This window comes from Cajanus cajan, chromosome 2 (assembly GCF_000230855.2).
Source record: "Cajanus cajan strain Asha chromosome 2, NIPB_CcT2T_4, whole genome shotgun sequence".
NCBI classification, from domain to species: Eukaryota; Viridiplantae; Streptophyta; class Magnoliopsida; order Fabales; family Fabaceae; genus Cajanus; species Cajanus cajan.
Window position 1 is genome coordinate 48,071,290 of NC_138518.1, and position 72,089 is coordinate 48,143,378.

The 72,089-nt window shown below is 32.0% G+C and overlaps 1 protein-coding gene, 2 long non-coding RNA genes and 2 pseudogenes across 3 annotated transcripts in view; 1 reads left to right on the forward strand and 4 right to left on the reverse strand.

Moving 5' to 3' along the window:
• Positions 1 to 14,530: 14,530 nt before the first annotated feature.
• LOC145954312 (uncharacterized) lies at positions 14,531 to 21,824 on the reverse strand. The gene is made up of 3 exons (XR_014431508.1): positions 20,253 to 21,824; positions 15,667 to 19,337; positions 14,531 to 14,745 (listed from the first exon to the last, which is right to left on the reverse strand). It is a non-coding gene; the product is annotated as an uncharacterized LOC145954312 (long non-coding RNA).
• Positions 21,825 to 24,239: 2,415 nt separating this feature from the next.
• Positions 24,240 to 45,435, reverse strand: LOC145954986 (uncharacterized; annotated as a pseudogene).
• Positions 45,436 to 47,858: 2,423 nt separating this feature from the next.
• Positions 47,859 to 48,751, forward strand: LOC145954987 (uncharacterized). Its single transcript, XM_083069682.1, has 3 exons — positions 47,859 to 47,961; positions 48,234 to 48,394; positions 48,509 to 48,751. Exons 1-3 carry the CDS (start codon positions 47,859 to 47,861, stop codon positions 48,749 to 48,751), a joined length of 507 nt encoding a protein of 168 aa, XP_082925808.1.
• A 3,882-nt stretch (positions 48,752 to 52,633) lies between these two features.
• Positions 52,634 to 56,565, reverse strand: LOC145954988 (uncharacterized; annotated as a pseudogene).
• Positions 56,566 to 63,361: 6,796 nt separating this feature from the next.
• The window catches only part of LOC145954313 (uncharacterized), a 10,414-nt gene continuing 1,686 nt past the window's right edge, over positions 63,362 to 72,089 (reverse strand). The window contains exons 1-3 of the long non-coding RNA XR_014431509.1: positions 69,655 to 72,089; positions 64,478 to 68,770; positions 63,362 to 63,593 (exon numbers count right to left, since the gene is read on the reverse strand). The exon at positions 69,655 to 72,089 is cut by the window's right edge and continues 1,686 nt beyond it. This is a non-coding gene — a long non-coding RNA (uncharacterized LOC145954313). The remainder of the gene's footprint in view (positions 63,594 to 64,477; positions 68,771 to 69,654) is intronic.

Below are 72,089 nucleotides of genomic sequence, written 5' to 3' on the forward strand. Positions count from 1 at the left end.
TATGGCCGCTTGTAATCAGTATAGCTCGGCCTGGCCCCTATACCGTGATCGCTTATACCGTGGTCGCTTTGTACACGTGTGCCTCGACCTTGCCCACACACGGGATCAACTAAGTCCTAGAGGAGAACAACACAACATCCACTCCAAGGGACAACTTCCCAAGGACGGTTTTTAACAAATTGGGCTCTCAGAGCACCACAACTATCTCAATCCTCACAATAGGATGAGCAACTTCGAAAACATCTCCTCTAGTCCTAGTGATCAACAACTTATCATCACAGCTTAATCAACTTACATCTTAAACAACGTGGTATATCAGCATAACAACTCATCAACGTTATTTAACAACACATTTTAACAACACAATATCTCATTTCAACTTTAAACAACACATGGCACAACAGCAACATACAACTCTCCTCTAACAACTTAACAATATTGTCATTATGCACTTCACAACATATACATATCCACACATAACATATAGCAACTTTATCAACTTAATTTCAACTAACTTCAACTATATCATAGATCAACACACAACTTGTAAACAACTTCACAACTTAACTACAACATGCATCTCCAACAACATCATTAATAAATATTTAATCATATATTAGCAACATAATATTTTCATCACATAATACAACTCATACTAATCAACCTAATTAAGTACCTAAATGAGTTCCCAACTCACATACAACCAACAACTTTACCATCTAGCTTCCCTTACTTGAAGATTGGCTCAAAATAGCCAATAACTGAGAAGAAGTAGAATTTCCTTCCAAAGCTCAACCCGGAACTTCAATCCTCCCAAAGCAAGCTTCCTAGTCTGAATTTCAAGAAAAGCCAGAAGTCATTAGTGGTCTAGAGGACAAAAGGAATCATATAGAGAAATTTGGGAGAGAAAGGAGCTCACAGACCTAGAGACCTTCTCTCTAAAACTTTTCTCTAAAAACTCACATTCTCCTGAAGGCCCCTAACCCCTATTTATAGAATTTTCGGAGTGGCCAGAACGGCCTGTACCGATACCGAAACGGCCCGTTTTGAACTCCCTCAACACGCACCAAAATCACCTACAGAACGGCCCGTTCTGAAATCAGAACGGCCCGTTCTGGGACTCATTCGGAACGACCCGTTTTCCCTCCGGAACGGCCCGTTCTCCATCTGGAACGGCCCGTTCTCCTTCAGTAGTTTGGAACGGCCCGTTCCAATTTGGGAACAGCCCGTTCTGGCTACTTAATCATTTTTTTTTTATAAAAAAAACTGTTACAGTGACCAAGATAGAGTCCTCTAGTTGGAATTACGCCCGACACCACAAAGATGTGCCCGATGCCATATCAAAAATCTGCAAATGCAAACTTTGAAAATCACCTCAATCCACTTGAAAAATAGGACAACCAAACATGCATAGCATAATACAACATTTTCCCAAATGTTTACAACTCAAAACCAAATCCAATTTCAACATGCAACCACAAAATCAACTGAAATCATGCAACACATCATCCATGGGTCAAGACACTTGTCACCCTAAAATCCCTCACATGAATTCAAAGAAATTCACCAATCAACACATGTTTGATTTCAGAACCAAGCATGCAATCCATCAAGAAACTCCAAACAAAGACGTTCTAACTTCCTTTACCTTAACTCCAAGCAATCGAGAATGAGAAGGAAGGAGAAGATGAGTTTTTCAAGCTTCGAGCTCACAAGCTCCACACTAGCCCAACTCTCTAGTTCTTAGCTTAAGCTTCAAATCTACACTCTAGAGGAACCTAAAAGGAACAAGGGAAAAAGAAAACCATCAATTAGAACTCTTCTTTGTAGGATTCTCTTTCTAAGGTTTTAATGAACAAGAGATTATAAAGTTCTGTTCAAAATAGAAATCTTATATACCTTTCTTTTAAGTGTTAACTAAACCTTTGACCAAAGACCCTTGCATTTCACCTAATTCACCTAGGTACAATGTTACACCTACCAATGATGCGATGAAAAATAATATAATTCATTAACAAATTATATTAACTTTTTTTCACAAACTATATGACAATTTAAGTCAAATTTTTTAGTGAAAAACTAGATTGGCAAATGTTAAAGTGTTCTTCAATTGTCACAGTATATGAGAGATATGAGGAATCATTGTTGTACGTCTTAAAAGGATCAAACCTAATAGAAATTGGAGTATGTGAAACATAAATGAGCTTCAACCTCTAAAGATAATTTCTAGAAGAAAGTAAACACTTTGATGGATCTACACATTTTCAAACTCCCTTAAAAACATGAGTGACTTAAAAAATGAGTGACTTAAAAAATGTGTAGAGATGTACTAAAGAAGAAAATAATAAACAAATCATTATAAGGAAAATGACTTATGACTATAAATGATTGTTGTGCGTATACTTTAAAAAGTTATTATACAATTTTCATAATGAATTGTGTGAATTAATATAAAATAAACATTCATTTATAAATTTTTAATTTTTAGTGATAATTTTTATCTATCACTTCAACTTTGAGTCAATTTTTCATCTCAACAATTTGACCTACATGATTCTAAATCCAATCACCATGCTTAATGGTCTTTTTTGAAAATGAAGAAAAATAATTAAATTACACAACTCAACGAATTAAGTTTCATCCCAAAAAAGAACTATTGATTTTTTTTTTCCAAACACCATTTTTGATTGTTCCACTCCCCTAATTCAATTGTAACCTCATCAGATTTCTCTTCTGAAATTTAGTACAATCTTGATAACAAATATCTCAAACAGTTAGAACCCACCAACCATACATCCAGACATAACTTTGCACTTTTCCCATCACCAACCCTCTTTGAAATTTATCCACATGCCAATTTGGACAATTATTACCACCAAGGCTGATGACACTTTAATTTGTACATAGGTTTCTTCAATATGCAAACATATTTTTAGAATATTCACTTCTTTTTGCAAACAGAATATTCACTTCTATCACACGAAACAGTTGAATAAAAAATAAAAAATAAAAAACCACTAAAATCAATCAATTAATAGGAGTTAGCTTTGGTAATTTACATAAAATTGTAGATTCAAATCTCAATATTCTCATCTTTTTCACATAAAAAGGACCAATATATGAATTTAATAATAACAAACCTTACAACACAGTTTTCCTTACTTAATCTCTACTTCCATTTAGCTAGAAAAGTAGAAGTGGAAAATTAAATCACATTAGATTTCTTATCTCAACTCCTTTCAAATTCTTTAAGTTAATACACTATATCCTAGCAACAACTGAAGATTAATTTTATTACTATAATAATAATAATAATAATAATAATAATAATAATAATAATAATAATTATTATTATTATTATTATTATTGTTATTTTGGTCTCATATTAATTTAATATGTTTAATTTTAATTTACTGTTAATGTATAGTGTAAAGAAAATTCTCTACGTATCAATACGTTTAAATCAAATTCTTAATTTGATTTCAAAAGAAAAAGAAATCTTAATTTAGTTGTGTTTATAAATATCATTTTCTAACACATTTTTTAAGCACATTTTTTTAATAATTAAATGAAATTTATTACAAATCACAAAATTTTGCTATATGTCACTTCTTATTAAATGACTCTTATTCATTGCAAAATTTTTTGTATTTATGATAGATTACTTAATTGTGGTTATCATAAGCTCCACGAATATATGCAAATAACAAGGATTTTAACAATTTTGGTTAAGTTTCAGGAGTATCTATTAAAATCCCTACTAATTTTTTACAGTTTAACATAAATCTCTACTAATATTAGTTTTATTTATTTATTTATTTATTTACTTTAATAAATTTCAATTCTCATATTTTTAATTTTTCATTTTTCATTTTCCCTCTTCCATTAGTGATAGCTCCCACCTATACTTTAATTTTAAAAAAAACACTTCTTCTCCACATCAAACCCTAGAAATCTTGCTTCCACCATCTCAATCTTTGATAACACCCTCTTCATCAATGTCGACTTGAGCCACTCATTCCAAGCCATAAGAAATGAAATATTTAAATCCAACTGCATCGCCAAAAATCCATGAACAATTACACACAACAAGTTAAGTCTGTGAAACATGAAATGTTCAAAACCATCTCCACCCAACCTCAAATATGTTGTTGTTGGTGAACGAAAGGTCACAGTGTTATTGTCATCACTCATAGATGAGGAAAGGAAGGGAATGTCCAATTTGTGGTAACTAGTTTCAATTTTTTAATAAATTTTAATTAATAATAAAATGTGTGCTAAAAAAAGTATGTTAGACAATGCTTTCATATTGCTGACTATCCTTTTGTTAAAAATATATCCCAAGAAATTTGTATAACTTAAGGTTCAATTTTGATAATTTTTTTTCTATAAATACTTACATAAGAGAAGAGTTAGATAAAATCAAATAAACTTTATGTTGAAATTAGCTTATAAATTAGTTAAAAGATATATTTTGAAAAGTTTAATATATACGAGTTTCTTGGAATTAATTTATACACTAGTATTTTAACTTGTGAAATACATATATTTATTATATTAATAAATTATATAATTAAACAAATATTATGTTTGAATATATAATTTAATTTAAAATTTGTATAGATAAATATTTTTAAATATATAAATTATATTTTAAATTTATGATAAATAATGTATATTATAACATAAAATTATTTTATTTATTTGATAATTAATTTTAAAATATTAATGTTTAATTTATAAATAATTATGATAATAAAAATTAAATTATATAAGAAATTAAAATAATGCGTACAAACCCTTTCATAAAAAAAAATATGAAAAAGTACTCTAATGTAAAATAGTAATTCATATTTAATATATAAGAATTAATAAATTTATTTTAATTTTTAAAATTTATTTTTTCTTCTTATTTTTGTAAAAACTTATTTTTTTAACAATAAAATATTACAAAAAATATAACAATTCAAATTTAGTACTCTTGTATATATTATTTCAATTATTCATTACTAAAGTGACCCTTATGCTTTATAGAAAAACTTATCTAAATCAAAACTTTAAAAGACACACTTGGGCCATTTGTGTCCCCTCTCTCTTTCACATACTATGTTATATATCCATTACTTTCACATGCATCAGAATCTAAACCACCCCCACATCTATCTATATAATCAAGTTGCACTTACCCTTCGGGTCCGAGATATAGTCACGTGAATAATTGTATAAGAAAATTATATATATATATATATATATATATATATATATATATATATATATTTTGATTCTTGTATTAAATGTATTTTGTATGAATTTTTGTGTCAATTAATTTTTTTAGTTCAATTTCAATGCATTGCCAATAAATATATATATAAAAAAAATGTATCTATCAATCAGTAAAAAGTTTTTGTTGGTGTATCAGTATAAAGATCTTTTACATACACTATTTATTCTTGATTTTTTTTTCCATTTAAAATACTACTTAAGTGTTTTTTATTCTTATTCCACAGTCTTTATATTAGTTTTCATCTTATTTTCCATTTAAAATACCACTTAAGTCTTTATATTAGTTTTCATCTTATCCTAGACCCTTTATATTGTTGTTCACATGTTTTATATTATTCTATTCAAAAATTAAAAAAAAAATTACATGAAAACTCATGTTATGACTATTTTACCACGATAATCAAATATTGACTAAAAGAATTAAGTTGAACATTCATAATAAATATTTATGGAAAAAAATATGATTAGCAATAGATTATATGAAAACTTACGAACAAAAATTGTTAGTTTTAGTAAAATTAAATTTGGATCTTTTAATTAAGTAAGGTCTCGAATTCGAGTTTTGAGAATAAAAAAATGATTAGAAGATGAGATATAAATAGAAGTGACATATTAAGTGTTTCAACAAAAAATTAGTTATCAATGTGATACTCTTCTATCTCTAAAAAAAATTAATATGATATTATTAAGAAAATATGTTTCTTTAGAAATATTAAATAAAATAAGTTTCTTTACTACCTGTACTATGAAAGGGATCATAAATCTTAATTTGTTGAATTAAAACTAATATTAAATAAAAAAAATAAAGTAAGATACAAGTTCATAAATAATGACACAAAATCGATCTTTACAAATCCTAAAAAAAAAATGAAACATAATAGGTAGCACTAAGTCTAACAGTATGGTGATTAGAAAATAAATAATCAATTTGATCAATTTCTATATGACGTTCAACTCAAACAAGAAATACAACCTCAAAAAATAGTAAGAGAAGTGAAAATATATATCACACATGTATAACACATATAAGCACCATGAATAACATCTACAATCATACATAATACCATTCAAGTCAACACAATTACAAATAATATTCAATACATTAATCTCATTACCATCCACATTCACTATTTAATGACTCATGCAACTTATGATTTTACTTTTATATGCATGTGATATCAATCTCCAACATCCTCAAAGACGTTCCAATACAAGGTAGCCTAGGAGCATATATATGGATCAAATCATCACGTACTAGGTAACCCTCTCAATTCACTTTTAACTAGGAGAAGATCCATCAGGATCTAGTCTAGGCATTGCAATCAATTGTTGTCACCTCCCATACTCATTAGAGGTTCTCTACCATAATACCCTTGGAGCCAAGGTAAAAGACCATAGAGACCCTCCTGTATCGATTCACACCAACTCCAAAGAAAGCATGCATTAACACATGGACTCTTACACCACGACATTAAGCACAAGAGTTAATGCACATGCTCAATGCCAATATCATCAATTTGCTAGATCTTTGTGTTTGGATTTCTCCAAAATACCAAACCTCCACTTGGATTTCCTCATCTCATCACCAACATCACCTTTTTACTCTTATTAACTCATTGTTTTCATCATACATACTCTTCCTATTTAATTACTCAATTATGGTGATGGAAACTCTAGGAGAAACAATATTGATGTAGCTTCTCCCTCAAGCTTCTAGGGAAGGATCTTCACTTCTTGAACTCCTTTAAGCTTCTTCAATGGCTTTCGTAGATGTTAAAAGCCATTTTTACCACACAAGATGATGAAAAAAGTCTCCTTGATTGTGCTACACTCATTGAAGAATGATAAGCCTCTTCAATTTCTCAACACACTTAAGAAAGAATAAGAGAAAAGGAAGAATTTCAAAGAGAGAAACAAGCTTTGAGAGAGAGAAATTGGAGAGTAGTTTCATCAATGTCATGTATAAATCTCAAAGTATGTACAAAATGGGTTAAAACTCCTATATATAGAGTTAGGTACCTTGTTAAGAAAGCTAAACATCTAGGAGACAAAGAGGAAACACTTAGATTTAGTTCCACGAATCACAAATAAACCAAGTGGACATGTTTGAGACATGAAGGAGACAAGTAGAGCCAGTGAGAAAGTGCCAAATGTCCTCTTGCCTCTAGGTAGTTTGGATAGGTAGCTCTAAGGTGAAGAAGTAGCCAAGATGGGAGGCTTATAGTGGCCTAGGCTTGTCTTGAACGAACAAAAAAAACTAAAAAATTGGTTTGCTTTGTTTAACCAAATAAAGGTTGAATCAAGCCAAATCAATTCCTCAGGCCAAAAGAAGAAAAATAACCCCAATATCACTTTTTGGTTATTTCCTTGCCTAGGCCTTTGTTATTTCCACGCCACCTAGAATGCCTATTGTCACACCATTAGAATGGTTATTTCCACTCTAACTACTAAAATCCAAAAACTAAAATTTGGTGTCCATGAATACAAGGTCAACTGGAATACATTTCAAAAAGGAACATGTCTTTAAATCCTAAAAGCATGACCTAAAAAAAAGGAAACATACACCCCTAAATATAAGGGCATAGACAACCTATACATTTAACTACTTATATAGAGAAATGAAAAATAAACTATATAAAGTATATACAATAGAAGACTAAACAATTATGAGGAGAACACATACTTTATGATCATGATAAGAAAAAATCTAAGAAGCACATCCTCTCTAGTAGCTTCCTTTAGCCTCTTAACCAAAGACTTTGTCAAAGGTCCTGTGGCCTTCAAGGTAGTCTTCCATCATAGACTTTAACCTTAACTCTTTTTGGACTTATCTCTTCCAAAGGGATCCTTGGGAAGTAGGTTTTCATCATATGATTTGTATTTTATCTTTTTCTCGTATGTTTCTCAAATTATGATTACCATGTTTATCTCTCTCTCTCTCTCTCTCTCTCTCTCTCTCTCTACCGTTCTACCTTATTATCATTCTCAATATGTTCCTTTCTTTAATCATTTACCCATGGTTATTAAATTTTTTTCTTCTCATTTTTCATTCCTAGTTGTAACTCTCCCTCATAAACTCTTGAACTTTTTGGGTCAAGGAGCTTTATACCGAGGGTTGCTTCACCAATAGGTATTGGATGAACCACATAAGTGAACTTGACACCACATCATAACCTAAAACCTTAAGGCATTAGGTTGATGGGTCCTTCCCACTCATATACTACTCAACATGTCAAACTCTAACCAATATGAAACTCTCTTCACACTTTAATATTAATTCCAACACTCCCCCTCAAGTGTGAGAATCTCTTCCACATGGTCTACTCCCCTTCAAGTGAATTTTTTTTTTCATTCACGAGCATTCAATGGTAACATATTTACATTATCATTACACATCTATAAGACACATCCTACATACCTCTAAAAAGACTTTCAATACTAGAGATGATAGTATTCTTAGATCCCTTGCCAATTCCATTTTTCGGGATCCCACTCTTGGATCCATTGTGAATTCTATTGGTCAATACTCATTTGACCCGGTCATGAATCACTTGGTTGAACCATCGACTTGAATATAATTGTTGGGTCACTTAAACACTAGGGAGCACTTCACCAATGGGAAGTGAGTAATCCACACAAGTGAGTTTAACATCACAACATAACCCAAAACCTTAAGACATTAGGTAAATAAGTCTTTTCTCACTTATATACTACTCAATATGTCTAACTCCAACCAATGTGGAACTCATTTTACACTTGAAATTCAACACTCCTTCGCTAGTGTGAGTCTTCTCCACAAGGTTACACTCCTTCCTCAAGCGGAAGTTTTTTTCATCCACGAGTATTTAGTGGTGGCTTACTTGCATCACTTTACCACACTTTAATTGAACACGTCCTTCACACTCTAGGAAGACTTTCAATGCAATGGATGATCTCATTCTTAGGTCTCCTATCAATTTCGTTGCCTAATATAGATCCCACTCTTGGATCCACCACCAATTCTATTGGCCAATACTTGTTTGAGTTAGTCACCAATCACTTGGTTGAACCATTAGCTTTGATACCACTATTGGGTTGGGAAGTTTTACACCAGGGAATACTTCACTAATGGATAGTTAGTAAACCACACAAGTTAGCTTGACACTACCTCATAACTCAAAACCTTAAGGCATTAGGTTGATGGATCCTTTTCATTTATATATTACTCAACATACCTAACTTTAATCAATGTCAAACTCTCTTCACACTTGAATTAACATAACTAACTACTTTATCTCTCTACATATCTTTCTTACTCGATGAAACTATACTTGGCAAGACAAACTTCGTGCTTAAATGGAGAGGTGAAAGAACTCTCTACTATGCATTCGACCCAACATGGTTACTTCAACACCCAATATTAAGGGAACATGAACCCCTTTAGTGCACTCGCGCTTGATGTGGCTCTAGCCACGCCCAATTTCATACACTTGAAAAATTTGATGTCAAATGGCACCTAGCAAGACACTCCTTGCCCAAGGCGAAGAGGTTAGGGACCTCTCTATGGCTCCCACGACCGACATGGTCTTCTCCATGCTCAATAGTGAGAATTGCACTCACCACACCTAGTGTTGTTGTAGATTCTACACTTCGTAGATCATGACTCAAAGTTTCTTAACCCATCCAAATACATCCTCGAGGATTTTTATTTCAATTCATTCGATTAATCATTTTTATTTTAATCACAAAATACTAATTTGACAACAATTATCACCAAAACATCCAATTCATGCAAAACTACTGAATCATACATTCAACCTTAACCTTCAAATATTCCAACACAAGGCATAACATATTTGTTAGATCAAAAGACGATCTAAGATCCCTCAAAAATCTATGTTTTAATGTTAACAAACTTAAACGCTTTTGTAAAAAATATGTGTAAAAGATCGTATGCCTAAGACAACAGCTTTAAGATGTTTTCCTATAATGAAATGCATGATAACTCTTAGATTCAACACTTCGTTTATCTAAATAATGAATGATTTAAATATCACGTTTAATATGTCTGATGTTTCTATCATCTATTTTCATGTTATTCTTTAATAGATTGAAGGAATAAAAACTTCTTTGCCACTTGAAATTCATAAAAGAATGAGGATTTTCTTATTGTCAAAAGAAAAAAGGATAAGTAGCTATCTTGAAGTATGTGAAGTTTTCTAAAAAGTCATTTTTGACTAACACACATAACAATCCCTTTCCTTTTGTACCATAAAGGTAATAAATGGTCTCTTTGATTAGATAAAAAGTTACCATTTGGTGAAACGAATTTAATGTATGTTTTTGTTTATCCAACAAAAACCTATCTTGATCTACAAAATAGGAAGACAAGGAAAGTCAACAAGTAACACTAAATGATTTGCAATGGTCATCTTTGAAAATTGCCTATATAAAGGAGCTTGAACATCATAGAGAACAAAGAAGAGTTTTGACAATCAATTTATTTCATTCTTGGTAAACTTATTATATACATATGCTCTTAAAAGTTGTATCATGTCTTATGAGTAAAACAAAAGTACTTTTTGTTATCTTTGCCCATCCTAAACTGAGTGCATAGCTTGAAGTTTGGAGAATCTTTGTGTTTAAATAATAATTGATATTGAAGCCTAAAGAGACTTTGTTATTCAAATACTTGCGTAGTTTGCTTGAAGAGGTAAATCAAATGACACCTAGGTTAAGGCAAACCAACTTGTGAAAGAATACTTGTATCTTTGTGAAAGATAGTAAAACCTGATTAAGTTGATCAAGAATTAGATGTAGTCTTGGTGTTTGGGACGAACCAATATAAAAATACCTTATGTACTTTAATTTACTTAGTCTGCACTCTTGTAAGCTACATTATTTAATTTATGCACTATTTTGGAAAATGTTGAGATTTTTATTCATAATATTCAACCCCTTTCTAATGTTTTCCTTTTCTCCACAATATTTCAACATCATAAATTCACGAAAATCAATCTAATTATATATTCAAACAACAATCATAATATCATATCAACTACAATTGTATCAAACACATACAATTATAATTTCTAGGGGAGACTTAAGGGTCGCCCCACTACACATAAGACCATATTCCTTATATGTGCCCACAAATGAGATATTTTCACTTCCTTTTCTTACCTCAAATGATGATCTCTAATGTACAAGCATGATCCTTTGTTGTCCTCTTAGGCTCTTTGAGGTTCCCATCTAGGTTTCCTCTACAAACACTTTTAAAATTTAGAATTGACGTGAAATCCAACAAACTCTCCTCTCACTTTTAGTAAGATTCTAGATTGAACTTAAGAGTTCAAATTCAAAGACTCTTCTCTATTCCACGCTTGTTTCTATTTTATTTTATTTTATTTATTAAAATCCTCTTTATTTATATTATATGCTCAATTAAATAAATAAATTAAATTTATATTATAAATATTATTTAATAACTTTATTTTATTGTTTATTTTAAAAAATGAGATATTACCGTCAAGAAAATCGATACATTTTGCATCTATATATAACATATATGCTGACATCAATATTATTGTTGACATATTACACAACTTATGGCAATTAAAACTTGTGCCAATTAAGTTTATAAAATATCATATGCAAGAATGAGACGTTAGATATTAAACAAGCTCATAACCATTTTGACAGGCTCAAGATATTGAGTTAGAAGAAGATATATTAGAAATAGACAATCAACTTGCTGAGGGATTTAGTGACTGTGACACTAATGAAACTCACATTGCCCCGGTTAAATTTTTTATTTAAGAAAATAAAAGACAGTATAAACACATCGTAATATCTAAATTAATAACCAAAAACATATATAAATATAGAATATAAATGCATCAATGTATTATTAATATATAACACAAATTCATAAAATAATATTTATAGTCCCATGAAAATAAATGAGTACGTGCAACGATGGGACTCTAGATATTAAACAAGATAGCCAATGACCATTTGGATCAAGATGTTCAATCAGATGAAGATATTAGAAGTAGACAAGCACATGCTGAGGTTTTATTGATGCTAACGTAATTCAAAATAGTTCTATTTTATTCGTTTTAGAATAAGTTATTCTAAATTATTTATAAAGTAAGAAAATTTATTAACTAAATATTTTTTTAATTAGCTTTAAAATTAATTTTCTTTATTAGAAATGATGCAACACAATAATACACAATATTATTACTAAAAACTACTATATGTTAATATAGTATGTTAATATATGTTAAAAAGAGTAAATATAAATCATATTGACACACAATATATACAGTTGAATCACATTTAAAATCTATACTAAAATTATGTGTAAACATATATCAAATAGATTTATATTTATGTATATTATATCTATAATGACATTTTTATATGTTAATATATATATATATATATATATATATATATATATATATAATATTTGTTATAGTGTAAAAAAATATTACTAGAAATATAAATTAAAAAAAAGATAATAAATATTATATTAAAAAAAGATTTTATTTTTTTCTTCTAACACAACACTTATTATGAAATAGAAGGATTGTGTACTTTATTTTTCATTCAACAAAATAACACAAAGACTAAGGAATGTACCAACATTCTTGCTTATATTTAAAAACAAAAAAAGCTTTGACATATGTAACATCATTTTCCTTATGATAAGTCTGTAACTAAGAATTTAAAAATTATGTAAAAATAAAGACATAATTAATATTTCTTAAAAATTTCTTAGTGAAAAGATAAATAAATTAAAACAATGTCAATTGAGTGATTCTAATGAAGCTTTCATGGTGGGGTAGAGATGGATGGGGCAAACGAGGGTACGAGTGGGGTCTAAGAGAAATGTTAGTTATGTAACTAATAGTCAACGAAGGTTGATTACTGTGATGGATAGATAGATATAGCTACTAGCTAGTGATGTGCTTCAATAAAAAGTATAGGATATAACTATTCTAGGCTTTAGTGATCAGACATATCTTGGTGAATTTATCATAATTAAAGAGAAAATTTGCGACATTGATGAGAAAGTGACTGCAATCTGTAAAACTTATGTATTAATGTTACACGGGAGAATTCACGTTCCTAAATTGAGATCTTATGTATCAATTTATCAGTTCTTTAATATTTATATTATTCCCAAACTTGTATATGCCAAGTACTATAATCCAAAGTGTACGTGCATTAAGCAATTGAGACAACAATTGCTACTTCTACTTGTACGACTTGTAAGCTAGAAAGTTTTTATAAAGATTTGTTGGGATAAATTTTCTTTGGAAGTATTTTAAGAAAGAAAATAGAAAGAAAAAATAAATAATTTTTTTATAAAATAAAATTAGTTTATATACAAATTAATTTATAGAATTTTTCTTATTTTTCTCTTTTATAAGAATTCCTAAAAAAAATTATCCAAACATACAAATGACAAAAGGGTTTTCAAGTAAAATTATGTTGAAAAAGAATAATATCCACTAAGTTGCAAAGGTAAAGTTTTAGGTCACATGAGTATATTTTTTTTTATTGGAGTCTTTCATGTGATGCAAAGATAAATTATGGTGAATTTGAAATTATGCTTGATTTAAAATTTTTAGGGTCCTAAAATTTATTATACCCTATTTATTAGAGACCTCGACGATATATATCCCTTTTCAAATGATATCGTTATACATAAATACTCGTAATAGTGAAACTAATTAATATCCAATGATTTCAAAAATAATTTACTTTAGTTCAGTTCCAAAAGATTGTTTATATGCTTCAATACTTATTAAAAGTGTAGTTACCATTTTGGTATTCATTATTCTTTTTAAAATGTTGTCTTTTACATCAATCAATAACATTATCATTAACTCGTGCCCTGAAATATGTTAAACTTCTGAGTACTTGTTCTTCCAAAGTATTAACGGGGATATGTGTCATTTTTCTGTGAATTTTTTCTAAAAATATATTTGTAGAAATTTTTTGCGAAAAATAATTTACAGATTTTTTTTACAAAATTTACTACAATTTTAATGATCATAGAAAATTTTTTTCATGATAAAAATTTGCATAAAATATTGTAAGAATTTTATTTTGTTTCTTGCAGATTTTCTTGCAAAAATAAATTCGCAAATAATGTTTACTGTAACGCCCAATTCTTACACTCAACAGTAAAAATTATAATATACTTATAATATTTCTGCAATTATAGCATTAACAAAAAAAAAAAAAAAAGTAAAGAAAAGAATATCTTGTGAATTTAATAAATGACATATGGTTCTAAAATATCTAGAATAACGTATTATTTTACACAGCATTTCTTTCTTTCAATTCTATTACAATAATAAATAAAATTATAACAGATTCATCAAATAGCCTCCACATTCTCATTTCCTTCCAAGAAAAAGCTATATCAACTGCAAAATGATCTGGAATCCCAAGTAGATCCATCTATTTTATAATATTTTTAATTTTAAAAAACAAAGAAAAGAAAGGAGTAAGAACAATATCCAATAAATACAATAATTCGAACGAATAAACATAATTATTTATAAACAAAATTTTAACATATATATATATATATATATAAATATATATACAGATTTAAATATTAGATTTTCTTGATACAATAAAATTTGAATTATACTTGTAGTGACTAGTCAGGATAAATGAGCATCATTATAACACCAACCAAAAGATATTCCACCTCCATTTCTTACTCATTTAAATCCCCAAGGTTAAACCTCCAGCTACAAATAATTCAAACTTTATCGTCTATGGCCATAGAGTATTAATTATCTTTAAAATGAGTAAAAGACATTTTAACAAATTATATTAATCATAAAAAAATTACTCAAAATAGATTTAAGAATAATCATAGAATAAGTAATAGTAATTAAAGGTTAAACAAATATATGAGGTTAGAAACACCCCACTAAATAATAACGTAAATAAATAAACATAATAATTAAAAGTTAAGTAGTTAGATGAGGTTAGGAACACCTCACTGAATAAATATAACAATAACATAGTAATTAAAAGTTAAGTAGTTAGATGAGGTTAGGAACACCTCACTGAATAAATATATAAATATAGTGCAGTTAGAAACACCTTACTGAATAAATATATAAATATAGTAATTAAAAGTTAAGTAGTTAGATGAGGTTAAGAACACCTCACTGAATAAATATATAAATATAGTAATTAAAAGTTAAGTAGTTAGATGAGGTTAGGAACACCTCACTGAATAAATATATAAATATAGTGAGGTTAGGGGCACCCCACTAAATAAATATAATCAAATAAATGCATAAATAATTATACATAATAGTATATAAAATTTTAAAAAGATAAGGTTCTCCTCCCCCTTACCTAGATAAACAAGAGCTACCACTTGAGCAGAACCTCCTCTGTTAGATTCCCTCTCTCTTTCCTCTCTCTATTTCTCCAAAATTTCCTTCTCTCTAGAATTCTAAATTTTCAAAACCTTAGGCCCCTATTTATAGAAATTTTGAAATTACTATGCACTATGCACTATTCATTAAAATAATATTATAAATTACTATGCACTATTCATTAAAATATTAAAATTAATTAAAAAATTGAAACTTGCTTCCCTCGTGGTTTCCTTAGCAGCCATTTACTATTCACATATACGTATACATGAATAGTAAAATTCGTATATGTAAATAGTAAAAATACGTATACATAAATAGTAAAATACGTATACGTAAATAGTAAAATACGTATAAAAATATGATAATCCTTCTAATAATCCCAATACATAAGAATAAAATTTTTGGGATGTTACAGTATTCATAAATACGTATACATGAATAGTAAAATATGTATATGTGAATAAAATAAATACATAAAAAATATTTCTTTTCATTGACTAAAATTTGGGATGTTACAATTCTCCCCTCCTTTTAGAAATTTCGTCCCCGAAATTTTCTTGAAAATAAAAATAGGTATGCTCTTCGCATTTTGCTTCCTAATTCTCATATAACTTTATTGATGTACAATTCTATCAATCTTACCAAGAAATATCTAATATTAATAAATACAAGGTGAGCGAACCTATCCATTATAATCCAAATAAGATCAAATTTCTTAAGCATATCAGATATAACTACAACTAAGTTCATAAAATCTTATTTTCAAATTATGACATCTAAAGACTGTAAAAATATCAAAAGATTCTAATGTTCCACCTTAAACTTTTGACATACTATATACTAATATACAATTTTTTTTTTTTTTTTCTCCTTAGATCATGCTTCCCCTGCGCTACTCTGATATATTTTAGTATTTCTAACTGAATGTTAAGAGTACTCTTATGTTATTTATCTAAGATCATCTTCCTTAATTCGAAATTACTAGGCACATAGATTCCATCTTCAAACCTCAAAACACCATCAACTTCCAAGCGTAAAGGGTTATCTATACCTCTACCAATCTTTTCCACTTGGCTTATTAAGAAAAGATTTAACCCTTAAGTCCTCTAATCACACCCATTAATCTATTAGTCCTCTCAACATACTCAATTTAATGCTCCTAGGGGTGAACTTACACATCATGCTTAAGCTTCTAATCTCCTCAATCAAATTCAACCTTTACATTTTCAAAAATGAAAAATGAATGATCATCCTATTTAAGGCATTTGTCACCATATTACTTAAATTTTTTAAGACCCTCTCCAAGGATAAAGTACTTAAACGTAAGTTTACTAGATACGTATGATCAATCTCTAAGTCTTACCACCATATCTATATCCAAGGCAACCTCATATCTACTATCTTGTCTTATAATTTCATGTCTTGCCATCAAAATGAATCAACTAATTATGTTTCTCGAATTTCCTTCAATAGTCCATTCTCTACTCAAGTCATACCTAGTTTCACTCTACTAGAAGTAATCTCACAAATCAAACTTACAATCTTAATATGAGCTAAAAGATATCCCTTAACCATAAGAAGAGATATATAGAGTTTTTCTACTCAAAGTATCGACCATCACATTGACTCTTTCTGAATAACAACTGAGATTAAAATCTTAATCCTTAACAGTTTCTAACTATCTCTTCTGTCTCATATTTAATCCCTTTAAATCAAACAAATATGTGAAATTCTTATGATCACTAAATATCTCAAACTTAGAATCATATCAGTAATGTTTCCAAAATTTCAAGCGTAACTATTACAATTTCTAATTCAAGGTTATGAAAATAATTCACCCAAACCTGTCTTCAAAGCATTACTATATTACCACATAACACTTACTATTTCATAAAGGCAATTCTCTCTCCTTGGTTAATCCAGACACAGGTAATACTATCTTAGAAATTATCTCAATAAATCTCCTATATTAATTAATGCAACAAAGCTCCTAACCTAACTAATTGACCTAGGTATCTCCCACAACTTCTATCATAAATAGATCTACGTTATATCTCCACTAGAAATTACACAACCTAGAAAATTCACCTCATAAAAATTCATACTTAGATAACTTGGCATAAGCTGTCTTGAATATATTTTCATCCTCAATTATAATACGATGATATCACATCCTAAAGTCAATCTCACAACCTTCATTAATTCACTCCTAAGGTCTTCCATCCTCATATCAGCATACATGCATATCAAATCATATTAGAATACCTACTATAAATCTTCATATATACCATTCTTAAGCATGTATGAATCAATTACTGTTTACTCCGTATAGCCTGTACATGAACAACCTTTACCACATAACATCATACAACCTTAAAGAAACTTTTGATCCACAAGATAACACCTCAATATATTAGAATAAAATCGATTTCCTAATAACTCACAAATATCATGACAACATATATATCTCTTTAACAACTATCAAAGAAAATGATACATAGAAAATTATATAGGCTATCACCAAATGATCTCAAACCAATCACCAAATAATCCCAAACCTATCACCAAAAGAAAGCTAACAGGATAAGTTATCATTCTTATAAAGACTTGAAATTCTAAAATGATCATATACTTAACTAAAAATTTCAAAAATTGTAGTAGATTAAATCAGCACTTAACAGCTAGACTTTTGATCACTAAAATATTCATAACGAAAGTTCTAGATCTCCATTGTACCTGATTTTGGTGCCCTTGACAAGTAAACATCCAACTTACAACTTTTATGAAATTCATAAAATCCAACTCTGTCAATATAATACTTGTACTGGCATCACAAAACTGCAGCTAAAACATTCCCTGCATTGATCAGCAAAAGAGTGCACCAAAGTCTAAAGCCCCAAAAATACCTTAAGATACTTCCAAATCATTATTTAAATTTCTTCCTACAATCTTGAACCAAAATAACTTTCATATTTAGCACAAAGAACTTAGAAACTAAAATAAAATCCTCTTACAATCTAACCCATAAAAAAAATCAATATGTAAATATCAAATTTAATAAATCATTTAATAAGGTTTAAAAATAATAAAAGAAATACAAATTAATTCCAGTAAAGGTGGCAGTGCCTCCTAGTTAGGAATAATTTATAAATTCTAAATCATATAATAAAAATAACAAAGATTCACACTTTGATTTTTATCAAAAATATTTAAAACTCCAATTCGCAACATACATCCTCTTTGGATTTAATTACTGTAACTATAGACTTCATCTACCAAACAAGCATAGTAAACTCATAACTCACGGCCGATTGGATCGACCGCTTTGATACCATTAATGTAACGCCCAATTCTTACACTCAACAGTAAAAATTATAATATACTTATAATATTTCTGCAATTATAGCATTAACAAAAAAAAAAAAAAAAGTAAAGAAAAGAATATCTTGTGAATTTAATAAATGACATATGGTTCTAAAATATCTAGAATAACGTATTATTTTACACAGCATTTCTTTCTTTCAATTCTATTACAATAATAAATAAAATTATAACAGATTCATCAAATAGCCTCCACATTCTCATTTCCTTCCAAGAAAAAGCTATATCAACTGCAAAATGATCTGGAATCCCAAGTAGATCCATCTATTTTATAATATTTTTAATTTTAAAAAACAAAGAAAAGAAAGGAGTAAGAACAATATCCAATAAATACAATAATTCGAACGAATAAACATAATTATTTATAAACAAAATTTTAACATATATATATATATAAATATATATACAGATTTAAATATTAGATTTTCTTGATACAATAAAATTTGAATTATACTTGTAGTGACTAGTCAGGATAAATGAGCATCATTATAACACCAACCAAAAGATATTCCACCTCCATTTCTTACTCATTTAAATCCCCAAGGTTAAACCTCCAGCTACAAATAATTCAAACTTTATCGTCTATGGCCATAGAGTATTAATTATCTTTAAAATGAGTAAAAGACATTTTAACAAATTATATTAATCATAAAAAAATTACTCAAAATAGATTTAAGAATAATCATAGAATAAGTAATAGTAATTAAAGGTTAAACAAATATATGAGGTTAGAAACACCCCACTAAATAATAACGTAAATAAATAAACATAATAATTAAAAGTTAAGTAGTTAGATGAGGTTAGGAACACCTCACTGAATAAATATAACAATAACATAGTAATTAAAAGTTAAGTAGTTAGATGAGGTTAGGAACACCTCACTGAATAAATATATAAATATAGTGCAGTTAGAAACACCTTACTGAATAAATATATAAATATAGTAATTAAAAGTTAAGTAGTTAGATGAGGTTAAGAACACCTCACTGAATAAATATATAAATATAGTAATTAAAAGTTAAGTAGTTAGATGAGGTTAGGAACACCTCACTGAATAAATATATAAATATAGTGAGGTTAGGGGCACCCCACTAAATAAATATAATCAAATAAATGCATAAATAATTATACATAATAGTATATAAAATTTTAAAAAGATAAGGTTCTCCTCCCCCTTACCTAGATAAACAAGAGCTACCACTTGAGCAGAACCTCCTCTGTTAGATTCCCTCTCTCTTTCCTCTCTCTATTTCTCCAGAATTTCCTTCTCTCTAGAATTCTAAATTTTCAAAACCTTAGGCCCCTATTTATAGAAATTTTGAAATTACTATGCACTATGCACTATTCATTAAAATAATATTATAAATTACTATGCACTATTCATTAAAATATTAAAATTAATTAAAAAATTGAAACTTGCTTCCCTCGTGGTTTCCTTAGCAGCCATTTACTATTCACATATACGTATACATGAATAGTAAAATACGTATATGTAAATAGTAAAAATACGTATACATAAATAGTAAAATACGTATACGTAAATAGTAAAATACGTATAAAAATATGATAATCCTTCTAATAATCCCAATACATAAGAATAAAATTTTTGGGATGTTACAGTATTCATAAATACGTATACATGAATAGTAAAATATGTATATGTGAATAAAATAAATACATAAAAAATATTTCTTTTCATTGACTAAAATTTGGGATGTTACATTTACTAAATGGTAGAAAAATTTTACAGGTAACTTTTCTTGCAGATTTTCCTGCAAATTTTAATTCGCGGGAAAAATAAAAATATATATATTTAAATTTATAAGTTTAATATTTTAAAAAAATTCAAGTCCCACATCGATTGAAAATAAAATAATTAAAGAGTATATAAGTTAGGGTAACACTTACCTTACAAGGTTTGTATGGTTGAGTGTTAGGCTTATAATATACAATCTTAGAATTTAAAAGATTATGTATCACATGTTGGAGGCATGGAAACAAATGTTTCGGATGAATTATAGAATTTATAGTAATTTCTTTAATTTTTTTCGTAAAAAATATTCTTGTAGAATTTCTTGCGAAAAATTTGCAGGAAACTTTCCTGCAATTTTTTTCGCAAAAATATATTATCCATGAAAGTATTACCTGCAGATAAAATTTCGTAGAAAAATTTGTAGGAACGTTTCCTGCAAATTTTTCATAAAAATTCACAGGAAAAATCGCATGTAACAAGAGAAATTCTAGTAGTGTACGTATAAAGGAAGAAATGTAGAAATGCATGTTACGGTTATGGTTATTTTCCTTAGGCAAACTTCTTTATTATTGAGTGAGTAATAAAAAAGTTTCCAAAATTATGTTTTACTCGTGATGTTCAAATTAAAGAATTGTGATATAAATAGTAAATAATTTTGTTCATTTAATGATTGTAAAAAGAATGAGCAAGTTGTACATAAGATTGGACTATATTATCTTAAAAATAAGTATATTCTACACTTATTGTAGGGCCTGATAGTCCACCTGTTGCTCCACCATAGTATGATATTGTCCGTTTTGGGCTAGGCTCGCACGATTTTGTTTTTGGGCTCCTTCCCAAAAGGCCTCATACTATATGGAATGGTGGACACTTATAAACTAGTCAATGTTCCTTCATTTTACAGATGTGGGACTTGGGATGAATCCCAACAAACCTCCTCTCAGACCAAGGACCACATGTCTCGTGACCTCCTCCTCTCAAGCGATAATCCGTCACCATCTTGTACCGCCATTAACTCTATGGGACACGCCGCCTGAACACCACAATATCAGGAAGACTTTCAACACAAGGCACCAAGTTCGGATCTCTTCTCCATCGCGAGGCACAACACTGAGGGTCTTCTCGCATCAAACCCAGTCGAACCATTGGCTCTGATACCACTTGTCGGGCCCGATACTTTATGTTTGGCAAAAAATCCAGTCTATCATGAAAGATCAAAGCATATTGATGTCAGATTGAATTTCATACGAGATGTAATTGAAGACAAATTGTTCTCCATAGAGAAGATAGCTACGGTAGACAATCCAGCAGATATGTTGACTAAACCTTTGTCTTTTGAAAAGTTTAAGCATAGCTTGGACTTGGTGAATATTCGCATCGCTTGAGACCCTTCGGGGAGAATAAGCAGGAGAGTTGTTCTTGGTTACTGGTGACTTGGGAAAATTCAAGTCAAGGTGGAGAATTGTTGAGATGCCTTGAATTTATAATTTTGTCCGTTACTATTTCCGCTATTATTTGGGTTGTAATGAGGCTATTATCACTACTACAAAAGACACATTTTACATCGGTTTGTTTAGCCATTTTACATCGGTTTTCAAAACGATGTAGATTAAAGCGATGTAAAAAGTGCAAGACATTTTACATCGGTTCTGAAAACCGATGTAAAATATGTCATATTTTACATCGGTTCTGGCTGAAACCGATGTAAAATATATGATATATTTTACATCGGTTCCACCCAGAACCGATGTAAAATATGACATTTTACATCAGTTATTGATAGAACTGATGTAAAATATGTCAACCAATCTATGTATAGGTTACCCCCTATTCATACATTCAGAGGAGGTCTTTTATGACAACCTAATGGCAATCATCATAGGCATCCCTGTGAACATTACCAGAAAAATGATAGTGCATAGAAAATTATTACAACCACACAGTAAGAAAGAAGTATGTAATCATAAAAATAGTAACAATAGCCAAATACAAACAATATTCTGGGTCATGTCAGCAGCAAGTTGTATAGATTGTAAAAATAACCTTAGCCTGCCTTCCAACTTAATGATTCTGGATTTTTTTAACTCAAAAATCAGGCATCCAGGAAAAATTGAAAATAATATAATTCTATTGTTGCAATATATATACAACTCTACTAAAGTATTATCTGGGCTTCATCTTATAATCGGTTTAGCTGTATAGTGTTTAGCCTATTGTGGCCTTTTAGATAGAATCAAGATTAAAATGCCAAAGCAGTCAAGTTCATAGTTTGAACAATCACCACAAATAAGCAATTCTTATGTTACTAATAATTATCTAGAGCTTCTGATATACTCAAACCATCTTTAATTGACAACAGTAATTGACAAAAATTGGTAAGATAAACTGTTTGCTGTAATCGAAAGTGAAACTTAAAAATGCAATTGAAATTAAATGATAAAATGAAAATAAATCATATACTCGTAAATGTAAATGAACTTTGAAAAGTAAATGTAAAAATCTAAAGAAAAGCAATCAAATTTCAGGCAATTACAATGGTAAAACCGTAAATTTTTGTAAGGAAATTAAAAGCAATCCAAATTAAAAGAAAGTTTAAGAAGAATAAAGAGAAGAATGCAGATTAAAATGAAATACTTGGAATTTGGAATGTAAATATGCATAAATCTAAATTAGACAAGAAATGTAAATGTTTTGAAAATATAATTGGTATGACAGGGTGGTAGAGAAATATCCCAGTGTATAGCATATACAATGACAATCTAAATATAGTCAGTCCTCACACTACAAGCTTTAAACTATCGATGCTAACAAGACGAGTACAAGCAACACACTATACTATTGGCTCAAAATTGCTGGAGAACAATTTAGGCAGAAAAAGAAAATTCCAGAATGAGTTTTAAGCATATTCAGCAAATAATAACATCACCAAACAGAAAGGATGTTTCAAAGTAAAGTGAAAACAACTTAAGGAGGCAAAGATCTTCATCGTACCTTGAGCATAATCCCACACAGTGAACGAGGAGCTTTCATATGAAGCAGTTGCTAAGTATGTGAAAAATAGCTTAAGAAAAGAATAGTTGAGTACACACAATTAAATAATATATATATATATATATATATATATATATATATATATATATATATTCTTTTATTGGTTATAAACATAAATAAAATATTAAAGATCCTACTGAATCTCGTGCAGCTTTTATAGACAACCAAAAAATTGAAAATTTAAATAAAAAAGTAATCAAGTTTGTCAAACTCAAGGTTTAAGTAAACTTTTGGAAGCTAAACTTATCTAAAAAACTTACTGACCTTACCTAATACCCAATTCAATAAATCAATGATAAAAAATCCAAATTTTTATATTCATAAAAAGGTACCAAATTTTTTTTTAATAAAATATATCTATATCGTATCCACGTCAAGCAACACAAAACACAAATTCAAGACTTAATAACAGAAAAGAGGAGAGTTACTATACTTTCATATTCACACAAATCCGAAAGCACATCAAAAGAATTTACAATCTAAGAAGAATGTTATGGAATTAACAAAATTATAACTAGCTATTATTGGCTATCCTTGTGGGAGTGAGTACTCTTCATAGTTCTTACTCATACAAGATAAGTAATTGTACTAAATTGAAAATCAAGGTATTTTAGTGACTCAGAAAATAATACCCCTGTTCATAATAATATAACACACGCATAAATATGATGTTTTACTGATAAATGGCATGCCCTTAATTATAACTAATGCTTGATTCAAATGTGAATAGCTTCTCAACCCTCAACCCCTGTTCACCCTCAATCCGCCTGCCTCTCGAAACAAATGTGAATAGCTTCTCAACTACGTATAAAAAGTAGGTGAAAAACCTGCCTGTTTCAAAACCTGATTCATGTTTACAAGTGTAAACTCTTACTAATAAATACAAAGATTTTCTCTATAAAAAAAATAGAAAGAGTTGCAATCTTGTAACAAAAACATCTAATCATTGAAGACCTCTTCTTAAAAAGGAAATTGTTAAGAAATATATTGATACGATTCTATATTTGCTCAGTGCATCCCTATTGGACAGGTACCTCACGACCAAATTGGGCAGGAAATCTCTCTTTCTCTTCAACATGATGTAGCAGAATTGTGCCACCTGGGATTTGAGCATAGAACAAGCTTGATTCCCCATCAGTTTGCGTCTTTAAAAACTCTCTTCCATCAGAAATGCTATCAACTGGGTTGCATTAAAGACCAACATAAGAATGTAGCAGAATATAAATAAAAAAACCTCAAAAAAAATGTAGAGCATTTTCAAAACAAATAAATTGAAGTTTTTTTTTTCAAGTCAGGTAATCAATGACTGAGAATTGGTAATGAGGCAATGAAAAACAATAAATTTAAAGGGAAATAAGGGTTAAGAACTAAATGGATATCTAGGTCTGAAGCAGACCACATAAGCAATGAAATATGAAACATGCTCTGAAGAATAATACTTACATTTCTTGGCCACAAATTTAAATCCCAACTTCTGTGCAGCTAAATTGAAAACTTTTTCAACCATAACTACTTTCGAAGATGGAATGGGAATGGCCTACACAAAGGGTAGAGACTCGATAAGAGACAATCTAAAGTAACAGTCAATCAAATAAAAATTGAACTAATATAATCTTCCACGAGAGAAAAAAAACTAATTAACAAACTACTGTTGATAGAGCTGAAAATAGCTAACCAACAAAATGGAGAAAAGATTGAACATCCAAAGTGGAATTAGGCAAATTATAAAAGGGGAAAGTGGACAGGCAAGAAAGATGGGAAGAGGGGAAGGGAAGCCAGCTCATCAATTAACAAAGAGCAAAGTACAAAGATCGTGCCCTTTTGAGAATTTCAACTATCAATAGAAACTTCTACCTGAAGATTGGCATGAGTGCCACGTGTGGAGGCCCACTCAAAAAAGATAACTTCCTTTTCTTGGCTCTTGCAGTAACTCTTGAGACTGTTCTGAAACTAGAGAGTTCAATTTCAGATTCAGAAGACATAGATAAGGGACTAGGCATCTACTTAGCTTATATACAACATGAGATGAGAAGTAACTAACTAAGAACCTCGATGGCCTCGCTCCCCCTGCTGAGGGCGCAGTAGCCTTTCATATGGTGTTGTAGAGGAAGCAATCGGGCTTGAAGCCCTCGCGGTGGAGGACGACGACGAGGCGCGTGGGCTCTCGGAGGTTCTTGGAGTTCCAGACGTTGTAGATGAGGATGGTGTAGGTGACGAGGTCGGGCTTGAGGGCGAAGTCGCGGTGCATCTCGTCGATGAAGGCGTAGATGGAGGAGAGGGGGCGGGACTTGCAGAGGTGCTTGAGGAGGTGGTTGAAGGTGAAGGTGTTTGGGGGGCAGTGCTTGGAGGCGAAATATTCCTTGAGCAATTGGACGGCGTGGTCGAGGTGGGAGGCGGAGCAGAGGGCGTGGATGGCGATGTCGGCGGGTGGCGGCGTCGGGGGCGAGGCTGGAGGAGAGCACGAAGATATTAGGGTTTGGTGGATGGGGGAGAGGGATGGGGAGTGGGAGGAGGCAGCTGTGTTTACGTTGCTGATGAGGGAAAGGGGAAAATTAGGTTCTCATTTCTACATCGGTCATGACCCAAGACCGATGTAGAACAACTCCCGAATTTTATTTTTACATCGGTTATAAATAAAACCGATGTAAATATGTTTTTATTTTTTATTTATTTACAAGTTTGCCACCGCGTTTATCATTTACATCGGTTCTACTAGAACCGATGTAAATTTGGCGATGTTAAATAATGTTTTTGTAGTAGTGTATATTTTATCCTTGTTATAAGGCTAAAAGGCATATGTATCAGATATCTCTTCATTCGGAAATAAGAAACTCTTGAACTGCCCGTGGACGTAGGTCACACTGACTGAACCACGTAATTTGTGTGTCGTCTTCTTTCTCTTGATCTCTTTCTTTTACATATTGTCATAACACTTATATTCTCTTTGCCAAGATTTTGTTCTATAAAGAGTTTTTTTTTTACAAAGTTTTTAATGAGGCATTATATAATAACAAATGATGAAATACTCTTTTTTTATTATATAATTTTGTATATCCTTAAAAAAAAAAAAGATTTTAACGAGATACATGATTAAATAATCGAATATTTATTAGTATTTAGAATTTAATATTCAGGATTTATTAGTGGTTTTTTTTTTATATATATTTTCTTAAAAAATCACGACTATTTAAATTACAACTTTGTACTTATAAATAAGTTATATGATTTGTGGATTATATATGACAAGAACTCTTGCAAGAATATGATTCTTCCCATTCTATTGTTCTATCTACTATTTATCTCTCTTACTTCTAAACTATAGCTTATAGCTTTCACTACTAGAATTTTTTCTATTACCTAATGGTGTGTTTGGATGAGAAATTTTACAAATTTAAAGAATTTTAAATTCTTGGTATTTGAATTACTTTGATTTTAATTTATATCATTCTTAAAATATTTTGTTTGGATAAGTCAATTCAAATTTCTCAAATTTTAAATTGTTAGGTTAGATATGATAATTTAATTCCACCATGATAAAATTAATTTTAAAAATATATTTATATGTTGAGATTTTTAAATTAAATTTTATAAAAAATAAATATTAGCTAATTTTGAAATATTTAATAATTTAAAAAATCAATATTAGATAATATTTAATGATTTTAAAAATATTTTTGAATATTCAATAATTAAAAACGTGAAGAGATAAGAGATAAGCTATAAAATATATAAGTGAAATAAAAATAAAAAAATATGAGAAATTTCAAATTCTTACTCTTTTGGGAGAATTTGAAATTCTACTATTTTAAGGAATTTCACAAATGCTTGAATTTCAAATTCCTTATAAATTTCTCATCCAAATAAGGTATTTCACTTCAAAGAATTTGAAATTCCTCAAATAAATGAATTACTCCATTTAAATTCCTCATCCAAACACACTATAAGGATTTTCCTAGGAATTTTTCATTAAAATTTGTAGGAAATAAGCTTTTTTGCGAATTTTTCTACAAATTTATTTTCCCAGCTAATACCTTCGTGGATAATTGTTTCTTGCCAATTTCAAAATTCGCAAAAAAAATTCTTATGATTTTTACTAAAAAAAAATTTATAGAAAACTTTCTTGCAAAAAAAAATGGCAGCAAACTTTCTTGTGGAAAAAAAATTCTTAAAAAATTTGCAAAAAATATTCTACAAATTTTAAAATCCAAAAAATTTTTGCAAGAAATTTTCCACGAAAATTAAAATTTGCAAGTAAATTTCTTGCAAAATTAAAATTTCCGAAGTAAATTTTCTGCAAAATTAAAATTTTGTAGGTAAATTTTCTGCAAAATTTCAAATTCGCAACTAAATTTCCTAGGAAAAATCGCAAGTAATTTTTTATAATGGTTTACACCTCTTCTTCCCCCTCCAAATTCCCCCGTATTGGAGGGACTAAAATTAGATGAATGCTCCTTTCCTAAAGATTGATCGAAAGAAGAAAAATCATGAAACTGCCTTCCGTCCACTCCATTCTGTGACACCCTTCTACCCCGACATTAATATACAACAAATGTAATAATAAAAAAAAAATTCTTTCTTTTTGAGTAAATAAAATCTTTCATAGTTGACAAATGCCTCAAATATCACAAGGTAGAAGATTCACATTCATAACTCATAAATCATAACTCCAATGTAAAAATTACAAAAGAAAAGAAGTTAAGATTTTCAATACAATTTAGTGACAACAAGAAATCATATATATATATATATATATATATATATATGTAATACAGGAAATATAAATTAACTTCAGTAAAGGTGGCAGTGCCTCCTGGTTAGGAATTAATTTATATTTTCCAAATCATGTAATAAAAATATAACAAAGATATTCATTCTGGTCTTTTATCAAGAACGTTCAAATTACAATTCTTAACATACATTTTCCTTGGATTATAAACTTTATCTACGTTATCTCTTCGTTAGAAATTACAAAAGAAGAGAAACTAAAGTTATTAAAACAATAACATATTAAACTAAGCTATGTCACATCCTATCAGAGCATGCCCAACTGAAGCCTTAAGCCTCATCACCAACATCCTCATGATGCTGATCACCTGCATCATAATTTAAACATATACAAGAACAACAAGGGAGTGAGAAACATCTCACTCAGTTTCAGGTGCAGAAATAAAGGTTAAATAGCCCACACACACACAACAAATATAAGTCACATGTAAATAACATACATAAATAATCAATATCACATATATATTCATTTATCATGCTATGATGTCATGGACTCGACTCATAAATGCATGCATGTGGCGCCATAAGGAAGTTTCACATATCATCACTGGTGACCCTAAGGTACACCTTGTTAGCATGTTACATCGTGGGTGACCCTAAGGTACACCTTGTTAGTCGTTGGTGACCATAAAGTACACCTTGTTAGTCGTGGGTGACCATAAGGTACACCTTGTTAGTCGTGGGTGACCATATTTCACATGGTCATGTCATAAATACTCCTCATAAGGTTCGCATAGGAATTCACAGAGATTCAGAGAGCATTCTTATTCATATTGAAACTCATTTATTATTAACATTAATTTCATATTCATTTATTACTTCAACAAAGAACAAGGTAGAGTAAATAGAAAATCAAACAGAACAACGACACCTTCAACAAAGATCAAAGTAGAGTAAATAGAAAATCAAATAGAACAACGACACCTTCAACAAAGAACAAAGTAGAGTAAATAGAAAATCAAACAGAACAACGACAAGGGATTGGGGGCCAATCCGACAATCATACTATCCAACAATTATCACCACACCTCGAGCGAGGTTTCTCACTCCCCCCTTACCTGGATAAGCAGGAGCTGGAACTTGGGCAGGGCCTCCTCCTCTGGATTCTCTCTTTCTTCCCTCTCTTTCTTTCTTTCTTTCTTTCTTTCTCTCTCTCTCTCTCTCTCCTCTTTCTCTCTCTAAGATTTCACCTTCTCACTCAGTATAAAATTTTTCACCCCTCAGCCTCCTATTTATAGGCAAACTGGTGTACCCGGAACGACCCGTATTGAATTCGGAACGGCCCGTTCCGGATACTTCGAATCTGTGAAAAATTTTCAACTGGAACGGCCCGTTCCAAAATCGGAACGGCCCGTTCCAAAAAGCAGAACGGCCCGTTCTAAAATTAGAACGGCCCGTTCTGGGTTTCCATTTAACACATGTTGACGATAATTGAAACGACCCGTTTCTAACAAAAATTTTTAGGCACTTTTAGAATTTCGGAACGGCCCGTTTCCCTTTGGGAACGACCCGTTCTGGAGAAATCGAGATAGTTCACTTTCATCCATTGGAATGGCCCGTTCCACTTTTTGGAACAACCCGTTCCGCTTTTTGGGAACTGTCTGTTCCGCTTTTCGGAACAGGCCGTTCTGGGCCTAAAAAAATCTGAATTAATGTAAAAATTAATTTTTCATACATATAAAAATAATAATAATTAATATTATATCAACAGAAAATTCGAGGTGTTACACATTCTATTCCAACTAAAAACCATGACAATCACGATTTTATTCAACTTAAAGAAAGAAATAATTATACTGACCAAGATCAACACTGCACCAATAAAAACAATTTAATTGAAAATGGGGCCCAAGCCGTATAGACGAACAGTCACAAAGCCTTGTGCCATATTTAAAACTACTGAACTGAAAACAAAATCTGAAAAGCAAATTTAGTAGTGATGTTTTTGCATCAATCAGGAGGGAATCGTCACCGGTTCCAACAAAAAATTGGTATACCTAATAGGGCATACCAAATGAGTTGAATAAAACATATCAATGTGCATTTCGGCTCAAATTACAAATAGTGAAAACAAAAATATATAAAATACTATATTTCTAGTAGTGTTTTTTGCGTTGATTTTCATAACATTCATATAATTTTTACTCATTAAAATTTTAATAAATAGTGTAGCGTTGATATTGGAAAAATTACACTATTATTGAATCATAAACGTACTTTCATTTATAGTAAATTTATATTTTAACTATCTTAAAATTTTTTCCAACCATAAGTTTTAATCATTGATAACATTTTTTAGATTAAATATATTTTTAGTCACTCAAATTTAAGGTAAATTTATTTTTCTTCTTTAAATTTAAAATTGTTATTTTTACTCCCTATAATTTTTAAAAATATTATTTTAGTCTCTTAAGTCATCTATAACATATCTAAAAGTGATAGATTATGACAATTATATAGTATCAACTTAGTTTAATATGATATTTTCTCTAACATGATACTGATATGTAGATTTAATGTGATAATATTTGACGTATTTCCAAATAAAATTTGAATATAAAAATTAAAATAAGATTTTTTTACCACAAAGACTAAAAAGATCAGTTTTAAATTTGAGAGACTAAAAATAAATTTATCTTAAATGAAAGGACGACTGAAGACATATTTAAGTCATATTTTTTACATTAATAGTAAAAAACTAAGGCTTAAATATATTTTTAGTCCATCAAATTTAGGATAAATTTTTTTTTTGGTACCTTAAATTTAAAACTATTATTTTTAGTCTCTTTAATTTTCAAAAATATTTTTTTAGTTCCTCATGTCACCAAGAATATATCTGAAAGTGATAGATTGATATAGTTATCCATCATCAACTGAGTTTAAAGTAATATTTTCACTAATAGAAACATCAATAGGTAGATTTTATATGATAATATTTGACAGATTTCTTAACAAAATTTGAGTATTAGAATTAATATAATTTTTTTTTTGAAATTATAGGAACTAAAAAAACTAATTTTAAATTTGAGAGACTCATAATAAATTTACCTTAAATTTAAAGGACTAAAACGTATTTTAACCCTATTTTTAATACATTAATAGTACATAAAATAAATCTTAAATATGTTTTAATCCCTCAAATTTAGGATAAATTTATTTTTGTATCCTCAAATTTAAAACTATTATTTTTAATCCTATAATTTTTAAAAATAATTTTTTAGTCCCTCAGGTCACTAATAATATATTAAAAAGTGACATATTGAGACAGTTATGCATAACCAACCAAATTTAATATAATATTTTCACTAACAGAGATATTAATAAGTAAATTTTATATGAAAATATTTAATGATTCTCTAATAAAATTTGAATATAAGGGCTGAAACAAGATTATTTAAAATTATAAAGATTAAAAAAATTAATTTTAAATTTGAGAAATTAAAAATAAATTTACCTTAAATTTGAAGAATTAAAAATTTATTTAAGCCAAAAAATCAACCTCATAAAAAATTGATTGATGAGAAACTAAAACTCCAATGAGTAAAAATTAAACAATTTATTTGTAAGAATAATAATAATAATAAAAAAGCCCTAACTACATAGGTAAATTTATAATGACTATAATTATATTTAAATATCTAATATCTAATAAAATATAGTAGGCTTAATTAAGTTTTTTATTCTTCAAAATTCTGTAATTTTCTGCATTTAGACCAACCATATATTTGATTTTTTTTTTTTAAAAAGTCCCGTGTAAAAGAAATATATATCACCAAATTTTTGTGTAGTTTTTTTTCCCTTTCGTGTCCCATTAAATATTACGAATTTTCTTCTGGTTTATTAAAATATAAAAATTTCATATTTAGTTTTGTAATATTTTGTGTTTCCTACATGTTACTAGAGGAAAAAAAAGAGAAAACTCAAAACTAATGATGATTATAAAGACCAAATAGAAAAACAAAATGTAAATAAGAAATCATTGGATGATAAAAGCTTTTTATAAGAGATTCATTTGAAAAATAAATAAATAAATAAAACAAAAGACTAAATGATAAAATAACAATTTTTTAATAAGCAAAAATTTAAGTACAATTTTAGACATGCTTTTATATTATTATTTCAATAAAATTAAATTCTTTTTAATCAGTTATCCACTCGATAAATTTTTCACATTAACAGCCCCATCCCACCCACACAAATTATCATAATAAAACTTAAATTTTAATTAAAAATAACAGGAAATTAAGATATTTGTAATATAATGCCAAAATTATGTCGTTTCCAAAAACTGTAGAGGAGCTCAATAAATCAAACCATTAAAAAGGTTTGTCTTCAAAACCACAGAGGCCAGCATCGTACGTTTTGGCAGTTTCCACCAACCATTAAAAAAAAAAACATGGACATTTGTCCCAAATTTTATCACAGTTTAGGACAAAAATACTTACTTACGTGTATAAATATAGTTATTTTATAGGTTTATTGTTATTAAATCTTTCAATAAATTTATTATTCATTATATTTAAGAGGAAATTAATTATTATGAGATATTTCAATAACTACGTAACATTGTTAATCATATTCATAATTATATATATTTATATCGATTTATTATTAAACATTTATAAAATAGAATGAATTATATTTGTTTATAATTAATCATGGGTTAATAATTTTACAATGCTATTAACCTCTCGTGAAATCAATTAAACACCGATGCATTCAATAATTTTATGATATTATTGATCATTATTTAATATTTTAATTGTAACATTGTATTTAGGTGAGTTGTGAAGATTGTATTGATCTTAAGAGAAACATGCATATAAATTTTCTATTTTGAGCAGAGTTTTCATAAACTCTTGTTCTCCATACCTTAGAGAAAGGTTTTAGAGAGATGGAGTGTGACTCCCTAAAACTTTTTTCCTCCTTTTCTTCTTTTAGATCCTTTTTGAGGGTGTGTGGTGGTGATTTGAAATGGAAGCTAAGAGTCTTGGGTGCAGAGCCCGTCTTCTTCAAGCTTGGAGTGGCCTTCTTCCTCTTCTTCAGATTCGGTTGGCTCGGAGTTGAGTTGAATGCATTAAATGGGTTATGGGTTGCATGCTTTTAAGTGTTGAAATTGCATGAATTTGGGGTTGGTATGTTGAACTTGAGTGGTTGGATTCATGGAGGTGGAATTGGTGATTCCTTTGACTATGGGTGCATGTGTTGTTTTAGCTTGATTTTGAGTCTTATATGATTTGTGTGCTGGATGCAATTCATGTGTTGGCTTTTTTGTATTTCAAGTGAATGAGGCAATTTTTGTGGTTTGCAAGTGTAGATTTTTGGTGTCTCGCTTGCTGCGCCTTCGTGGCGTAGGGTGTAGTCCACGAGTCTCTGTCTAATTCACGTCAAGCATAGGATCGGTGGGTCGGGCGTGAGGAAAAAGACTCATCTCTAGTTGGGATTGCACTAGGCGTGGTTCGAATAGTGTTAAGTGTGAGAGCATGTGAAGCCTATGACTTGGTGACGTCAGACCCTAGTTGGTTGGCACCAAACGTGATTAAGGCAAAGACTCTTTGTCTAGATGATGTTAGGCGCCATTGAGGTGACGTTGGGCATGGGTCAAATAGAGGCTTTCTACCTGATATGAGGTTGAACATGGATTTTTCCACGCTAGGCATGAGGTCTTATAGAGGTTTCCACCTCAATGACGTTAGGCACGGTTTGAATGAAATCAAGCATGAGCAAGGATAAGAGGTCCTTGCCTTGATGGTGTTGAGTGCGAGGTATGCTGCATCTAGCCCAGAATACCTGAATGAAGGGTGTGTTTTTAGAATGCTATATGATGAACATGAGTAAATGTATGAGTTATATGTATGTTAATTGGATATGACATATGTAGATGTTTGTATGGTGTTAGATGATGATGAACATATATACACTATATATATGTATGATGTTGTTGATCTCTTTATATATATTGACCGAATGTGATGTATGTAGACGATGTATGGTAAGGTGTGGATACTGAGGAAGCGATGTGACATTAATGCATGTTGGCTAACTTAGGACTTGAAGAGAGGAAATTATTTTAAAAACTAAAAATCCCACATAAGGAATCTCAGAGTGGTGCTCGGGTAGGCTACCGTTGGAAAACCCTTATTAAGTAGGTGTGTCTCTTGGAGTGGGTTTTGATGTGTGTTGAGTCTCCTCTAGGTCCTTAGTTAATGGTTGAGTAAGGTAGGAGATTGAGAGCATAACCCTTAACCAAGTACTTGGAAAGGTTGAGTGCCAAGGTCATGGTACGCCTATATCTAGTTGTACCATTCCTAATAATGGAATTGGTCTTTTCTAGTACAAGTGACAAAATTCAAGAAATCATGTTGTTGGGATTAGTGATCTAATTCGGTTGATGGGTCTATTCTAGAGATGATCTAGTTGATTCAGTAGGGTCAGCCACTTAGACTACCTTGTTGCATTAGGAGATCTTCATAACCAAATGCGTGACGGTGCATTGGTTGTGATATTTGCATATGATGTATGTTGTGGTTTGTTCATATGCATTGTTAGATGTCTTGTTGACATGGTTTGGATGAGCTACATGTTTGCTTAGGACTATTAAGCTTTCATATATGGTTGTGATATGATGTTGTATGATATGAAACTGATTCTATGCTTACTAGCTCACCCTTTTATTTTTCATATGGTTTGGACTACATGATCATACAATGTTTCGAATCAGATTAGGACTAGGTTGAAGAAGTTGCTACTTGGAGGTTGGCGATACCTTTTGTTGGGGTCGGTGCTACTTTTTGTAGCATGTATGGTTGTGTTCGACTGGCACTAAGACATAAAATTATTTTGGGATTACTATATACTTGTATATATATATATATATATATATATATATATATATATATATATATATATGTCTTGTCTATATTAGTACAAGTGTTTTACTTTCATATTCACATCTATCTCTCTCTCTCTCTCTCTCTCTCTCTCTCTCACACACACACACACACACACACACACACACACACATATATATATATATATATGTATATATATATATATATGTATATATCCATGATGCATTCCCTCCTTAATCTTGTATGTTTTAATAATCTAATTTCTACTGCTACTAGGAATTCTAAAAGTACAGTGGGCATAGCGAGTCGTTACATTAATAGTCTCATAACATCATATATTGATATATAATTATATTTATTTATTTTAATTTTTAAAAAATAAATTTTATTATATATATATAATTATACTAGGAGTGATGATCCTTTTGATTAACATTTTATATTCCTCGTTAGTTTTCATTTTGTGATTGGTTAATTATTTAATGTGATTCCTTTAATATTGTGAGGTGCTTATAAAAGTACTAAAAAATTTTGGGATTTGTTGAAGAGTGAAGCAATGTAAATCTGCGTCTTCAAAATTTTTCTTCCTTTATCATTTGTATCATATTTTTTTAAGGAAACATTTTTCTAGATGTTATGTTGTGAATGTGAAGGAGTATTTCTGGAAAGAAAAGACTCATGTAATCAGGGATGATAATGGGGCGAGGCAGGTGCAAGTTTCATTATCCTCGTCCCCATCCCCGTTTTTGTATTTTATACTCTTCCTCGTCTCTATACCTGACGAATATGAAATTTGTGTCCTCATTCATGTGCTCGTCGGGTATTGAGTACACCTGTACTTGCCATGTACCTGTCTCATACCTACCTAAAAATTAATTAAATATTTTTTTGAATATATATATATATATATATATCTCAACGTAAAGTAACAATTACAAAATTACATTAGTTAAGTTTTATTTAACATAAATTTAAAATAGAATAAGAATAATATAAATGTCATGTAAATTTTTTTAAAAATAAATTAAGTTTCTAGAAATTTAAAGTGGGTATGGGTACAAGTACGGTATGGGGTGGGTAAGAATATACCTATCCTTGTCTCTGTACTCAATTTAATAAATCGAGTATTATTCGTAACCACATCCAATCAAATTGGCCATTTTTTTTATCAAAGTCAAGGCCGATTCAGATATTAGCTATATGTATGGGTTTACTTGTCATCCCTATTGTGAATTGGCATATGCATGGAGATTGCAAGATGAGGTATTTCCACAAGTTAGTCATGTACAAGTGTTTGACGAAAGGAATTGGCTACCTTAGATAAGGTGATTGTTTACTAGAATCACAAGAAGATATTAATAATCATGTGGTATAGTTCTTTTTCTACTTTATATGTGAAGGAGAATGAGAGGATAAATAATAATATCATGTAAAAGGTGGTGCTAGATCCGATTTCAGTAGAAGATAACATTATGCTTATAAATAATATGCCTATTGGATGAGGTGAAATCTATTATTTCTTTTATGCCTAACACTAGTGCACTAGGTCTAGATGGATTTGGAGGTATTTTTATCATGTCTTATGGGACATTATTGCTTCTAATGTACATAATTTAATTCTCCAATTTTTTAAGAATAATTGGATTCTTCCTAGGACTCATTTGAATCAAGTTGCTCTCATTCCTAAGTTTTTTGAGGTATATAAGATTGAGGATTGTTTCCTCCACATATCATCTCCTCATAAGATCGACATATCTCATATTGTGTTTTCATTGCTTCTAAAGCTGCAAATATGTTAGATAAAAATATGTTTTATGGAAATTTAATAATCAACTTTGACATATGAAGATCTTTTGATACGTTGAATTGGGACTTCCTTTTATCGATATTGTATGATTTTAACTCTAATAATATATTTTATGGATTTGACATCATAAATTTTTTTGATACATTGAATTGGGACTTCCTTTTATCGATATTGTTAGCTTTTAACTTTAATGATATATTTTATGGATGAATAAAGAGAATTTTACTTTTAGCAAGACTTTCTTTTAGTATTAACGATGCCTTTGTGGGTTATCTAGCTTGTAAAAATAGGGTGAATCAAGGGGATCCTCTCTCACCTTTGTTGTTTTGCATGGTAGAAGATGTCTTACGTAGAAGAATATCTTACTTGGTGGAGGATCACCTGTTGTTACCGATTAAAAGGTTTCGAGATGCCTTCTCACACCTTCTATATGAATGATATATTGGTTTTCAATCATAGAAATAACTAGAATATCATAAACCTTTTGGAACTCTTTAAAATTAATAAGGAAGCTTCAAGCCAACAAATTAGTCTCTCTAAGTGTAGGTTTTTTGGCAGGTCTATCTCTTCATCTAGAAAGGTTGCGATACAAGAGAGATTAGGTTTCCTAGCGGGTAGTCTGTCTTTTATCTATCTATGGGTTCCCATCATCAAAGGAAAACCTAAAACTCATTTTCTTTAAGATACTTTTGATAAAATTACAGCTACAATGGCCTCTTAGAAGGGTTGCTTGTTGTTTATCATGGGACGAGTTCAACTTTTAAACTCGGTGACTCATAGCTCTTTTCTTTACAACTTTCAAGTTTATTCTTAACCCAAGCTTATGATTCAGAAGTTAGAGGAGCTTATAAGGAATTTCATTTGGTCTAATGACCCATACGTGTGTAAATATGTCATGATAGCTCGAAAAATATTTGCTTACCTTTCAAGGGAGGTGGCCTTGGGTTAAGATCGCCTTGTTCAATAAATGTTGTTGCCTCACTAAAATAGGACTAAGACTTTATGCACTCCTCGTATGACTAGGCCAAACTCATGCATGTTAGATTCTTGTGTAATGGTCAACCATTGATCAATTATAAATCTTCTTCCATTTGGTTTTCAATTCATGGACATTAGTATCAAGGATAACACTAGATGGATCTTGAGTAATGGATACAAGATCATTTTTTGGCTTTATATTTTGTGCACGAAGGCTTCCATAACTAGTCTTCTTGATTAGATAAGAAGTGACAATTTGATGAAACACATTTAATGTTCACAATTAATGCACTAACAGACATTTCTTCTCACAAGAAAGGAAGATGAAGACAGATGAAGCAAGCTAGTGAGAGATGCTAAAGGATGTGCCACGATCATCTTCATGAAGCATGTATATTTAGAAGCTTGAGGATTTAGAAATAAGAAATAACAGTTATTTTTAAAATTCATATTCAATCTTTCTGTAAAAAGTGTTATACTTAAATCAATTGTATCACGTCTTGTTAGTAAGACAAAAATAAGTGATTTCTTAGCTTTAACTTTGTGTTATTGCTTTGAGGCTAAAAAGACTTGTTTGTAAAAAAAATACTTGGTTATTGAAGTCTAGAAAATCTTCGTTATTCAAAGAATATTTGAGTAGTTGCTAGAAGAAACAAGTCAAACAACACTTAGGTTGAGCTAGAAGTTGGATGTAGTTTCGATGATTGAGATGAACTATCATAAAAATATTGTGTTCTTTTCTCTTGTCTCTTCGTCTACACTTGCGAAGTCCTTAATACTACTTCACTATTTCGAAAAACAATGTTGAGTTTTTTTTATTGACACCATTCAATTTTCCCTTTCTAATGTCTTTCTTTTCTCCATATTTAGTAATAAAAGACTGTTGCCCAAAGAATCGGGAGTAAACTAATTTAGTGAATGGAAAGGAATTTAGGATTAAATGAAGTTATATTAGGAGATAATTGAAGGGATTCATAGCTTATTTATTTTTCTTACTAACTTATTTATCTTGGTTAAGTAAAAGCCAAAATTGTAACAACTCGACAAATGTTTACAACTCATTTACAACACAGCGAGAAACATAAAACTAGTCTAATATATAATTATCATGCAAGCAATCATTGGATATTCATCCAACAATATATATGTAAGGAAATAAACAACTAAAAACATAAAATCCCTCAGTGGGATTATATCTAAACCTTATACATATATATTGACACACACACACATAAACACATAAATATTAGGCTACAAAACATAAAGATCCTAGGTTGTTGTTCATGCAACAACTATATAAATGTTGCCTTAGAACAACACCACCTAAAACATTGCCATCTATAACATGGCACCACAACTTGCTTGCCCTTTAGCCTAATAATGCCCTACTCCCACAATAGTATGATCATCGTAGTCCAACAACAAGAAAAAATAAGGGTAAGCTCGTAAACAAAAAAACAACACAATATAGAAGAAATTAGCTAGCTATAAAACAACTTTATCAACATAACACATTAAGAGCTCAAGCTCAAATTAACAACATAGATTAATATATCAACACAAATTTTCAACTTAACAACATGAAAACATTTCAACTTACAACACAACTATACAACTTAGTAGCATACTAACTTAGAAACTTTTCAACATATCAACTTATAGCATATGAACAACACAATTTTTCAACACACCATAAGAACAATACAACAACTTAACAACACAAAAACTTATAACACATTAACTTAATAACACAACAACTTTATGTGTTGTTATGTATTTCAACTAAAAAATATCTTACAACACAGGTGAGCAATCTAAGTGGCTTGACACTACTGAACCAACAACAACATGATCTTTTTGGCTTGCTAAATCAACAATAAATTTGGATATCAATTCACAACACAATATGATTTCTTAAATTTTATCACTTACACTAGGAAATTCCAGTACGTACCCGTTGTTAGGTACAACATGGCTTGTGTAACACCCAAATTTTTATTATTATTATTTTTTTAATGACATTTTCGTAATTTTAATAAAGTTATAGGGGTATTTTGGGTTTCGGAACGGGTCGTTCCAAAAGTGGAACGGGCCGTTCCAAATGTTGAAAATGTGAGGTTTTTGTAGTCCCAGAACGGCCTTGGAACGGGCCGTTCCGGTATGGAGAACGGGCCGTTCCGGAAGGAGAACGGGCCGTTCTGCTGAGATTGAGAACGGGCCGTTCTGGTTTCAGAACGGGCCGTTCTGGTTTCAGAACGGGCCGTTCTGGTTTCAGAACGGGCCGTTCTGGTTTTTTGGGAACGGGCCGTTTCGATTTTGGAACGGGCCGTTCCAGTTACAAATTTTGCCCAGATTTGAAGGATCCGGAACGGGCCGTTCCGAAATCAGTACGGGCCGTTCCGGGTGCGTCAGATTGCCTATAAATAGGGGCAGGGGGTGAAAATTTTTATACAGAGGAAGAAAGTGAAATTTTAGAGAGAGAAAGAGAAGAGAGAGAGAGAGAGAGAGAGAGAGAGAAAGAAAGAAAGAGAAAGAAAGAGAGAGAGAAAGGAAGAGGGAATCCAGAGGAGGAGGCTCTGCCTAAGTTCCAACTCCGCCTATCCAGGTAAGGGGGGGAGTGAGAACCTCGCTCAGGGGTGTGGGGATAATTGTTGGATAGTTGTTTGTCGGATTGGCCCCCAATCCCTTGCCGTTATTCTGTCTGATTTTCTATTTACTCTACTTTGTTCTTTGTTGAAGGTGCCGTTGTTCTGTTTGATTTTCTATTTACTCTACTTTGTTTTTGTTGAAGGTGCCGTTGTTCTGTCCGATTTTCTATTTATTCTACTTTTTTCTTTGTTGAAAGTAATAAATGAATATAAAATTAATGTTAATAATAAATGAGGTTTAATATGAACAAGAATGCTCTCTGGATCTCTGTGAATTCCTGTGCGGACCTTATGAGGAGTATTGATGACATGACCACGTGAAATATGGACAAATGACATGAGACCTAAGAATGGACTATTGAGACAAACTATGATTATGTTACTATGACAAATAATGATATGATGTACTAAATGAAATTATGTAATAAGTTAAATGTTGAGTTAATGAGATTATAAATGTATGACATGCATCATATGCATATATTACTCCAGGTGTGCCGCTGAGGCCGCATACCCACGACTAACAAGGTGTACTTTATGGTCACCCACGATGTAACATGCTAACAAGGTGTACCTTATGGTCACCCACGACTAACAAGGTGTACCTTAGGGTCACCCACGATGTAACATGCTAACAAGGTGTACCTTAGGGTCACCAGTGATGTAACTAGGTGTACCTTAGGGTCACCAATGATGAATTGTGAATCTTCCGTATGGCGCCACATGCATGCATTTATGAGTTGAGTCCATGACATCATAAGCATGATAAATGAGTATATATATATGTGATATTGACTATTTATGTATTGTTTACATGTGACTTATATATGTTGTGGGTGTGTGTGCTATCTAGCAGTTATTTCTGCACCTGAAACTGAGTGAGATGTTTCTCACTCCCTTGTTGTTTTTGTATATGTTTTAAATTGTGTTGCAGATGATCAGCATCATGGGGATGTTGGTGATGAGGCTTAAGGCTTCAGTGGGGCATGCTCTGATAGGATGTGACATCGGGCATAGCTAGGCTTGTTTTTTTTTAGGGATGTTATTGTTTTAAAAGCTTTAATTTTCTCTTCTTATGTAATTTTGAACGTTCTTGAGAAAAGACCAAAATGTACATCTTTGTTATATTTATTATTATATGATTTGGGAGTATAAATTAATCCCTAACTAGGAGGCACTGCCACCTTTACTGGAGTTAATTTATATTTCCTTTATTATTATTTGTATATATATGATTTCTTGTTTTTCACTAAATTGTATTGAAAATCTTAACTTCTTTTCTTTTATAATTTCTACACTGGAGTTATGATTTATGAGTTACGAATGTGAATCTTCTACCTTGTGATATTTGAAATATTTGTCAACTATGAAAGATTTTATTTACCCAAAAAGAAGAAAAGAAATATTTTATTGTTACATTTGTTGTATATTAATAATGGGGTAGAGGGTGTCACAGCTTGGGTGTGGGCCAACTACAACATTGGCATCCATTAACCAAGTTATATATGGGAATAACCCGCTAATTATCCACAACATACCACATACCTTTCCAGTAATTAGTTAAGGATTTCACCTCGTGACTTTATACCTTATCCAATTTGGATGCTTTTAAACCAGTATGACTTGACCTAGACCCCATACGATATCAATTAAGAATTTAGAGGAGGTTTAACACTCCACTTCAAGATACAACAATACTCAAGAAGGATTTTTCAACAAGTGGGCTCTTAGAGCACCATAACACATTCACACAATGGTATATCTCAACTTTTAAAACAACACCTCTTCTCTAGTCTTAAGTTCACAACACAATCAACATCATGCATCATGCACCTTATCAACATGATTCAAGTCTAAAGAAAACTTTATATATTTTCCCTTAAACTTGGTCAACTTTGACTTCAATACAAAACAACCCCTAAACAATTAAACTCATAAGAATTCCTTAATCCTTAGAGTTTTAAAACATTTAAAACAACACATTAACAAATATTCAATTAAATAAACAACAATTCACAACATAGTGATACAAAAATTTTCTTAATTATTAATTCACCTTTTTTTTTATTCGTATATATAAGAGTTACAATGTTGGTAGAGTTTGAACCTATGACTCTATGCATACTACCTCAACCTTTGCCACCAAATTCACCAAAGTAATTATATTACTTTACATTTATTATTTCCAAATTCAAAATAGACAATTAATTAATTGAAATTTGTTAGATCACATACATTTGTGAGAACAACACTCTAGTCACACTACTGCATTTTATTTTTTTAGCAATATTTATCTACTTACATTTTGTTAAAATGTTACTATAGTTTAAGTTAATATGTTATTTTGTAATAAATTTTCTAAAAAATGTTACTATAGATATAATAATAATTTTTATTTTACTATTATTCTTTATAATTTTTTTTCCAAAACTAAAGTTTCACATCGAGTAATAAAATGTCACATATAAAGAGTATATATTTTCAATCTCTAATTATTTCTCCAAATTAAGTCTAATATTGAGTAAGTGAATGACACATAAACACTTTATACAATCATGGAGTGGTACTTAAGTTAAATGTTAGTAACATAAACTATATACAATATTTGATATTATGTCGTAAAAGTAAATTAACAATATTTATACACAATTAGGTAACATTTTTAAATGTTTCCAAAATCTCATTTTTGTTGTAGTGTCACTATTAACTTTAATAAAACAAATTACTCTACTCATTATTTTATTATCTACATGACCATTATTACACTTATCTCTAATGTAGCACATCACAGGAGATCCTCTGAGGTGTCTTTACTACAAAAGAAATTGTCATATAATGACACACATCCTATAGTGACACATATACTTACTACTAAAAATTACTTTTACGTACACTATTAATACAATATATGTTGGTATATTATTAAAAAGTGTAGGTATAGACTGTAATGACACACAATATAAGTTAAAGGAACTTTTATATTTGATATAGATTTGATGGTGACTAATTAAGAATGTCTTTAACTTTAAATGATTCCTAAGAGGCTAGGAACCATAAGATATAAATAATAGCAACATCTATATTAAAACTAATTTATTTTATAAAGTTAATTAAAACTTATCAACATTATTAAAATGTTACAAAAATACTACTTTGGTAACTTTTGAAAAATATTGCCTAGTTATATAAAAATATTATTAAAAGTCTTTAGTAACATAAACTATATGCAATATTTGATAATATATATGTCGCAAAAGTAACATTTTCAATTGTTGCCAAAAACTATTTTTTCTTGTTCTGTCACTATTCACTATAGTAAAAAAATTTACTTTACTTAGTATTTTCTTATTTACATGTTCGTTACATTTATCTTCTCTCTAATATAGCACATCTTAGGAGATCCTCTAAAGTGTCTTTACTACAAAAAAAAAATTGTCATATAGTGACACACACTCTATAATGATACATACTTGTTACTAAAAATTACTTTTACCTACACTATAGATACAATATATGTTGGTATATTATTAAAAAGTGTAAGTATAGATTATAATGACACACAATATTTATTGTTAAATCCCATTTAAAATCAAACAAAAATTATGTGTAACTATATGTCAAATAGATTTATAATTATATATATATATATATATATATATATATATATATATATATATATATATAGAGAGAGAGAGAGGAGGGATCCATTTACTCCAAGAGTAACTCTTTAGAGTTACTCCACATCCTCACCCTTTATTTTATTTAAATCTAGCAGCTCATAATGAATTACTAAAAAAGGTCACGTGAGAGCTTTTCATGAGTTACTAAAAAGAGTTATGTGAGAGCTTCTCTTGTAAAGTTACCTGTTGGACTGTCCTGCTTCTTTTATACTTCTTTATGTCCCTTTCGATGTTGCTTTTGATTCGTATGGTATATCATTTGCAGAAAGAAAAAAAAGGCAATCAATTGTTTGCATGATATTTATTCCCATTTTACTTGCTACATGAAATCTCACATACTTCTTTCCATATATTCTCAATCACATTTTTCCTTTTTCTTATGTCATTCGCATTGAGCAAACTCAAAAACTTTGTAAAAATACAATGAAGGAATATGACTGCATAATTTTTAAAGATAGTTCACAATAAGCTACAATTTTCTCTACCAGTTCCCTATTATCTTTGAATCAAAGCAGCATTTCCTCTATTATATTTTTCTAAAAACACGTCACCATTTTCTAATTCTTTGCGTATCAAGTGTTTGCCAAAATGACTCACAATAAAAACTTTTCTTGTAACACCAAAAGGAGGAAATGATTTTTGTGAGACCCGCATTTCTCATTTCTCCCTCTCAACTCTCACTCTTTCGCACTTTCACCCTTACTCTTTTGACCTCATTCTCTCTTCTGATTTCTCAATCTTTCCTTGTGGTGACCTTGTGGTTGAAGGTGCTGATCAAGAGTAGGCGGAGCTAGCTGAACTGGAGCCATCTCATCTTCTTCTCCATTCCTTCTCTTCCATTTCTCCACTTCCCGGAAGCTCGGAATCTTTATCGAGGTAAGGGAAGCTAGGTTTTTGGCCAATTTTTTTGGAAATGAATTATTAAACTCATGGTGTGGTTGATTCCTTAAAGATTGATGGCTGTGTGTGATAAAATTGGGTTTTCGAGGTTTTGGAGTTTTTGATGAAATTTGGGGATTTTGATGATTTGTGGTTGCATGCTGAAAATGAGCTAGTTTTTGGGTTATTTGATGAAAATGTGGAGTTTTGGGCCGAATGCATGTGTTTGGATGACTTGATTTTGCAGGTTTTCAAGAAAATTTTCGAACTTGGAGAGTTGCTGTGTGGTATCACGCCGAGCGCAATTCTTGGCGCCGAGCGCGTGACCATCAGAAGACTCTATTGGGTAAGTTCACCGGGTGCAAAGTTGCGTGCGCCGGGCGAGCATGAGAATGGGAGCCTTTAGATGGCCCACGTCGGGCGTGGTTGGACTGTGCTAGGCGCGATATCAGGAAGTAACATGGCGTTTTGGGATTCTGGTGTCGCACCAAGCATGACTACGTCTCGCCAGGCGCAGAGCCTCCTTTGGAGACTCTGCCAGAGGTGGCACCGGGTGCAATTGGTATTGTGCTGGGCGTGAGACCTTGGGGAGGTCTTTGTCTACCTTGCACCGAGCGCGAGTTTGGCATGTCGAGTGTGTAAGGCTCTTTGAAGTCTCTGCCACCTAGCACGCCGGGCACAATTAGAATTGTGCCAGGCACGTTTGAGCCCTGGTACTATCTGATTGGGCCACGTCGGACGCGACCATGAGTGCGTCGGGTGCAAAGGTGATTCTATTATAGGCGAATATGTGTTGAAAATTGCTGATTATATAAGTTGATGTTTGCTGAGCTGAGCTGTTATTGATGAATATTGTTGAGCTAGTTAATAATTTTGTTGTGCTGTGAGTTGTTAATACTGAATTTCGATGTAAGCTATATAGTTGAAAAAGTTGAGCTGTGTTGTGTTGAATGCTGATATAAATTGTTGTAGGCCGTAAGGCTGAGCTGTTGTAGGCCATAAGGTTGAGTTATTGTAGGAGATCTCTGAGCTGATATGTGTGACGACACATTGTTTGTTTACTGCTGTTATTGCTGAATGAAGTGAGATGCATGTTGTGATATATTGTATGCTGATGATGTTGAACTAGATGATATGATGATAACTGTAACTGATTATAATTCTTGTAATTATATGTGTATAAGTTGATTCTTTTCACTAGCTTACCCTTTGTTGTTTCCATGTGATTTGGACTGCAATGATCATACTATGTATGGAAGCAGAGCAGGGATAGGCTGGTGTCTAGAGGCAGATCTGTAGCTGACAAATGTAGTGGATGTAGTTTTGATATTTTGTTGTTTTACCTACTTAGTGTAGCAATTGGGTTGTATTTTGTATATTGATTTTAAGCCCCAGGCTAGACCTTGTGTATATATATTTTAGCTACTTATATATATGCATGCTCTTTTTTGTGTGGCACTATGGTGTTTTACTGTATGACGGCCAAGCGGGTCGTTACACTTTAGTGGTATCAGAGCATTTCGAGTCTAGTGGACCCTCTTTGGGGGTGGTTCCTTTAGGAATTTGTTGTGCTGAACTCTATGTTGTGTTGCTTTGCTGTGCTAATTTCTTTGTTGATTGTTGTGCTGATGATTGTTGTTTGGTTTAGTTATTGTATACTGAAGGTGCTGTTACTTTTGTAAACAATGACTAGAAGCAACGAGCAGATAGCCCGTGCCATGGAAATGATGGTTATGGCTAGTGAGACCAGCTGGGTCACAGGAGAGCCGAGATCTAGCTGAGTTCCAAAAATGACATCCTCTATAGTTCAAGGGAGATGCAGACCCAGAGGTGGTTGACCACTGGATCTGTGAGCTAGAGAAGATCTTCACAGTGTTGGGATGTTCTTAGGAGAGGAGGCTGACATCTGTTGTCTATATGTTGGTTGGAGAAGCTGAGCATTGGTGGAGAGACACCCACCATATGTTGACTGTTACAGGTGTTGCTGTTGACTGGGAGTGCTTCAAGAGGGTGTTTCTTGAGAAGTACTTCCCTGAGAGCATGAGGCACCCCAAAGAGGCCGAGTTCATGCGGTTGCACCAGGGAGGAATGTCGGTGTCTGAGTATGCGATGAGATTCAAGCACCTGGCTCGTTTCTACTTGCAAGCTATTTCTAAGGCCTAGAAATGCAGGAAGTTTGCTGAGGGTCTAAAGCAAGAGCTGAAGAGGGTGGTGGTGCCTATGACCATCACTAAGTTTCCAGACTTGGTGGAGAAGGCAAAGGTTGTTGAGCGGTTGAAAGGTGGCAACCGTGTGATTAAGATTGCTGAGGGACCAGTTGGGTCCAAGAAATGAGGATGTTAGAGGAAACCATATGATAGGCCCCAACCACAGCAAGGGGGTCCTGTCATTAGGCAACCTGCTGATGTTGCCAGAGGAGGGAGACAAGGTGGAGGTGCAACTCTCAGATGTTATAGGTGTGTTGGACCCCATTTTGTTAGGGATTGTCCACACACGGAGAGCCGGTGTCTCAGGTGCCATCAGATGGGTCACGAGTTGACCAACTGTCCCGCCAAAAATAGACTGGATAGGGGTGCTCAGAGAGGCGATGCTTAGAGGGGTGATAGACCTACTACTATTGGGAGAGTATTCGCTTTGACTGGGGCTGAAGCTTCTACTTCTTCTGATCTTGTGAAGGGGAAGGGTAAAGCTGTTGGTAAGGATGTGATGTTTCTGTTTGACTCTGGAGCTTCTAATTCCTTTATCTCTTATGCATGTGCTGCTATGCTTGGTGTGTCGGTATGTGATTTGGGGTTGAGACTGCTAGTGTCGACGCCCACTTCTACTTCGGTAATTGCTTCTGAGCTGTGTGTTGGTTGTCTGATTGTTGTGAATGAGAAGAAGTACAAGGTGAACCTGATTTGTTTGCCTTTGGTGGATATTGACATAATCTTAGGGATGGATTGGTTGTCTGCCAATTGCATCCTTATAGATTGTGCCAATAGGAAGTTGATCTTTTCTCAGGTGAAGGATGAGCTATTGATTTCAGCTGGCCAAGCTGAATCATTATTGAGGGATGGAGCAGAGTGCTGGATTCTGCTTGATGCTTTAGGTGTGGAGACTAAGAGGGTCATTGTTGAGATAGATGTGGTGAGGGATTTTGCTGAGGTGTTTCCGGATGAGGTGCTTGGGTTGTCTCCTACTAGGGAGATGGAGTTTAGCATTGACTTGGTTCTAGGTGCAGGGCCAGTGTCGGTGGCTCCCTAAAGGATGGCCCCAGCTGAGCTGGTTGAGCTGAAAGGTCAGTTGGAAGACCTTTTCGAAAAGCAGTTGGTGTGGCCGAGTGTATCTCCGTGGGGTGCTCCTGTGTTGTTGGTGAAGAAGAAAGATGGGGGTAGTCGACTATGTGTTGATTACCGGCATTTGAACAAGCTGACCATTAAGAAAAAATATCCACTTCCCCGGATAGATGACTTAATGGATCAATTGAAGGGAGCATTGGTGTTTTCAAAGATTGACTTGAGGTTAGGATATCACCAGATCAGGGTGAAGGAGGGTGACATACCAAAGATCGCTTTCAGGACTAGGTATGGTCACTACTAGTATGTTGTGATGCCGTTTGGTGTGACCAACGCCCCGGCCGTGTTCATGGATTACATGAACAGGATCTTCCGGCCTTTCTTGGATAAATTTGTGGTAGTGTTCATTGACAACATCCTGATTTATTCAAGGATCCCGGAGGAACACCAAGAGCACTTGAGGTTGGTGCTGGAGATTTTGAAGGCGAAGCAGTTGTACGCCAAGCTTTCAAAATGTGAGTTCTGGTTGGAAGAGGTGAATTTCTTGGGACATGTGATTTCAGCTGAGGGGATTTTTGTTGATCCGGCTAAGGTGGAGTCGGTGTTGCAGTGGGAGCGTCCAAGAACTGTCACTGATATTCAGAGTTTTATGGGTCTAGCGGGTTACTATAAGAGGTTCATTGAAGGATTCTCCAAGATAGTAGTACCTCTAACCCAGTTGACAAGAAAGGAGCAGCAGTTCATTTGGACAGATGCCTGTGAGCGGTGTTTTGAAGAGTTGAAGAGGAGGTTGACTACTTCTCCTGTACTGGTGTTGCCCGACTCTGGTGAGCCCTTTGATGTGTATTATGATGCTTCTCACCATGGTTTGGGGTGTGTGCTGATGCAAAACAGGAAAGTAGTGGCATATGCTTCAAGGCAACTGAAGAACCATGAGAGGAATTACCTTACTCATGACTTGGAGTTGGCGGCAGTTGTGTTTGCCTTAAAGATATTGAGGCATTATCTGTATGGTGCTCGGTTCAACGTCTTCAGTGATCACAAGAGTCTAAAGTACCTGTTTGATCAGAAGGAGCTGAACATGAGGCAGAGGTGGTGGATGGAATTTTTGAAAGATTATGACTTCCAGTTGATGTATCATCCTGGAAAAGCAAATGTTGTGGCAGATGCGCTGAGTGGGAAATTCATCTACATGTCTAGTATGATGGTGAAAGAGCTGGAGCTAGTAGAGAAATTCAGAGATTTGAATCTTTGTGTGGAGCTAGCTCAGGATCACATTAGTTGTGGGATGACTACCATAACTAGTGAGTTCTTGAGATAGGTTGGACTGAAACAGTTGCAAGATGCGGAGCTGGTGAAACTTCTTGGTTTACTGGGTACCAAGAAGGCTGTTGGTTTTGAGCTGGGCAGAGATTGGATCTTGAGGTTTAAGGGCAGAATTTGCCTACCTCATGATGTTGAGCTGAAGAAAGCTGTGATAGAGGAAGGCCACAAGAGCAGACTTAGTATACATCCTGGTATGACTAAGATGTACCAAGACCTCAAGAAGACTTTCTGGTGGTCTAGTATGAAAAGAGAGATAGATGAATATGTTGCGGCCTATCTGACCTGTCAGAAGGCGAAAGTGGAGCATCAAAAGCCGAGTGGTTTGATGCAGTAGATGGAGATTCCAGAGTGGAAGTGGGATAGTATCATTATGGATTTCATTGTGGGGTAGCCTAGGTCGGCTAAGAATAGTGATGCTATCTAGGTGATTATTGATCGGTTGACCATGTGTGCGCATTTCTTGCATGTCAACATCAAGTGGTCCTTGGAGAAGCTGACATAGTTGTGTGTGAAGGAAATAGTACGGTTGCACTAGGTGCCTTCCAAAATTATTTCAGACAGAGATCTGAGGTTCACTTCCAGATTTTGGTAGAGTCTACATCAAGCCTTAGGCACGGAGCTAAAGTTGAGCTCTGCATATCATCCACATATGGATGGTCAGTCAAAGAGGACAATCTAGTCCTTAGAGGATCTGCTGAGTGCTTGTGTGTTAGACCACTTGGGAAGCTAGGAGGAAGTTCTACCGCTGGTTGAATTCAGTTACAATAATAGCTTTCATGCTAGTATTGGGATGGCGCAATTTAAAGCCTTGTATGGCAGGAGGTGTAGGACTCCTCTGTGATGGTATCAGGATGGTGAGTCAATCATTATGGGGCCGGAGCTGATCCTATAGACTACTGAGAAGGTGAAGCTGATTCAGGAGAGGATGAAGACTGCTCATAGTAGGCAGAAATCTTATGCTGATAAAAGGCGAAAGCCTTTGGAGTTTTCCAAAGGGGAGCATGTGTTTCTGAAGGTGACCCCAACCTCTGGTGTGGGTAGAGCGCTAAAGGCAAGGAAGTTGACACCTAGGTTTGTTGGTCCCTATCAGATCATACAGCGTGTGGGTCTTGTGGCTTATCGGTTGGCTTTGCCACCATCTCTTTCAAACCTACTCAATGTATTTCATGTATCCTAGCTGAGGAAGTATGTCCATGACCCTGGTCATGTGGTTGAGTTTGATGATGTGCGGGTGAAGGAGAATCTGACGTTTGAGAATTCGCTGTTAGCTATGGTTGATCACAAGCTGAAGGAGTTGAGAGGCAAGTCCATTACTCTGGGGAAGGTGTTGTGGGATGCAGCTACTGGTGAGGCTACTTGGGAGGTTGAGCAGCAGTGCAGGGAGTGGTACCCTTTTCTTTTCCCAAGTAACACTATTTTTGGGGACAAAAATTCCTGTTGTCGGGGAGGTTGTGAGACCCGCATTTCTCATTTCTCCCTCTCAACTCTCACTCTTTCACACTTTCACTCTTACTCTCTTGACCCCATTCTCTCTTCTGATTTCTCAATCTTTCCTTGTGGTGACCTTGTGGTTGAAGGTGCTGATCAAGAGTAGGCGGAGCTAGTTGAACCGGAGCCATCTCATCTTCTTCTCCATTCCTTCTCTTCCATTTCTCCACTTCCCGGAAGCTCGAAATCTTCACCGAGGTAAGGGAAGCTAGGTTTTTGGCCGATTTTGTTGGAAATGAGTTCTTAAACTCATGGTGTGGTTGATTCCGTGAATATTGATGGTTGTGTGTGATAAAATTGGGTTTTCGGGGTTTCGGGGTTTTTGATGAAATTTGGGAATTTTGATGATTTGTGGTTGCATGCTGAAAATGAGCAGGTTTTTGGGTTATTTGATGAAAATGTGGAGTTTTGGGTCGAATGCATGTGTTTGGATGACTTGATTTTGTAGGTTTTGAAGAAAATTTTTGAACTTGGAGAGTTTTTGTTTGGTATCACGCCAGGCGTAGTTCTTGGCGCCGAGCGCGTGACCATCAGAGGACTCTATTGGGCAAGCTCGCCGGGCGCAAAGTTGTGTGCGCCAGGCGAGCTTGAGAATGAGACCTCTAGATGGCCCACGTCGGGCGTGGTTGGACCGCGCTGGGCGCGATATCAGGAAGTAACTTGGCATTTTGGGATTCTGGTGTGGCACCGGGCGTGGAGACTCCTTGGGAGTCTCTGCCAGAGGTGGCGTCAGGCGCAATTGGTATTGCGCCGGGCGTGAGACCTTGGAGAGGTCTCTACCTACCTTGCGCCGAGTGCGAGTTTGGCACGCCGGGTGTGTGAGGCTCTTTGGAGTCTCTACCCCCTAGCACGCCGGGCGGAATTGGAATTGCACCGAGGGCGTTTGAGTCCTGGAACACTCTAGTTGGGCATGCCGGGGGCGACCATGAGTGCGCTGGGCGCGAAGGTGATTCTATTATAGGCTGATATGTGTTGTAAATTATTGATTGTATACGTTGATGTTTGCTAAGTTGAGCTGTTATTGATGAATATTGTTGAGCTGGTTAATAATTTTGTTGTGCTGTGAGTTGTTAATACTGAATTTCGATGTAAGTTGTATAGTTGAAAAAGTTGAGTTATGTTGTATGCTGCATGCTGTTATTACTGTTATGTTGAGTTGTGTTGAATGCTGATATAAACTATTGTAGGCCGTAAGGCTGAGCTGTTGTAGGCCGTAAGGCTTAGCTGTTGTAGGCCGTAAGGATGAGCTGTTGTAGGTCGTAAGGCTGAGCTGTTGTAGAAGATCTTCGAGTTGATATGCGTGACAAAGCATTGTTTGTTTACTGTTGTTATTGTTGAATGATGTGAGATGCATGCTGTGATATATTGTATGTTGATGTTGCTGAACTAGATGATATGCTGATAGTTGTAGCTGATTATAATTCTTGTAATTATATGTTTATAAGTTGATTCTTTTCACTAGCTTACCCTTTGTTGTTTTCATGTGGTTTGGACTGCAATGATCATACTATGTGTGGCAGCAGAGCAGGGATAGGCTGGTGTGTAGAGGCAGATCTGTAGCTGACAGATGCAGTGGATGTAGTTTTGATATTTTGCTGTTTTAGCTACTTAGTGTAGCAATTGGGCTGTATTTTGTAAATTGATTTAAGCCCCAGGCTAAACCTTGTGTATATATATTTTAGCTGCTTATATATATGCATGCTCTTTTCTATGTGGCGTTGTGGTGTTTTGCTGTGTGACGGCCAGACGGGTCATTACAATTTTTGACTTTTTTTGTTAATATTAGTATATTATAAATTATTACTTAGTTTATGATTAACGTTAGAAATTTCTTTATCATTTCATAGTTTATCATTTAATATTAGTATGTTGTATATTATTAATAGTGATTATTTTAATGATTTATTATTTATTTGTGCTACTAGATAGTTGTTGGTAATATTTAACGTTAGAAATTTTGTTAGCATTTTATAGTTTATTTTTTTGTGTCTTAGTTTATTTATTTGTTAGGCTTATCATGCATTAATTCAATAGGGGGCAAGCTATGTGTTACTTGTTAGTGTATTTTTAAAAAAAGAAATGTTTACATTATAGTTTAATTTTCATTTTGGTTGTGTGGAAAGGAGGTAAATGTTGCAATTTATAGGACTAAACATGTTCATTTTTGTACTATAAAAGGTGCAAGCATTTCAATTGTTAACACAAGTACTATATGTAGGCAGATTTACAACAACACAAGTTACAATTATATGATTATCACATGAGTTTTATAAATTGAAAAAAGAGAATGCGTGTTAAATTATTTTTGACAAAAGATTACATGTCATATGATACCAGATAACATCAACTTAAATCCAATACTATCACCGTGACAAGAAATTTTCCACAGCAAAATTGAATTTCATACCAAGTACACCCACAAGCTTATAAATAGTAATGATAAATCAAATCCAACTACAAAATTTAATTGTCAAGACTCATATATCAGAGTCAACAATGTTTATTCCATGAGAATAACAAAAGCTATAAAAAAAATATAAATCAAAGTAGCAAAATATAGGGCAAATTATCAGCTCAAATGACTTCAAATTTGTCATCATGAGTCAAATCATTAGAAAAAACATGCAAAGATAAAATTACACATTAGTTAGTCATTATAATAATATATTTAAATAGAAAACAATGAAAATAATTCAAAACATGAAAATCATTACATAAATATTAACCTTGTTTATTTGTTTTTCTTGCAAGTTATACTATTGTGGCCGTGCACCCCACACTAATGGCATGCTTTCCTTTTGACTAAGGATTTATTAAGTGATACTTCTAGCCCACTTTTAAGTCTACAACTTTGAGTTATTTTCTCTCCATACTTTTTTCTCCTTTTTGTTTGTGATACGTGTGGGTCTCTGATAATCAATTGTGGTGTTCCACTTCCTTGCTCTATTTAGCAAACTTGGTTCTCATTGTTTTGGATTGACTCCAAAGGAGTTACTCCATCATTAGTAAATTATTCAGTCTTCATTATCTTAGCTAAGGTGTGAACACGATTGATTTCCATAACAATGAATTTATATATCTCCTCTGATTCTTCAGCAAGATCAACTAACATGTTTGCTTCTTGTTGTGCATGCATTCTTCTCAAAATCTTTGATGTATTAGATTGACCATCAAAGTTATTTCCCATATAACTAATATCAATACCTTTGTTGGCATCCTTAGTCCAGCGTTGAAAAATGAAATGACTAGGAATTTGAACAACACCTTTTGCTTGAAATATTACCAATATATGTCTACACAATATCCCTAGGAATTCATAAAGTTGGCAACTACAATGAGCAATCGTTGTGGTCAAATCTATGTCAACAATGAACTATCTTGAGCTTCAAAATTGTTAGACACTTGATAGACATATCTACATCTCTTTTGATCTTCTCTTTAGTAAATTTTTTGATCTTCTCAACCTCATCTTGAAATTTAGAAAGCATATTTCTTGTATAAATAGATGCACCATGTTCCTCAAGTTTTGACCGTGTTGTCAAGATGCGTGATTTATGTCTGGATTCATAATCCTCTCTTGTTTCTACCTCTAAGCGACTATCAATTTCCTTTTTAAAACTTTAGCACAAATTCTTATAATGTTGTTTATGCATTTACAAAAGAATCAAAAAATGAATTAATAATCTCACTTCTTTTAGTTGTATTCATCCCAGAAAAAAAGTGCTTCTATTGTAAATTGGTATCCAAGACTCTCTAATCTTATATAACCCTTGAAGCCATTCATTCTCCTCTAAGTTATACTCATTCATTAAACGCTTCCATTCTTCTTTAAAACTTTGAATATTAGGTGCATTATGAATGCATCTTTTCAACTCTCGCTTGAAATTGGATTTTTTGAGATAGATATGAGTTAACTTTTCAAGAAACTTCTTTCTAATATGCCATAAACAAAGACAATGTCGAATTTCAGGAAATAATTTTACTAAGATAGCTCTCATTGCTAAATCTTGATCAGTTATGATAGATATAGTTTTTTACCATCCATTGCCTTAAGCCATGTTTCAAACAACCATATAAAAGAACTCTCTCACTCATCTTGCAACAAAGCACAACCAAATAAAATTGTCTGACAATGATTATTCAATCCGAAAAATGGAGCAAACGACATACTATACCTGTTAGTTTTATATGTGGTATCAAAAGTTATGACATCCCCAAATTTTTGGTAAGATAATCTTGATCTAGCATCAACCCAAAAAAAATGATCATCTGAGAATCATCATCACATTGAATTGCATAAAAAAGTTTGAGTTTTCAACCTGTTTTCGTTTACAATAATTGAAAACAGCTTGAGCATCTCCAACATCTAAATTTTTCCTCTGAAAATTTCTAATATGATTCCAACAATCTTTGTTAGAGAATGTTGATTCACCATTATTGAAAATGGTAGCAACCTTTCCAGTTGGTAGCAACCTTTCCAGTTGGTATGCCTTTTTCCTTAAATTTTTCAACAAGGCTCTTTGCTGCACCACTCATCTTTTTATGACACCTCATATAAGAAACACTCCTTCGGCTAACCATAACATGGTTATGGTCATTGTTAAATGCAATTATAATCCAATTTTTATTTATTATACCTCTTCAAACAACTAGTTAAGCTGGACAACCATTTTGAAATATAGAACACTTCTTTTCATTTCTATATTTTTTCACTTTGTTTTGACCTTCATTGTAACATACCAAAATTGATCTCTTAGGTTTACTTGAACGAATACGTACTCCAAATCCTCTCTTCTTAGCAAATGAATGGCAGAATTCTCTAACTTTTTCAAAAGAAACAAATTCCATCCCTACACAAGGTTCAATATTGGTTTCCTTACCAACATTTGGAGCATCCAATATAATATTTTGATGCCATATTTCTAAGTCCTTGGGCATTGCTTCAAAATCATTACCATTGTTGTCCATTGTTGCTACACCAATTATAAAAAAAAATAGCGTGACAATAGATGTTATGTGTCAATAATGGAAATATATATAAGAAAATTTACATATTTAGTTACATTTTTTACTTTAAAAAAATTATAAAGGTGAATCAGAGAGAAAAATATTGGTTATATATATTTAGTTACATGTCTAATAAAATCCAATAAATACATTCAATCAAAGTAGTGATACAGAGAACAGAGAACAGTATATCAATTATATATATTGTCAATGGGTGAAAAAAAAAGGTGAAAATTGTACTATAATAGAAAATACCTTAATATGCACATGAGAAGGGGAAATAAAGAAGTATAAAGGAAGCGGGACGATCCAGCCGGAAAGTTTACAAGAGAAGCTCTCACGTAAGTCTTTTTAATAATTCATGAGAAGCGCTCACGTGACCCTTTTTAGTAAATCATTATGAGTCATTAGATTTAAATAAAATAATGGGTGAAAATGTGGAGTAACTCTAAAAAGTTACTCTTAGAGTAAATGAATCTTTCCTTTTATATATATGAGGGGGGTTATAATTACACCGGTGTAACTTTTACTAAGTATTACACCTCTTAATAACTTTATATTAATTGTGAATTTTCTAAATCCAACCGTTAGATTGAAAATTCATATCTCTTAGATCATATATACAAAATTTTATATTAATTCAAGATGATTTGATATTTTATTTTTATAAACAAAATTGACGTAATATATTTGTAGACACCCAATTTCGTCTGGGGGCATACAAACAAAGAAATGGACTTCCATTATCTAAAGAAAGAAGCTCCCAAAGCATGGAAACAACAAGACATGACATCAGAAAGCATAAAGCCCAAATAAGCTAGTTTTAGTAGCCTGGAACGGGCTGTTCCAAAACTAGAACAGGCCGTTCCAAGGTACAAAAAAGGCCTAAAATCCTAGTTTGGAACGCGCCGTTCCAAAACTGAAACGGGCTGTTCCAAGTTCCAAAAAAACAAGCTAAAACCTAAGCTTGGAACAAGTCGTTCCCAAAATTGGAACCGGGCGTTCCTAAAATGAAACAGGCCATTCCAAGTTTCAAAAAAAGCCTAAAACTGTAGTTTGGAACGGGCCATTCCAGCATAAGCATTTATGTGTTAAACTCAACTTTGGAACGGGCCGTTCTAGTTTCAGAACGGGGCGTCCCAGTAGGCGAAATTAACACGTAACGTACAAATTCAGAACGGGTCGTTCCGAATCTGGAACGGGCCGTTCTGGAAACTTTTTGACGTCTATAAATAGCCAACTCGGGCACAATTATCAGGGCCTAAAAATTTCGTCCAAGACTCCTTAGAGCTCAAATTTTCTCTCGCTCTCTCCCTCCTATTGTATTTCTTGAGATTTGTGAGACATTTGTGTAGTGTGAAAGGTTGCCACAAAGCACCTAGAATTTCCATATCGGAAGATTTAACAAAACTTGCTACGAGGTATTTCAATCAATCTTTTTCTCTCTCTTTTATTTCTTATTTTTGATAAGTATTGTTATAATAAAAACAATCATGTAGATATTTTAGAGTCAATTGTTTAATTTAAATTTCAAGCATGTAAATAGTCATCAATAAAAGGGGATTCAATATTTGTATTATTATTGCTTATAATGTTAACTTCGTCATAGGGTACCGATTAAGGGCATTGTAGGGGTGCTTAATACCTTCCTTACACGTAACGACCCCCGAACCCAATTCTGGTTATTAAGACCATTATTGGTTTTTTTTTTAAAACCTTTTCTTTTTCCAATGTTTTGAGTATTGGTGGCGACTCCATGAACCTATTTTTCAAAAAACCATTAATTAAGGATTAGTCTGGTGTCCGGACATTCCTTAATTGATGCGATCTTTAAAAGGATGTCTAAACCATAGGTTACACGATTGGAAATTTTCGGGTTGCGACAATATTCATTTCAAAATATACTAAAATATGAACACTTTGATTACCTTCAAGTTGTTGTTCAATTTTAACAAAATTTGATATACACATATAAAGTGATATGAACTTTCAACCTAACGGTTGAATTTACAAAATTCACAATTAATATAAAATTATTGAGCGATGTAATACTTAGTAAAAGTTACACCGGTATAATTATAACCCCCTATATATATAATCAAAGTATTCATATTTTATTATATTTTAAAATGTATATATTACGTCATTTTTGTTTTATAAGAATGAAGTATTAAATCATCTTGAATTAATATAAAATTTTGTATATATGATCTAAGAGTAAAGAACTTTCAATCTAACAGTTGGATTTATAAAATTCATATTTAATATAAAATTATTAAGCGGTGTAATACTTAATAAAAATTACACCGATGTCGTTTGAACCCTCTCCTCTCTCTCTCTCTCTATATATATATATATATATATATATAATATTTATAATAACACTTTTTGTATGTATTACTATATATAACATTTATTGTAGTGTTGTTTTAAATTAGAATACACAAGGAAGCCATTTAATTTTCCTTTGGTTTTTAATGAAAATGTATTAAATAAAGCCGTTTGGGTTAGCAGGTGATCAACACTATATGAACTCATACGCATTTGGTAATTTAATCTACCAAAAATTATTCCTTTTTATGTTTTTGAGTAACAATTTCATATATTTTTTTTTTCTATATTACGTTTATAATACTTGTGTGGCTAACAAAACTAACTCAAACTAATTTATGAATTTATAAATTATAAATTAAAAGATACAAAATTGAAAACTTAGTATTTTAAAATTTGAAAGTATTTGAACTAAAAATTGTTATCTTTAAGTGTATCAATATTTCAGCTATGATAATCAAGAATCAAGATTCGATTATAGCATTCAACATAACATTATCACGATTAAAAATATTACTTTATCTTAACTTATATGAGTCACTATGAAACAAAAACAAAATAGAAGTATTTGATAAGATTAATTAATAAATAAAATATTTTTTTGAAAAGTGAATTTTAAGTAAATTCGTGAAAATACAAACAGAAAAGAAAAGAAAAAATATATTGTGAGATAAAAGCTGACTGAAATAACTTTAAATAATCTAAATATTATTAAATTTTTATATATTGGAATTACAATGAAACTAATAAAATAAAAACTTATGACTATGTTCCAATCTCACCACTAGGATAGCACTATTTCTCATTATTATAATTTTCTTTTTTTATTGCTTTGCTCATGTTTAGTTTAGACTTGGAGTCTTTAAATGGGTAAAAGGTTTTATTATTTAAAGAAAGTAAGAAACTCATGAGCAATTTTTTTTTTCTCATGATAATATTATATGTGAGCCCCACAACCACACATGTATCAATTACACCTATTGGCAGAATTACGAGGACAACTGTAGGTTGTTCTCATTCAATCTTTTTTATATCAAATCTACCAAACAATAAATAAGATAAAGAAAATATGATACACGTGAGTTATAACGTTAGAATAGATATGTTGAACTTTTCTCACTTTAATATATATATATATATATATATATATATATATATATATATATATATATATATATACTTTTATTTCAAGACAAGAATAAATTTACTTATATTTATTCCTTTTAATAATTCATATTTTACATTAAATTTTAATAATTTAAACAAAAATCAAGTCTACGATAAAAAATTTGAAAATAATTTGTGATTTCGTTTTATTAATTCAAATTAACGTATAAAATAATTTTATGATTATCTATCAATTTGAATTAATGAAATAAAGTAACAAGTCATTTTCAAATTTTTAAAAAATTTATAGACTTAACCTATGTATTAAAAACTTTAAATTCAACGATTAGATCATTAAAATTTGATGTAGAACATGAATTATTAAATGAAATAAGTTTAGAGATAGAGTAACCTCTAAAGTAAACGGATTCCTCGTCTATTTCTCTCTTTTTCTCTAAAAAGAGTAGTGAAATAATTTCTTTTTCTTTTTTAAAGGGATGAGAAGTGAGATCTAAAAATTTAAACTAAATAAATTTTTATACAATACAAATTTAATTAATTTAACTATCCAATTATGTAATATTATATTTAAAATTAATCTCGAAAAGATTAAAATGGTCACGATCTTCTTATTCATTTTTCAATTAATTTCTATATGCACGATGACATGACATATCAACTGATATAATTGAGATCATTAAATGCATAGTAAATGCCAATGTAAATGCTGTGTGGCTCTTACAAGGACACATGAAAGGGGTTATATATATTATTAAGTACCATGCCTGTTAATCATTGAAGTTGTTGTTCCCTGACGCATGCATGTTGACTAATATATATAGTTTGTTCCCTCTTGCAGTTTAAACCAAGAAAGGATCAAATAAATTTAACATATAAAGGAAATTGACATGCATGTTTAGGGTTTAAGAAAAAAGATACAAGGCACGAGAAAGGTTCATATCATTCTCTTTCAATGATATTAGCACTTTCGAAGAACTTGCAAATCTATAAGTTATATGACTTGTAGAGAATAACCGTATAGTTTACTCTTTAACTAAAAAAAAAAACTTTTTTTTTTTGCTTTTCATCATTCTTTTAATTAAATAAATTATGAGTTAATCACCGTCAATGTAAAGTTTTTTTACACTGGCAACTAATTATATCTTTTAATTATGTTATGTCACTGTAAACATATTTATTTTTAAAAGTGACATGACACAATTAAAAGATATAATTGGTTGTCAATGTAAAAAAACTGTATTACACTAAACAGTGATTAACTCACAAATTATTGTCTCAACCATTAAATAAAACTGTATTACTTATAAAAAAAATGCAAAGATACCTACCACACACTACAAGAAAAATGACTTATGCCTACACACAGAAAATGTCACTAAAAATCTAAATTCCATAGGTAAAGGTATCATGGACTTTGACCTACGGACATTGAAGTTGTCAACTTTGAGGGGGCATATAGGGACAACTAATAGTCTATCACTATAAGTTTTACCTACAGCATAATTTTACCAACAATTACATTTGACTGTCACTATAGGAGATACCTACAATTTGCAATATGCGTGGGTAAAAGTCATTGACTTATATTTACACCCCCTACTATAGGTAAACACCATTAAGTCGTACTTACATGTTATGACCGTAGGTAAAAGTCATTAACTTATTCTTACATGCTCTGACTATAGGTAAAAGTATTTATTATTATTATTATTATTGTACCTATATATATATATATATATATATATATATATACATACATATATGTATATATCTCTTATAGAGAATATGTGTACTCTATACGAAGTGTAGTTCAAATTTCATTAATTGATATATTGATATATCTAATTTAATATTTTGTTCTTGCTAAAATATCATTTACTATTATTCGTACACAATTTTTTCTAAAATCATTTTATATTTATAATTATTTTTAAATCACACTTTTATTCTATCATTATTTTCTCTTCCTTTTTATACATTTTATTCTAAAATCATTTTCCCTTCTATTGATTATTTAATTCATATTTTAATTATATAGTTTGTATTGATATTGATTTTCTATGAAATTAATTAGTCTTATATATAATTATTTATTTGTTTTAAATAGACTTTTATCTATATTAAACAACTGTAGGTATAAATCTTGTAAACTTTTTACCTACATGAAGTAGTAGTAGGCATAAGTCTTTAAAGGCTTTTACCTACATTGACAATTTGTTGGTAGAAGAATTTTGAGTTGTATTGGATGTTGCCTGCACCAAACAAAAGTAGGTATAAATTTTTGAGTTATACCTACATTAAACATTGGTAGGTAAATTTTTTTTCTTAGTTTTACCTACACTAATTCAGGTCTATAAGTAAAAGTGTCTGTAAGCATAGGTTATTTTTTTTGTAGTGACATGCTTTGTGTGGTAAGAAGGTACGGTAAAGAAATGGAATTCCACCCAAAATAATAATAATCCAAAGTCAAATTCAGCTGGCACTGTTTGAAAAATACTAATAAAAGAATACCATCTAAACAATGAGGCCAACCGAGGAATCATCTACTGAGAAGGACCCAATTCTAGTAGCTTACAGCTTTGATCATTGTATTGTGATTTTAAAATTAAATTAATAAGGAATGTGTGTAAATCACAAATATTTACTAAGGCACTAAGGGCACAATAATGACATATATATAGTTTGAGTTAAATTGTATTTTATGGAGGTTAACATAGTCTTTTTAAGTTTGATTTCTTTTAGTATTAAAATAATGTTTGATTAATAAAAATGTATCTCATAAATGTATATTAATCTTTAGTTCTCAATTTTGAAATGATATGGAAATTATATCATGATTTTTATTTTTATTTGCAAGAATAGCATATTTAGTGTGACATATACTCTCCTGTGTATTTATTTAACCATCATAAAAATCATAGTAAGAAAGAAACGAAACGTTCCAAGCTTTTGAAGAGTCACAAAAAGGGAGAAGAACTCAATGAAGTCGTGTAAAAAAAGAAAGAAAGACTCATCGTTGAGGAGGCTCATTGTTTACAGAGAAACACTACCATATATAAGGTCATTGATGATGCATTGCATGTTCAAGACTCGATAAGGAAGTGTCCATGAAAAGCCTCTAGTAGAGTGAGTGGAGAATAGAAGTATAAAATTGTACAAGTATGTGTAGATTATAAAGTGTTGACAGAAGTATATATTAAGAATGAGTGGAAAGTTGATGGACTTGGTCCAACTAGCTAGATAGACTATAGCATGTTTAGTGTGACACCCTCTACCCCGCATATCATAACTCAATAAATTTAAATAACTTTAATAATCAAACATGTTTACAGAGTATCACATTTTTAACAAACATAATCAGCGGAAATTACAAAGAAATAAATCTCAAAGTTTTCAAAGTAATTTTTAATAACATTAACAACCTAATCTAATCTTATCTATACCCCGATGTCACATGTCCTATCAAAGCATAGCCCATAAAGAAGCCTAAGCTTCACCACCAACATTCTCAGCCTCATACTGATAATCACCTGTATAACAGTCAGAGAAGAACAACACAAAGAAAAAGGGAGTGAGAAAACATCTCACTCGGCTCACAGTGTAGGAATATATATACTAGATAGCCAAACACAAACAAAACATATATAACATAGATTAACAATATCACATCTTACTCTTTCAAGGCATATCCATTTGTCATATAACATCAGAAGACACATGTATGGACACGGACTACATTTTATCATGCATGTGGCGCCAGTCACTTATCACGTAGTATATTGCCGCTAGCAATACACAAAGAGTAGTCTAGGAGTACATGCCGGGACACAACCTCTGCGCACTCTCACTAGAAGGACATACTACCAGAGTCTCGTCGGGATAGCTAAGCCGCGCAAGATACATCCCATGCACACAATGGGCGAGACTGGGACTTCCAAACCGAGCCATCCCCAAGGACTGATCCCCACAGCTTTTACACTAGGGGGCCTTCTCTGGCGGCGTATTCCATATCGTACCCTTATCACTTTATGCAAATGATGCATGTCAAACAAGACTCTATGCATTCTCATATCACTTTATCACTTTCCATGGTCATTTCTCTTTATCACATTTCATATCTCATTGTCACATTATCACATTATCTATCTCATGGTCAATCATATCTCATGGTCATTTCACATCATATTTCATCATCACATCATATCATTAGAAACATCACATTCACATTATCATATCATATTCATAACTTTCACAATCATAATCTCAACAGAATTTCTATTCATACACACATATTAACCAAGCAATTAGAACATACAAACAATATAACATACAACAAACACAGGATTGGGGGCCAATCCCACTACCCAGCATACAATCCCACACCCAGAGCGAGATTTCTCACTCCCCCCCTTACCTGGATGACAAGCGCTGAAACTAAAGAAGAGCTTCCTCCTCTAGGCTCCTTCTACTAGGATAGAACCACCTCCTATGGATTCCTCTAGGTCTTCAAAGAGAAGAAGAGGAGAAGAAGAGAGTATAAGAGAAGAGAGAATGAGAATTGAGGGATGGTTTGCAATGGAGAAGTGAAGGGCTATTTATAGCCTTCAAGACACATTAAAAAAATGGAAAATAATGAAAAAATCTTAGACAAAACTAAGTGGAATGAATTAGTGAGATGAATTATTAAAGTTGGTGGGATGAATTAATGGAGTTGGTGTGAATTAATGGAGTTGGTGCCATGTTCTTTTCCTCACCGACTTTAGCTACTGATTTGGACCTTATAGACAGCCGAATCTGAAAATATTTCCTTCATGAAAGTTGTAGGATTTTCTCTTATCTTTCCATAGCCACCAAGTTTGTATCATTTGAACAACCACCGACCAAGTTATACCCCACAAACCGAGGCTTGCCAATCAGTCCAGCGAGAAACAATTGTATCAATCAAATTCCAATTTTGACCTCCTAAACGACCGATTTTGCAAATGGCTATTTCTGTAAACGTTGTGCGTTTTTCTCTTAGATTTCCATTGACACCAATTTTGCATCATTTGGACCATCACAGCCCAAGTTATGCCCTAAACACCGAGGCTTGCCAATCAGCCCAGCGAAAAACGGTTTTAACAAAGAAAATCACAACTATCTAATTAAGCCCAATAATACACATATCTTTCTAAAGCCTACAATTAAGCATAAATGGAGTGTGAATTAGTTACAATTGAAGTAAAATATAATCACCAAATTATGACTAAATAATAATAATAATAGTAATAATAACCATTTTGAAAACTGGGATGTTACAATACTTCCCCCCTTTTAAGAAATTCGTCCTCGAATTTTTGAAACGAAGAGGTTTGACTATGACTCGTTCAAGATTCTTCTTAAATTTCCTTGGAAAATCCACAACAGAGTCTAGACATATTATTTCACTTCCAAACAGGAACATCTAAAGGCTACAAAAGTCCTAAAAGGCTTCTGATGTTCTGTCTCATACTTATACCATACTAAATATAAGTACATAATATCCTCTATTCTTCTCTTTACTTAAGGTCACCACGCTTCCGCTGTGCCACTCTGATGCACCTTAGTAGCTCTTAAAACTCCCTTTAAGATCATCTTCCTAAATTCAAGATTACTAGGCTATAGATCCTATCATTGAACCCCAAAATACCATCAACTTCTACTCATAAAGGGCTATTTATACCTCTACCAATCTTCTCCACTTGGTTCACTAAGAAAGAATCTAACTCCTAAGCTTCTCTAATCTCGTCCATTAATTCATTAGTCATTTTCAACATACTAAATTCAATGCTCCTAAGGGTGAGCTCACACATCACGCTTAAGTCGCTAAGTTCTTTAATCAAATACAACCCTTAAATCGTCAAATATGGTAGGTGAAAGATCATCCTACTCAAGGTATCTGCTAGAATAATAGCTTTATTTCTACGACCTTCTCCAAAGATTAAGCACTTAAGCATAGGTTCACTAGATACATATACCAGATTTCTAATTTCACCATTCTAGCTATACCCAAGTCAAATTCTTATCCACCTCCTTATCCTATAACCTCATACCAAATAAATCATCTAATCAATCCTTTCGTTACTCAATTTAAATTTTGTCTTACACTACTAAGAATAACCTTATCAGAAAAACTTAAATCTCTAAGTTGAGCTGAAAGATCTATCTTTCTAATCAGGAAAAAAAAAGGTAAATATAAAGGTCTCATACTCAGAGCATCGGTTACCATAATGGTTTTGGCCACATAACTTAATAATATCAAGATCTTATTCCTTAAGGACTTTTAACTATTTCCTCTGGTCAATAGGTATTTAAAACTCTTATGATCGCTAAATACCTCAATCTTAGAATCATATATGTAGTGTTTTCAAATCTTAGTATACATATTAAAACTGCTAACTCAAAGTCATGGGTAAAGTAATTCCTCTCAAGAATTTTCAATTGCCTAGAATCATAAGCTACTACCTTTCTTCTTGCCACAACACTCTTCCCGAACCTATCTTTAGAAGCATAACTATATACCACAAAAGTCTTGCTAAAATCTAGTAGTATTAACATTAACCAATCTTTCCTTAAGAGTTTGAAAACTACCTTCTCCTTTGTTATCCCACACAAAGGCAACTATTTCTTAGTCAATCCAGTCAAAGGTAATAGTAAGCGACCTAGAGAAGTAGGCGATAAAATGTTTTGGGTACTTAAAAATAAACATAGGTCCAGAAATTCCTGATATGGGTTAGCCTTTCAAACTACTGTTGAATTCATGGGTAGGCAAACGACAACTTAGTGAACTGAAACATCTTAGTAGCTAGAGGAAAAGAAAGCAAAAGAGATTCCTGTAGTAGAGGTGAGTGAAATGAGAGTAGCCTAAACCTCTAACTGCTACCTTAGACATTTACTTAATAAATCTCCTATAAATTATCCTAAGAAAACTCTTAATTTTACTAATTGAATTAGGTATCTCTCACTTAAATACAACTTCTACCTGAGACATATCCATGTTTACCTTAACTGGAATTTACAAGAACTAGAAAACTTATCTCATACAATAAAAATAAATAAATAAATCAATCAATCAATCAATAAATAAGATAAAATAAAATAGTAATACTTAACATACAACCGTCTTGAATATATCTCCACCTTCAACTACAATATGATCATATCACACCCTAAGATCAATCTCACTAACCACACGACATTCACCAATTGATCCCTAAGGTCATCTATCCACATATCAACATACATGCTTACTAAATCATATTAGAATACCAACTTTAAACCTTCAAATATACCATCGATAAGCATGTACATGAACAAACTTTATCACATAGCATTATACAACCTTTAAACAACCTCTCAATCCTTATGCAAACACCCTAAAACAAATATCATGAAACCATACATATCCCTTCAACAATGTTTAAAGAAAATGATACCTAGAGAGTTATACTTATTCAAATGATCTCAAACCTATCTCAAAATAAAGATAAGAGAATAAGCTACAACTCCTACGAAGACATAGAATTCTAAAAAGATCATCTTCTTAGCTACAAATTTCAAAAACCGCAGCAGATATATTCAGCGCTTATAACTAGACCTTTGATCACCAAAGTAGCTATAACTAGAGTTCTATACCTCCGTTTTACCTGATTCCAGTTCCATTAGAAAGATAACGTCCAAAGCTACTACTTTTGTGAAGACCGTAAAATCTGATTCTGTCAATACGATACTCATACAGGCACAACAAAATTTTAACGAAAATAATCCCCATATTATACAGCAATAATGTACTAACATTTCACAAAATACCTCAACCATTCCAAACTCACTCCTTTCCACCTTAAACTCATATTCAAGCTTTCCATTACAATCCTAGACCAAAACAGCTCACATATTTAGTGCAAAGGACTTAGAGAATAATATTCACATATTACCTAAACCATAAAAGTTAACATGAAGCACCAATACTCAAGGAACGTTTCAACCTCTCATCAAAATATCAAAACTCCAATTTTCAGATACAACCTCCTTGGATTCAATCGCTACTACTATAGATTCCTAAATTTCATTAATCGTAAACTTTTGACAAATTAATGTCTCTCCTAATTCTAAGGTCTCAATAGGCTTTATCCGTACTATTGGTACATAAGCTCACCATAAGAGTGATACTACTCAACCACTACTTCTCACGTAAGCAAGAAGTATCAAACAAATAAGCAATTATGAAAAGAGCAATCAAAAATAGCATCATCAAATTATATCATGTCTATCAAACAAATCCTGAGAACACAATGCACACAACATAATCAATCATCATATTAGCACATCAATCAACTCATCACATTATTAATCTACCAAACAAGCATAGTAGACTCATAACTCACGGTCGATTAGATCGACCTGCTCTGATACCACTAAATGTGACACCCTCTACCCCGCATATCATAACTCAATAAATTTAAATAACTTTAATAATCAAACATGTTTACAGAGTATCACATTTTTAACAAACATAATCAGCGGAAATTACAAAGAAATAAATCTCAAAGTTTTCAAAGTAATTTTTAATAACATTAACAACATAATCTAATCTTATCTATACCCCGATGTCACATGTCCTATCAGAGCATAGCCCATAAAGAAGCCTAAGCTTCACCACCAACATTCTCAGCCTCATACTGATAATCACCTGTATAACAGTCAGAGAAGAACAACACAAAGAAAAAGGGAGTGAGAAAACATCTCACTCGGCTCACAGTGTAGGAATATATATACTAGATAGCCAAACACAAACAAAACATATATAACATAGATTAACAATATCACATCTTACTCTTTCAAGGCATATCCATTTGTCATATAACATCAGAAGACACATGTATGGACACGGACTACATTTTATCATGCATGTGGCGCCAGTCACTTATCACGTAGTATATTGCCGCTAGCAATACACAAAGAGTAGTCTAGGAGTACATGCCGGGACACAACCTCTGCGCACTCTCACTAGAAGGACATACTACCAGAGTCTCGTCGGGATAGCTAAGCCGCGCAAGATACATCCCATGCACACAATGGGCGAGACTGGGACTTCCAAACCGAGCCATCTCCAAGGACTGATCCCCACAGCTTTTACACTAGGGGGCCTTCTCTGGCGGCGTATTCCATATCGTACCCTTATCACTTTATGCAAATGATGCATGTCAAACAAGACTCTATGCATTCTCATATCACTTTATCACTTTCCATGGTCATTTCTCTTTATCACATTTCATATCTCATTGTCACATTATCACATTATCTATCTCATGGTCAATCATATCTCATGGTCATTTCACATCATATTTCATCATCACATCATATCATTAGAAACATCACATTCACATTATCATATCATATTCATAACTTTCACAATCATAATCTCAACAGAATTTCTATTCATACACACATATTAACCAAGCAATTAGAACATACAAACAATATAACATACAACAAACACAGGATTGGGGGCCAATCCCACTACCCAGCATACAATCCCACACCCAGAGCGAGATTTCTCACTCCCCCCCTTACCTGGATGACAAGCGCTGAAACTAAAGAAGAGCTTCCTCCTCTAGGCTCCTTCTACTAGGATAGAACCACCTCCTATGGATTCCTCTAGGTCTTCAAAGAGAAGAAGAGGAGAAGAAGAGAGTATAAGAGAAGAGAGAATGAGAATTGAGGGATGGTTTGCAATGGAGAAGTGAAGGGCTATTTATAGCCTTCAAGACACATTAAAAAAATGGAAAATAATGAAAAAATCTTAGACAAAACTAAGTGGAATGAATTAGTGAGATGAATTATTAAAGTTGGTGGGATGAATTAATGGAGTTGGTGTGAATTAATGGAGTTGGTGCCATGTTCTTTTCCTCACCGACTTTAGCTACTGATTTGGACCTTATAGACAGCCGAATCTGAAAATATTTCCTTCATGAAAGTTGTAGGATTTTCTCTTATCTTTCCATAGCCACCAAGTTTGTATCATTTGAACAACCACCGACCAAGTTATACCCCACAAACCGAGGCTTGCCAATCAGTCCAGCGAGAAACAATTGTATCAATCAAATTCCAATTTTGACCTCCTAAACGACCGATTTTGCAAATGGCTATTTCTGTAAACGTTGTGCGTTTTTCTCTTAGATTTCCATTGACACCAATTTTGCATCATTTGGACCATCACAGCCCAAGTTATGCCCTAAACACCGAGGCTTGCCAATCAGCCCAGCGAAAAACGGTTTTAACAAAGAAAATCACAACTATCTAATTAAGCCCAATAATACACATATCTTTCTAAAGCCTACAATTAAGCATAAATGGAGTGTGAATTAGTTACAATTGAAGTAAAATATAATCACCAAATTATGACTAAATAATAATAATAATAGTAATAATAACCATTTTGAAAACTGGGATGTTACATTTAGGCTCTTTCAATAATTTGGCTTATGTGCTTTAGACTATATTTATCGGTATAAGAAATATTTTATTCATCTATTTATATTATAGGATAAGGAATTAATGAAATCATATAGTAAGACTTTATGACTTTATCCATTGGACGTTGTTGATATACTTGTAAGAAAATGGAAAAGCACTTCATTTATTATGTCAACTAAGGTTAAAATTAAACCCTTAAGACTAAGTGTGTGTTTTCACTTAGCACACTTTCTTATTTATGTTAATTAATCTCATTCACGAGTCTTATATCTTTGAATTCAAAGACTATTTAGAGTTTCTAAACATTAAAACTAACATGTCTTAAATGCTTTCATTCAAATAATCATTTAACCCATGTTCAATCATAACTTTTATCAACTTTCCCCAAATATATAAGGTTATAAACTAATTAGTTTAGAGGCATGATTGATGCTCAAAATTTTTTCATTATAATGTTTCTCTTATTGTGTATAAATAGTAATTTTAATTATATATTATAGTCCGTACGCTATTGTAGGACAAACATTTCATGATAGGTGTTTTGGACATTCTATATCAGTTTGGGACAATGATATAAAATGTCTGCACATTCTATAATAGATCAACACAAGACATAGAAAATTCACATTCTATGTCGAGTGGTCAATGTCTATCATAATAGAGAGTATGAAATATGGGGATATAATATATCACATCCACATTTTATGATGGCTGTAACGTTTTCTGTCATAGAATGTGAACATTCTATGATAGGTGACGTCACACCCATCATAAAATGTGAGATTTTTTTTAATGTTTGTTTTATGAATTTTTCCAAAACCTACATAACATATATACACACACACACACACACACATATATATATATATCAATATATTCTGAACAATTCAATTTAGCATATTGTTGTCCAGTTCAATAGTAATTTATATAATATGCATAATATCTATCATTTAAATTGAAATAATGTATAAATTAACTTTCATACCAATCAATCCTAAATTTAATAAAAATTGTCATTAATTAATAACAATGCACTCTAATAAAACTAAAACAATGTACACAAATATATATGTACCAAAAGGATAAAACTAAAACATAAATATGTAGCTAATATACACAAATAAAACTAAAATAATTTACAAAAGCGTAAATCAATCTTGAATAGCCTAAAAAAAAGTAAGATGCCCATCCACTACGGATATTTTCCATGTCATCATGGAAAAATGGATGTAGATTTTTGCATACTTATACAATTAATTCAAAATAAAGATAAATTAAACATTAGTCGATCATTATATTATTGTATAATCATTTAAATTAAAAAATATGAATTAAAAATGTATTACCTCTCTCCATGAGTCCCTAATGTTGTTAGTAATGATGGTGAACATATGCTTCATCACTTAATAGCCACACTTATGATTACTAGCTTGATGTGGACACTATAATATACAACATAAATAAATCATACTTAGAATATATTTTAATTGAACTCTAACTACTATTTGATTGATGGTTGACTTACTTTGGGG

Coding starts and splice junctions, on each gene's coding strand:
- LOC145954987 (XM_083069682.1), top strand. CDS start 47,859: ATGATAGGCCCCAACCACAGCAAGGGGGTCCTGTCATTAGGCAACCTG. Junction 47,962..48,233: donor GCAACTCTCAGATGTTATAG/GTGTGTTGGACC, acceptor TTGACTCTGGAG/CTTCTAATTCCTTTATCTCT. Junction 48,395..48,508: donor TGAATGAGAAGAAGTACAAG/GTGAACCTGATT, acceptor ATCTTTTCTCAG/GTGAAGGATGAGCTATTGAT.